At 42.8% G+C, this 72,089-nt stretch overlaps 2 protein-coding genes across 2 annotated transcripts; one reads left to right on the top strand and one right to left on the bottom strand.

The window, feature by feature from the left end:
- The first annotated feature begins 33,742 nt into the window (after positions 1-33,742).
- On the top strand, positions 33,743-45,960 carry LOC308123402 (uncharacterized protein). The gene is made up of 12 exons (XM_080485886.1): positions 33,743-35,035; positions 35,146-35,261; positions 35,785-35,849; positions 35,974-36,019; positions 36,116-36,156; positions 37,438-37,562; positions 37,676-37,735; positions 38,195-38,348; positions 42,338-42,499; positions 43,508-43,602; positions 44,341-44,504; positions 44,605-45,960. Exons 3-12 carry the CDS (start codon positions 35,785-35,787, stop codon positions 44,632-44,634), a joined length of 942 nt encoding a protein of 313 aa, XP_080342012.1. The 5' UTR covers positions 33,743-35,035; positions 35,146-35,261; the 3' UTR covers positions 44,635-45,960.
- A 9,335-nt stretch (positions 45,961-55,295) lies between these two features.
- Positions 55,296-59,319, bottom strand: LOC308123770 (C-type mannose receptor 2-like). Its single transcript, XM_080486431.1, has 9 exons — positions 59,219-59,319; positions 59,016-59,058; positions 58,617-58,784; positions 57,831-58,055; positions 57,515-57,614; positions 57,181-57,416; positions 56,586-56,843; positions 56,074-56,153; positions 55,296-55,922 (listed from the first exon to the last, which is right to left on the bottom strand). The coding sequence occupies exons 1-9, from the start codon at positions 59,219-59,221 to the stop codon at positions 55,866-55,868; spliced, it is 1,170 nt and encodes a 389-aa protein (XP_080342557.1). The 5' UTR covers positions 59,222-59,319; the 3' UTR covers positions 55,296-55,865.
- Positions 59,320-72,089: the final 12,770 nt, after the last annotated feature.

Here is a 72,089-nt window from a genome sequence, read left to right as displayed (position 1 = left end):
ACAGATCTGACAACAACACAGTCCGATACAACTACTCCCACAGATCCGACAACACAGCCTGACACAACTACTTCCACAGATCTGACAACAACACAGTCTGAAACAACTAGTCCCACAGATCCGACAACACAGTCTGAAACAACTACTTCCACAGATCTGACAACAACACAGTTTGAAACAACTACTCCCACAGATCCGACAACACAGTCTGAAACAACTGCTTCCACAGATCCAACAACAACACAGTCTGACACAACTACTCCCACAGATCCAACAACAACACAGTCTGAAACAACTACTCCCACAGATCTGACAACACAGTCTGAAACAACTACTCCCACTGATCTGACAACACAGTCAACGACTACAGATCCAACAACAACACAGTCTGACACAACTACTCCCACAGATCTGACAACAACACAGTCTGACACAACTACTCCCACAGATCCGACAACAGAGTCTGAAACAACTACTCCCACAGATCCGACAACACAGTCTTTAACAACTACTCCCATAGATCCGACAACACAGTCTGAAACAACAACCTCCACAGATCCGACAACAACACAGTCTGAAACAACAACTCCCACAGATCAAACAACAACACAGTCTCACACAACTAATCCCACAGATCCGACAACACAGTCTGAAAAAACTACTTCCACAGATCTGACAACAACACAGTCTGAAACAACAACTCCCACAGATCAAACAACAACACAGTCTCACACAACTAATCCCACAGATCCGACAACACAGTCTGAAACAACTACTTCCTCAGATCTGACAACAACACAGTCTGATCCTACTACTCCCACAGATCCGACAACACAGTCTGAAACAACCACTTCCACAGATCAGACAACACAGTCTGAAACAACTACTCCAGATCTGACAACAACACAGTCTGAAACAACAACTCCCACAGATCAAACAACAACACAGTCTCACACAACTAATCCCACAGATCCGACAACACAGTCTGAAACAACTACTCCCACAGATCTGACAACAACACAGTCTGAAACAACTACTCCCACAGATCCGACAACACAGTCTGAAACAACTACTTCCTCAGATCTGACAACAACACAGTCTGATCCTACTACTCCCACAGATCCGACAACACAGTCTGAAACAACCACTTCCACAGATCAGACAACACAGTCTGAAACAACTACTCCAGATCCAACAACAACACAGTCTCACACAACTAATCCCACAGATCCGACAACACAGTCTGAAACAACTACTCCCACAGATCTGACAACAACACAGTCTGAAACAACTACTCCCACAGATCCGACAACACAGTCTGATCCTACTACTCCCACAGATCCGACAACACAGTCTGAAACAACCACTTCCACAGATCAGACAACACAGTCTGAAACAACTACTCCAGATCCAACAACAACACAGTCTGACAAAACTACTCACACAGATCCAACAACAACACAGTCTGAAACAACTACTCCCACTGATCTGACAACACAGTCTGAAACAACGACTACAGATCCAACAACAACACAGTCTGACACAACTACTCCCACAGATCTGACAACAACACAGTCTGACACAACTACTCCCACAGATCCGACAACAAAGTCTGAAACAACTACTCCCACAGATCCGACAACACAGTCTTTAACAACTACTCCCATAGATCCGACAACACAGTCTGAAACAACAACCTCCACAGATCCGACAACACAGTCTTTAACAACTACTCCCATAGATCCGACAACACAGTCTGAAACAACAACCTCCACAGATCCGACAACACAGTCTGAAACAACTACTCCCACAGATCCGACAACACAGTCTGACAAAACTACTCCCACAGATCTGACAACAACACAGTCTGAAACAACTACTTCCACAGATCTGACAACAACACAGTCTGAAACAACAACTCCCTTAGATCCGACAACAACACAGTCTGACACAACTACTCCAGCAGATCCGACAACACAGCCTGACACAACTACTTCCACAGATATGACAACAACACAGTCTGAAACAACTAGTCCCACAGATCCGACAACACAGTCTGAAACAACTACTCCCACAGATCTGACAACACAGTCTGAAACAACTACTACAGATCCAACAACAACACAGTCTGACACAACTACTCCCACAGATACAACAACAAGACAGTCTGACACAACTACTCCCACAGATCCGACAACACAGCCTGAAACAACTACTCCCACAGATCCGACAACACAGTCTGAAACAACTACTTCCACAGATCAGATAACACAGTCTGAAACAACTACTACAGATCCAACAACAACACAGTCTTACACAACTACTCCCACTGATCCAACAACAACACAGTCTGAAACAACTACTCCCACTGATCTGACAACACAGTCTGAAACAACGACTACAGATCCAACAACAACACAGTCTCACACAACTACTCCCACAGATCTGACAACAACACAGTCTGACACAACTACTCCCACAGATCCGACAACACAGCCTGAAAAAACTGCGTCCACAGATCCGACAACAGAATCTGAAACAACTACTCCCACAGATCCGACAACACAGTCTTTAACAACTACTCCCATAGTTCCGACAACACAGTCTGAAACAACAACCTCCACAGATCCGACAACACAGTCTGAAACAACTACTCCCACAGATCCGACAACACAGTCTGACACAACTACTCCCACAGATCCCACAACACAGTCTGATCCTACTACTCCCACAGATCCGACAACACAGTCTGAAACAACTACTTCCACAGATCCAACAACAACACAGTCTGACACAACTACTCACACAGATCCAACAACAACACAGTCTGACACAACTACTCCCATAGATCCGACAACAACAATACAGTCTGACACAACTACTCCCACAGATCCGACAACACAGCCTGACACAACTACTTCCACAGATCTGACCACAACACAGTCTGAAACAACTAGTCCCACAGATCCGACAACACAGTCTGAAACAACTACTTCCAAAGATCTGACAACAACACAGTCTGAAACAACTACTACAGATCACACAACAACACAGTCTGACACAACTAATCCCACAGATCCAACAACAACACAGTCTGACACAACTACTCCCACAGTTTCAACAACAACACAGTCTGAAACAACAACTCCCACAGATCCAACAACAACAACACAGCCTGACACAACTACTTCCACAGATCTGACAACAACACAGTCTGAAACAACTAGTCACACAGATCCGACAACACAGTCTGACACAACTACTCCCACAGATCCCACAACAACACAGTCTGATCCTACTACTCACACAGATCCGACAACACAGTCTGAAACAACCACTCCCACAGATCTGACAACACAGTCTGAAACAACTACTCCCACAGATCTGACAACACAGTCTGAAACAACTACTACAGATCCAACAACAACACAGTCTGACACAACTACTCCCACAGATCCAACAACAACACAGTCTGAAACAACAACTCCCACAGATCCAACAACAACACAGTCTCACACAACTACTCCCACAGATCCAACAACAACACAGTCTGACACAACTACTCCCACAGATCTGACAACAACACAGTCTGAAACGTCTGCTCCCACAGATCCGACAACACTGTCTGAAACAACTACTTCCACAGATGATACAACAACACAGTCAGACACAACTACTCCCACAGGTCCGACAACAAAGTCTGAAACAACTACTTCCACAGATCTGACAACAACACAGTCTGAAACAACTAGTCGCACAGATCCGACAACACAGTCTGACACAACTACTCCCACAGATCCCACAACAACACAGTCTGATCCTACTACTCCCATAGATCCGACAACACAGTCTGAAACAACCACTTCCACAGATCTGACAACACAGTCTGAAACAACTACTCCCACAGATCTGACAACACAGTCTGAAACAACTACTACAGATCCAACAACAACACAGTCTGACACAACTACTCCCACGGATCCAACAACGACACAGTCTGAAACAACAACTCCCACAGATCCAACAACAACACAGTCTCACACAACTACTCCCAAAGATCCAACAACAACACAGTCTGAAACGTCTACTCCCACAGATCCGACAACACAGTCTGAAACAACTACTTCCACAGATGATACAACAACACAGTCAGACACAACTACTCCCACAGGTCCGACAACACAGTCTGAAACAACCACTTCCACGGATCTGACAACACAGTCTGAAACAACTACTCCCAAAGATCTGACAACACAGTCTGAAACAACTACTACAGATCCAACAACAACACAGTCTGACACAACTACTCCCACAGATCCAACAACAACACAGTCTGAAACAACAACTCCCACGGATCCAACAACAACACAGTCTCACCCAACTACTCCCACAGATCCAACAACTACACAGTCTGACACAACTACTCCCACAGATCTGACAACAACACAGTCTGAAACGTCTACTCCCACAGATCCGACAACACAGTCTGAAACAACTACTTCCACAGATGATACAACAACACAGTCAGACACAACTACTCCCACAGGTCCGACAACAACACAGTCTGAAACAACAACTCCCACAGATCCAACAACAACACAGTCTCACACAACTACTCCCAGAGATCCCACAACAACACAATCTGACACAACTACTCCCACAGATCCGACAACACAGCCTGAAATGACTACTTCCACAGATCAGACAACAACACAGTCTGAAACACCTAGTCCAACAGATCCGACAACACAGTCTGAAACAACTACTCCCACAGATCCAACAACAACACAGTCCCACACAACTACTCCCACAGATCCAACAACAACACAGTCTGACACAACTACTCCCACAGATCCGACAACACAGCCTGAAACAACTACTTCCACAGATCTGACATCACAGTCTGAAACAACTACTCCCACAGATCTGACAACACAGTCTGAAACAACTACTACAGATCCAACAACAACACAGTCTGACACAACTACTCCCACAGATCCAACAACAACACAGTCTGAAACAACAACTCCCACAGATCCAACAACAACACAGTCTCACACAACTACTCCCACAGATCCAACAACAACACAGTCTGAGACAACTACTCCCACAGAAATGACAACAACACAGTCTGAAACGTCTACTCCCACAGATCCGACAACACAGTCTGAAACAACTACTTCCACAGATGATACAACAACACAGTCAGACACAACTACTCCCACAGGTCCGACTACACAGTGTGAAACAACTACTTCCACAGATCTGACAACACAGTCTGAAACAACTACTTCCACAGATCTGACAACTACACAGTCTGAAACAACTACTCCAACGGATCTGACAACAAATTCTGACAAAACTACTTCCACAGATCTGACAACAACACAGTCCGATACAACTACTCCCACAGATCTGACAACACAGTCTGAAACAACTACACCCACAGATCTGACAACAACACATTCTGACACGACTACTCCCACAGATCCAACAAAAACACAGCCTGAAACAACTACTCCCATAGATCTGACAACACAGTCCGACACAACTACTCCCACAGATCCGACAACAACACAGTCTGAAACAACTACTTCCAAAGATCTGACAACACAGTCTGAAACAACTACTCCCACAGATGCGACAACACAGTCTGAAACAACTACTTCCACAGATGACAAAACAACACAGTCTGACACAACTACTCCCACAGATCCCACAACAACACAGTCATATCCTACTACTCCCACAGATCCGACAACACAGTCTGAAACAACCACTTCCACAGATCCAACAACACAGTCTGAAACAACTACTTCCACAGATCCAACAACAACACAGTCTCAAACAACTACTCCCACAAATCCGACAACACAGTCTGAAACAACTACTTCCACAGATCCAACAACAACACAGTCTCAAACAACTACTCCCACAAATCCGACAACACAGTCTGAAACAACTAGTCCCACAGATCCGACAACACAGTCTGAAACAACTACTTCCACAGATGATACAACAACACAGTCAGACACAACTACTCCCACAGGTCCGACAACAACACAGTCTGAAACAACAACTCCCACAGATCCAACAACAACACAGTCTCACACAACTACTCCCAGAGATCCCACAACAACACAATCTGACACAACTACTCCCACAGATCCGACAACACAGCCTGAAATGACTACTTCCACAGATCAGACAACAACACAGTCTGAAACACCTAGTCCAACAGATCCGACAACACAGTCTGAAACAACTACTCCCACAGATCCAACAACAACACAGTCCCACACAACTACTCCCACAGATCCAACAACAACACAGTCTGACACAACTACTCCCACAGATCCGACAACACAGCCTGAAACAACTACTTCCACAGATCTGACAACAACACAGTCTGAAACAACTACTCCCACAGATCCAACAACACAGTCTGACACAAGTACTCCCAGAGATCCCACAACAACACAGTCTGATCCTACTACTCCCACAGATCCGACAACACAGTCTGAAACAACCACTTCCACAGATCTGACATCACAGTCTGAAACAACTACTCCCACAGATCTGACAACACAGTCTGAAACAACTACTACAGATCCAACAACAACACAGTCTGACACAACTACTCCCACAGATCCAACAACAACACAGTCTGAAACAACAACTCCCACAGATCCAACAACAACACAGTCTCACACAACTACTCCCACAGATCCAACAACAACACAGTCTGAGACAACTACTCCCACAGAAATGACAACAACACAGTCTGAAACGTCTACTCCCAAAGATCCGACAACACAGTCTGAAACAACTACTTCCACAGATGATACAACAACACAGTCAGACACAACTACTCCCACAGGTCCGACTACACAGTGTGAAACAACTACTCCCACAGATCTGACAACACAGTCTCAAACAACTACTACAGATCCAACAACAACACAGTCTGACACAACTACTCCCACAGATCCAACAACACAGTCTGAAACAACTACTTCCACAGATCTGACAACACAGTCTGAAACAACTACTTCCACAGATCTGACAACTACACAGTCTGAAACAACTACTCCAACGGATCTGACAACAAAGTCTGACAAAACTACTTCCACAGATCTGACAACAACACAGTCCGATACAACTACTCCCACAGATCTGACAACACAGTCTGAAACAACTACACCCACAGATCTGACAACAACACATTCTGACACGACTACTCCCACAGATCCAACAAAAACACAGCCTGAAACAACTACTCCCACAGATCTGACAACACAGTCCGACACAACTACTCCCACAGATCCGACAACAACACAGTCTGAAACAACTACTTCCAAAGATCTGACAACACAGTCTGAAACAACTACTCCCACAGATGCGACAACACAGTCTGAAACAACTGCTTCCACAGATGACAAAACAACACAGTCTGACACAACTACTCCCACAGATCCCACAACAACACAGTCATATCCTACTACTCCCACAGATCCGACAACACAGTCTGAAACAACCACTTCCACAGATCCGACAACACAGTCTGAAACAACTACTTCCACAGATCCAACAACAACACAGTCTCAAACAACTACTCCCACAAATCCGACAACACAGTCTGAAACAACTACTTCCACAGATCCAACAACAACACAGTCTCAAACAACTACTCCCACAAATCCGACAACACAGTCTGAAACAACTAGTCCCACAGATCCGACAACACAGTCTGAAACAACTACTTCCACAGATCTGACAACAACACAGTTTGAAACAACTACTCCCACAGATCCGACAACACAGTCTGAAACAACTGCTTCCACAGATCCAACAACAACACAGTCTGACACAACTACTCCCACAGATCCAACAACAACACAGTCTGAAACAACTACTCCCACAGATCTGACAACACAGTCTGAAACAACTACTCCCACTGATCTGACAACACAGTCAACGACTACAGATCCAACAACAACACAGTCTGACACAACTACTCCCACAGATCTGACAACAACACAGTCTGACACAACTACTCCCACAGATCCGACAACAGAGTCTGAAACAACTACTCCCACAGATCCGACAACACAGTCTTTAACAACTACTCCCATAGATCCGACAACACAGTCTGAAACAACAACCTCCACAGATCCGACAACAACACAGTCTGAAACAACAACTCCCACAGATCAAACAACAACACAGTCTCACACAACTAATCCCACAGATCCGACAACACAGTCTGAAAAAACTACTTTCACAGATCTGACAACAACACAGTCTGAAACAACAACTCCCACAGATCAAACAACAACACAGTCTCACACAACTAATCCCACAGATCCGACAACACAGTCTGAAACAACTACTTCCTCAGATCTGACAACAACACAGTCTGATCCTACTACTCCCACAGATCCGACAACACAGTCTGAAAATACCACTTCCACAGATCAGACAACACAGTCTGAAACAACCACTTCCACAGATCCAACAACACAGTCTGAAACAACTACTTCCACAGATCCAACAACAACACAGTCTCAAACAACTACTCCCACAGATCCGACAACACAGTCTGAAAATACCACTTCCACAGATCAGACAACACAGTCTGAAACAACTACTCCAGATCTGACAACAACACAGTCTGAAACAACAACTCCCACAGATCAAACAACAACACAGTCTCACACAACTAATCCCACAGATCCGACAACACAGTCTGAAACAACTACTCCCACAGATCTGACAACAACACAGTCTGAAACAACTACTCCCACAGATCCGACAACACAGTCTGAAACAACTACTTCCTCAGATCTGACAACAACACAGTCTGATCCTACTACTCCCACAGATCCGACAACACAGTCTGAAACAACCACTTCCACAGATCAGACAACACAGTCTGAAACAACTACTCCAGATCCAACAACAACACAGTCTCACACAACTAATCCCACAGATCCGACAACACAGTCTGAAACAACTACTCCCACAGATCTGACAACAACACAGTCTGAAACAACTACTCCCACAGATCCGACAACACAGTCTGATCCTACTACTCCCACAGATCCGACAACACAGTCTGAAACAACCACTTCCACAGATCAGACAACACAGTCTGAAACAACTACTCCAGATCCAACAACAACACAGTCTGACAAAACTACTCCCACAGATCCAACAACAACACAGTCTGAAACAACTACTCCCACTGATCTGACAACACAGTCTGAAACAACGACTACAGATCCAACAACAACACAGTCTGACACAACTACTCCCACAGATCTGACAACAACACAGTCTGACACAACTACTCCCACAGATCCGACAACAGAGTCTGAAACAACTACTCCCACAGATCCGACAACACAGTCTTTAACAACTACTCCCATAGATCCGACAACACAGTCTGAAACAACTACTTCCACAGATCTGACAACTACACAGTCTGAAACAACTACTCCAACGGATCTGACAACAAAGTCTGACAAAACTACTTCCACAGATCTGACAACAACACAGTCCGATACAACTACTCCCACAGATCTGACAACACAGTCTGAAACAACTACACCCACAGATCTGACAACAACACATTCTGACACGACTACTCCCACAGATCCAACAAAAACACAGCCTGAAACAACTACTCCCACAGATCTGACAACACAGTCCGACACAACTACTCCCACAGATCCGACAACAACACAGTCTGAAACAACTACTTCCAAAGATCTGACAACACAGTCTGAAACAACTACTCCCACAGATCTGACAACAACACAGTCTGAAACAACTACTTCCACAGATGACAAAACAACACAGTCTGACACAACTACTCCCACAGATCCCACAACAACACAGTCATATCCTACTACTCCCACAGATCCGACAACACAGTCTGAAACAACCACTTCCACAGATCCAACAACACAGTCTGAAACAACTACTTCCACAGATCCAACAACAACACAGTCTCAAACAACTACTCCCACAAATCCGACAACACAGTCTGAAACAACTACTTCCACAGATCCAACAACAACACAGTCTCAAACAACTACTCCCACAAATCCGACAACACAGTCTGAAACAACTAGTCCCACAGATCCGACAACACAGTCTGAAACAACTACTTCCACAGATCTGACAACAACACAGTTTGAAACAACTACTCCCACAGATCCGACAACACAGTCTGAAACAACTGCTTCCACAGATCCAACAACAACACAGTCTGACACAACTACTCCCACAGATCCAACAACAACACAGTCTGAAACAACTACTCCCACAGATCTGACAACACAGTCTGAAACAACTACTCCCACTGATCTGACAACACAGTCAACGACTACAGATCCAACAACAACACAGTCTGACACAACTACTCCCACAGATCTGACAACAACACAGTCTGACACAACTACTCCCACAGATCCGACAACAGAGTCTGAAACAACTACTCCCACAGATCCGACAACACAGTCTTTAACAACTACTCCCATAGATCCGACAACACAGTCTGAAACAACAACCTCCACAGATCCGACAACAACACAGTCTGAAACAACAACTGCCACAGATCAAACAACAACACAGTCTCACACAACTAATCCCACAGATCCGACAACACAGTCTGAAAAAACTACTTCCACAGATCTGACAACAACACAGTCTGAAACAACAACTCCCACAGATCAAACAACAACACAGTCTCACACAACTAATCCCACAGATCCGACAACACAGTCTGAAACAACTACTTCCTCAGATCTGACAACAACACAGTCTGATCCTACTACTCCCACAGATCCGACAACACAGTCTGAAAATACCACTTCCACAGATCAGACAACACAGTCTGAAACAACTACTCCAGATCTGACAATAACACAGTCTGAAACAACAACTCCCACAGATCAAACAACAACACAGTCTCACACAACTAATCCCACAGATCCGACAACACAGTCTGAAACAACTACTCCCACAGATCTGACAACAACACAGTCTGAAACAACTACTCCCACAGATCCGACAACACAGTCTGATCCTACTACTCCCACAGATCCGACAACACAGTCTGAAACAACCACTTCCACAGATCAGACAACACAGTCTGAAACAACTACTCCAGATCCAACAACAACACAGTCTGACAAAACTACTCCCACAGATCCAACAACAACACAGTCTGAAACAACTACTCCCACTGATCTGACAACACAGTCTGAAACAACGACTACAGATCCAACAACAACACAGTCTGACACAACTACTCCCACAGATCTGACAACAACACAGTCTGACACAACTACTCCCACAGATCCGACAACAGAGTCTGAAACAACTACTCCCACAGATCCGACAACACAGTCTTTAACAACTACTCCCATAGATCCGACAACACAGTCTGAAACAACAACCTCCACAGATCCGACAACACAGTCTTTAACAACTACTCCCATAGATCCGACAACACAGTCTGAAACAACAACCTCCACAGATCCGACAACACAGTCTGAAACAACTACTCCCACAGATCCGACAACACAGTCTGACAAAACTACTCCCACAGATCTGACAACAACACAGTCTGAAACAACTACTTCCACAGATCTGACAACAACACAGTCTGAAACAACAACTCCCTTAGATCCGACAACAACACAGTCTGACACAACTACTCCAGCAGATCCGACAACACAGCCTGACACAACTACTTCCACAGATATGACAACAACACAGTCTGAAACAACTAGTCCCACAGATCCGACAACACAGTCTGAAACAACTACTCCCACAGATCTGACAACACAGTCTGAAACAACTACTACAGATCCAACAACAACACTGTCTGACACAACTACTCCCACAGATCCAACAACAAGACAGTCTGACACAACTACTCCCACAGATCCGACAACACAGCCTGAAACAACTACTCCCACAGATCCGACAACACAGTCTGAAACAACTACTTCCACAGATCAGATAACACAGTCTGAAACAACTACTACAGATCCAACAACAACACAGTCTTACACAACTACTCCCACTGATCCAACAACAACACAGTCTGAAACAACTACTCCCACTGATCTGACAACACAGTCTGAAACAACGACTACAGATCCAACAACAACACAGTCTCACACAACTACTCCCACAGATCTGACAACAACACAGTCTGACACAACTACTCCCACAGATCCGACAACACAGCCTGAAAAAACTGCGTCCACAGATCCGACAACAGAATCTGAAACAACTACTCCCACAGATCCGACAACACAGTCTTTAACAACTACTCCCATAGATCCGACAACACAGTCTGAAACAACAACCTCCACAGATCCGACAACACAGTCTGAAACAACTACTCCCACAGATCCGACAACACAGTCTGACACAACTACTCCCACAGATCCCACAACACAGTCTGATCCTACTACTCCCACAGATCCGACAACACAGTCTGAAACAACTACTTCCACAGATCCAACAACAACACAGTCTGACACAACTACTCACACAGATCCAACAACAACACAGTCTGACACAACTACTCCCATAGATCCGACAACAACAATACAGTCTGACACAACTACTCCCACAGATCCGACAACACAGCCTGACACAACTACTTCCACAGATCTGACCACAACACAGTCTGAAACAACTAGTCCCACAGATCCGACAACACAGTCTGAAACAACTACTTCCAAAGATCTGACAACAACACAGTCTGAAACAACTACTACAGATCACACAACAACACAGTCTGACACAACTAATCCCACAGATCCAACAACAACACAGTCTGACACAACTACTCCCACAGTTTCAACAACAACACAGTCTGAAACAACAACTCCCACAGATCCAACAACAACAACACAGCCTGACACAACTACTTCCACAGATCTGACAACAACACAGTCTGAAACAACTAGTCACACAGATCCGACAACACAGTCTGACACAACTACTCCCACAGATCCCACAACAACACAGTCTGATCCTACTACTCACACAGATCCGACAACACAGTCTGAAACAACCACTCCCACAGATCTGACAACACAGTCTGAAACAACTACTCCCACAGATCTGACAACACAGTCTGAAACAACTACTACAGATCCAACAACAACACAGTCTGACACAACTACTCCCACAGATCCAACAACAACACAGTCTGAAACAACAACTCCCACAGATCCAACAACAACACAGTCTCACACAACTACTCCCACAGATCCAACAACAACACAGTCTGACACAACTACTCCCACAGATCTGACAACAACACAGTCTGAAACGTCTGCTCCCACAGATCCGACAACACTGTCTGAAAAAACTACTTCCACAGATGATACAACAACACAGTCAGACACTACTCCCACAGGTCCGACAACAAAGTCTGAAACAACTACTTCCACAGATCTGACAACAACACAGTCTGAAACAACTAGTCGCACAGATCCGACAACACAGTCTGACACAACTACTCCCACAGATCCCACAACAACACAGTCTGATCCTACTACTCCCATAGATCCGACAACACAGTCTGAAACAACCACTCCCACAGATCCGACAACACAGTCTGAAACAACTGCTTCCACAGATCCAACAACAACACAGTCTGACACAACTACTCCCACAGATCCAACAACAACACAGTCTGAAACAACTACTCCCACAGATCTGACAACACAGTCTGAAACAACTACTCCCACTGATCTGACAACACAGTCAACGACTACAGATCCAACAACAACACAGTCTGACACAACTACTCCCACAGATCTGACAACAACACAGTCTGACACAACTACTCCCACAGATCCGACAACAGAGTCTGAAACAACAACTCCCACAGATCAAACAACAACACAGTCTCACACAACTAATCCCACAGATCCGACAACACAGTCTGAAAAAACTACTTCCACAGATCTGACAACAACACAGTCTGAAACAACAACTCCCACAGATCAAACAACAACACAGTCTCACACAACTAATCCCACAGATCCGACAACACAGTCTGAAACAACTACTTCCTCAGATCTGACAACAACACAGTCTGATCCTACTACTCCCACAGATCCGACAACACAGTCTGAAAATACCACTTCCACAGATCAGACAACACAGTCTGAAACAACTACTCCAGATCTGACAACAACACAGTCTGAAACAACAACTCCCACAGATCAAACAACAACACAGTCTCACACAACTAATCCCACAGATCCGACAACACAGTCTGAAACAACTACTCCCACAGATCTGACAACAACACAGTCTGAAACAACTACTCCCACAGATCCGACAACACAGTCTGAAACAACTACTTCCTCAGATCTGACAACAACACAGTCTGATCCTACTACTCCCACAGATCCGACAACACAGTCTGAAACAACCACTTCCACAGATCAGACAACACAGTCTGAAACAACTACTCCAGATCCAACAACAACACAGTCTCACACAACTAATCCCACAGATCCGACAACACAGTCTGAAACAACTACTCCCACAGATCTGACAACAACACAGTCTGAAACAACTACTCCCACAGATCCGACAACACAGTCTGATCCTACTACTCCCACAGATCCGACAACACAGTCTGAAACAACCACTTCCACAGATCAGACAACACAGTCTGAAACAACTACTCCAGATCCAACAACAACACAGTCTGACAAAACTACTCCCACAGATCCAACAACAACACAGTCTGAAACAACTACTCCCACTGATCTGACAACACAGTCTGAAACAACGACTACAGATCCAACAACAACACAGTCTGACACAACTACTCCCACAGATCTGACAACAACACAGTCTGACACAACTACTCCCACAGATCCGACAACAGAGTCTGAAACAACTACTCCCACAGATCCGACAACACAGTCTTTAACAACTACTCCCATAGATCCGACAACACAGTCTGAAACAACAACCTCCACAGATCCGACAACACAGTCTTTAACAACTACTCCCATAGATCCGACAACACAGTCTGAAACAACAACCTCCACAGATCCGACAACACAGTCTGAAACAACTACTCCCACAGATCCGACAACACAGTCTGACAAAACTACTCCCACAGATCTGACAACAACACAGTCTGAAACAACTACTTCCACAGATCTGACAACAACACAGTCTGAAACAACAACTCCCTTAGATCCGACAACAACACAGTCTGACACAACTACTCCAGCAGATCCGACAACACAGCCTGACACAACTACTTCCACAGATATGACAACAACACAGTCTGAAACAACTAGTCCAACAGATCCGACAACACAGTCTGAAACAACTACTCCCACAGATCTGACAACACAGTCTGAAACAACTACTACAGATCCAACAACAACACAGTCTGACACAACTACTCCCACAGATACAACAACAAGACAGTCTGACACAACTACTCCCACAGATCCGACAACACAGCCTGAAACAACTACTCCCACAGATCCGACAACACAGTCTGAAACAACTACTTCCACAGATCAGATAACACAGTCTGAAACAACTACTACAGATCCAACAACAACACAGTCTTACACAACTACTCCCACTGATCCAACAACAACACAGTCTGAAACAACTACTCCCACTGATCTGACAACACAGTCTGAAACAACGACTACAGATCCAACAACAACACAGTCTCACACAACTACTCCCACAGATCTGACAACAACACAGTCTGACACAACTACTCCCACAGATCCGACAACACAGCCTGAAAAAACTGCGTCCACAGATCCGACAACAGAATCTGAAACAACTACTCCCACAGATCCGACAACACAGTCTTTAACAACTACTCCCATAGATCCGACAACACAGTCTGAAACAACAACCTCCACAGATCCGACAACACAGTCTGAAACAACTACTCCCACAGATCCGACAACACAGTCTGACACAACTACTCCCACAGATCCCACAACACAGTCTGATCCTACTACTCCCACAGATCCGACAACACAGTCTGAAACAACTACTTCCACAGATCCAACAACAACACAGTCTGACACAACTACTCACACAGATCCAACAACAACACAGTCTGACACAACTACTCCCATAGATCCGACAACAACAATACAGTCTGACACAACTACTCCCACAGATCCGACAACACAGCCTGACACAACTACTTCCACAGATCTGACCACAACACAGTCTGAAACAACTAGTCCCACAGATCCGACAACACAGTCTGAAACAACTACTTCCAAAGATCTGACAACAACACAGTCTGAAACAACTACTACAGATCACACAACAACACAGTCTGACACAACTAATCCCACAGATCCAACAACAACACAGTCTGACACAACTACTCCCACAGTTTCAACAACAACACAGTCTGAAACAACAACTCCCACAGATCCAACAACAACAACACAGCCTGACACAACTACTTCCACAGATCTGACAACAACACAGTCTGAAACAACTAGTCACACAGATCCGACAACACAGTCTGACACAACTACTCCCACAGATCCCACAACAACACAGTCTGATCCTACTACTCACACAGATCCGACAACACAGTCTGAAACAACCACTCCCACAGATCTGACAACACAGTCTGAAACAACTACTCCCACAGATCTGACAACACAGTCTGAAACAACTACTACAGATCCAACAACAACACAGTCTGACACAACTACTCCCACAGATCCAACAACAACACAGTCTGAAACAACAACTCCCACAGATCCAACAACAACACAGTCTCACACAACTACTCCCACAGATCCAACAACAACACAGTCTGACACAACTACTCCCACAGATCTGACAACAACACAGTCTGAAACGTCTGCTCCCACAGATCCGACAACACTGTCTGAAACAACTACTTCCACAGATGATACAACAACACAGTCAGACACAACTACTCCCACAGGTCCGACAACAAAGTCTGAAACAACTACTTCCACAGATCTGACAACAACACAGTCTGAAACAACTAGTCGCACAGATCCGACAACACAGTCTGACACAACTACTCCCACAGATCCCACAACAACACAGTCTGATCCTACTACTCCCATAGATCCGACAACACAGTCTGAAACAACCACTTCCACAGATCTGACAACACAGTCTGAAACAACTACTCCCACAGATCTGACAACACAGTCTGAAACAACTACTACAGATCCAACAACAACACAGTCTGACACAACTACTCCCACGGATCCAACAACGACACAGTCTGAAACAACAACTCCCACAGATCCAACAACAACACAGTCTCACACAACTACTCCCAAAGATCCAACAACAACACAGTCTGAAACGTCTACTCCCACAGATCCGACAACACAGTCTGAAACAACTACTTCCACAGATGATACAACAACACAGTCAGACACAACTACTCCCACAGGTCCGACAACACAGTCTGAAACAACCACTTCCACGGATCTGACAACACAGTCTGAAACAACTACTCCCAAAGATCTGACAACACAGTCTGAAACAACTACTACAGATCCAACAACAACACAGTCTGACACAACTACTCCCACAGATCCAACAACAACACAGTCTGAAACAACAACTCCCACGGATCCAACAACAACACAGTCTCACACAACTACTCCCACAGATCCAACAACAACACAGTCTGACACAACTACTCCCACAGATCTGACAACAACACAGTCTGAAACGTCTACTCCCACAGATCCGACAACACAGTCTGAAACAACTACTTCCACAGATGATACAACAACACAGTCAGACACAACTACTCCCACAGGTCCGACAACAACACAGTCTGAAACAACAACTCCCACAGATCCAACAACAACACAGTCTTACACAACTACTCCCAGAGATCCCACAACAACACAATCTGACACAACTACTCCCACAGATCCGACAACACAGCCTGAAATGACTACTTCCACAGATCAGACAACAACACAGTCTGAAACACCTAGTCCAACAGATCCGACAACACAGTCTGAAACAACTACTCCCACAGATCCAACAACAACACAGTCCCACACAACTACTCCCACAGATCCAACAACAACACAGTCTGACACAACTACTCCCACAGATCCGACAACACAGCCTGAAACAACTACTTCCACAGATCTGACAACAACACAGTCTGAAACAACTACTCCCACAGATCCAACAACACAGTCTGACACAAGTACTCCCAGAGATCCCACAACAACACAGTCTGATCCTACTACTCCCACAGATCCGACAACACAGTCTGAAACAACCACTTCCACAGATCTGACATCACAGTCTGAAACAACTACTCCCACAGATCTGACAACACAGTCTGAAACAACTACTACAGATCCAACAACAACACAGTCTGACACAACTACTCCCACAGATCCAACAACAACACAGTCTGAAACAACAACTCCCACAGATCCAACAACAACACAGTCTCACACAACTACTCCCACAGATCCAACAACAACACAGTCTGAGACAACTACTCCCACAGAAATGACAACAACACAGTCTGAAACGTCTACTCCCACAGATCCGACAACACAGTCTGAAACAACTACTTCCACAGATGATACAACAACACAGTCAGACACAACTACTCCCACAGGTCCGACTACACAGTGTGAAACAACTACTCCCACAGATCTGACAACACAGTCTGAAACAACTACTACAGATCCAACAACAACACAGTCTGACACAACTACTCCCACAGATCCAACAACACAGTCTGAAACAACTACTTCCACAGATCTGACAACACAGTCTGAAACAACTACTTCCACAGATCTGACAACTACACAGTCTGAAACAACTACTCCAACGGATCTGACCACAAATTCTGACAAAACTACTTCCACAGATCTGACAACAACACAGTCCGATACAACTACTCCCACAGATCTGACAACACAGTCTGAAACAACTACACCCACAGATCTGACAACAACACATTCTGACACGACTACTCCCACAGATCCAACAAAAACACAGCCTGAAACAACTACTCCCATAGATCTGACAACACAGTCCGACACAACTACTCCCACAGATCCGACAACAACACAGTCTGAAACAACTACTTCCAAAGATCTGACAACACAGTCTGAAACAACTACTCCCACAGATGCGACAACACAGTCTGAAACAACTACTTCCACAGATGACAAAACAACACAGTCTGACACAACTACTCCCACAGATCCCACAACAACACAGTCATATCCTACTACTCCCACAGATCCGACAACACAGTCTGAAACAACCACTTCCACAGATCCAACAACACAGTCTGAAACAACTACTTCCACAGATCCAACAACAACACAGTCTCAAACAACTACTCCCACAAATCCGACAACACAGTCTGAAACAACTACTTCCACAGATCCAACAACAACACAGTCTCAAACAACTACTCCCACAAATCCGACAACACAGTCTGAAACAACTAGTCCCACAGATCCGACAACACAGTCTGAAACAACTACTTCCACAGATGATACAACAACACAGTCAGACACAACTACTCCCACAGGTCCGACAACAACACAGTCTGAAACAACAACTCCCACAGATCCAACAACAACACAGTCTCACACAACTACTCCCAGAGATCCCACAACAACACAATCTGACACAACTACTCCCACAGATCCGACAACACAGCCTGAAATGACTACTTCCACAGATCAGACAACAACACAGTCTGAAACACCTAGTCCAACAGATCCGACAACACAGTCTGAAACAACTACTCCCACAGATCCAACAACAACACAGTCCCACACAACTACTCCCACAGATCCAACAACAACACAGTCTGACACAACTACTCCCACAGATCCGACAACACAGCCTGAAACAACTACTTCCACAGATCTGACAACAACACAGTCTGAAACAACTACTCCCACAGATCCAACAACACAGTCTGACACAAGTACTCCCAGAGATCCCACAACAACACAGTCTGATCCTACTACTCCCACAGATCCGACAACACAGTCTGAAACAACCACTTCCACAGATCTGACATCACAGTCTGAAACAACTACTCCCACAGATCTGACAACACAGTCTGAAACAACTACTACAGATCCAACAACAACACAGTCTGACACAACTACTCCCACAGATCCAACAACAACACAGTCTGAAACAACAACTCCCACAGATCCAACAACAACACAGTCTCACACAACTACTCCCACAGATCCAACAACAACACAGTCTGAGACAACTACTCCCACAGAAATGACAACAACACAGTCTGAAACGTCTACTCCCACAGATCCGACAACACAGTCTGAAACAACTACTTCCACAGATGATACAACAACACAGTCAGACACAACTACTCCCACAGGTCCGACTACACAGTGTGAAACAACTACTCCCACAGATCTGACAACACAGTCTCAAACAACTACTACAGATCCAACAACAACACAGTCTGACACAACTACTCCCACAGATCCAACAACACAGTCTGAAACAACTACTTCCACAGATCTGACAACACAGTCTGAAACAACTACTTCCACAGATCTGACAACTACACAGTCTGAAACAACTACTCCAACGGATCTGACAACAAAGTCTGACAAAACTACTTCCACAGATCTGACAACAACACAGTCCGATACAACTACTCCCACAGATCTGACAACACAGTCTGAAACAACTACACCCACAGATCTGACAACAACACATTCTGACACGACTACTCCCACAGATCCAACAAAAACACAGCCTGAAACAACTACTCCCACAGATCTGACAACACAGTCCGACACAACTACTCCCACAGATCCGACAACAACACAGTCTGAAACAACTACTTCCAAAGATCTGACAACACAGTCTGAAACAACTACTCCCACAGATGCGACAACACAGTCTGAAACAACTACTTCCACAGATGACAAAACAACACAGTCTGACACAACTACTCCCACAGATCCCACAACAACACAGTCATATCCTACTACTCCCACAGATCCGACAACACAGTCTGAAACAACCACTTCCACAGATCCAACAACACAGTCTGAAACAACTACTTCCACAGATCCAACAACAACACAGTCTCAAACAACTACTCCCACAAATCCGACAACACAGTCTGAAACAACTACTTCCACAGATCCAACAACAACACAGTCTCAAACAACTACTCCCACAAATCCGACAACACAGTCTGAAACAACTAGTCCCACAGATCCGACAACACAGTCTGAAACAACTACTTCCACAGATCTGACAACAACACAGTTTGAAACAACTACTCCCACAGATCCGACAACACAGTCTGAAACAACTGCTTCCACAGATCCAACAACAACACAGTCTGACACAACTACTCCCACAGATCCAACAACAACACAGTCTGAAACAACTACTCCCACAGATCTGACAACACAGTCTGAAACAACTACTCCCACTGATCTGACAACACAGTCAACGACTACAGATCCAACAACAACACAGTCTGACACAACTACTCCCACAGATCTGACAACAACACAGTCTGACACAACTACTCCCACAGATCCGACAACAGAGTCTGAAACAACTACTCCCACAGATCCGACAACACAGTCTTTAACAACTACTCCCATAGATCCGACAACACAGTCTGAAACAACAACCTCCACAGATCCGACAACAACACAGTCTGAAACAACAACTCCCACAGATCAAACAACAACACAGTCTCACACAACTAATCCCACAGATCCGACAACACAGTCTGAAAAAACTACTTTCACAGATCTGACAACAACACAGTCTGAAACAACAACTCCCACAGATCAAACAACAACACAGTCTCACACAACTAATCCCACAGATCCGACAACACAGTCTGAAACAACTACTTCCTCAGATCTGACAACAACACAGTCTGATCCTACTACTCCCACAGATCCGACAACACAGTCTGAAAATACCACTTCCACAGATCAGACAACACAGTCTGAAACAACCACTTCCACAGATCCAACAACACAGTCTGAAACAACTACTTCCACAGATCCAACAACAACACAGTCTCAAACAACTACTCCCACAGATCCGACAACACAGTCTGAAAATACCACTTCCACAGATCAGACAACACAGTCTGAAACAACTACTCCAGATCTGACAACAACACAGTCTGAAACAACAACTCCCACAGATCAAACAACAACACAGTCTCACACAACTAATCCCACAGATCCGACAACACAGTCTGAAACAACTACTCCCACAGATCTGACAACAACACAGTCTGAAACAACTACTCCCACAGATCCGACAACACAGTCTGAAACAACTACTTCCTCAGATCTGACAACAACACAGTCTGATCCTACTACTCCCACAGATCCGACAACACAGTCTGAAACAACCACTTCCACAGATCAGACAACACAGTCTGAAACAACTACTCCAGATCCAACAACAACACAGTCTCACACAACTAATCCCACAGATCCGACAACACAGTCTGAAACAACTACTCCCACAGATCTGACAACAACACAGTCTGAAACAACTACTCCCACAGATCCGACAACACAGTCTGATCCTACTACTCCCACAGATCCGACAACACAGTCCGAAACAACCACTTCCACAGATCAGACAACACAGTCTGAAACAACTACTCCAGATCCAACAACAACACAGTCTGACAAAACTACTCCCACAGATCCAACAACAACACAGTCTGAAACAACTACTCCCACTGATCTGACAACACAGTCTGAAACAACGACTACAGATCCAACAACAACACAGTCTGACACAATTACTCCCACAGATCTGACAACAACACAGTCTGACACAACTACTCCCACAGATCCGACAACAGAGTCTGAAACAACTACTCCCACAGATCCGACAACACAGTCTTTAACAACTACTCCCATAGATCCGACAACACAGTCTGAAACAACAACCTCCACAGATCCGACAACACAGTCTTTAACAACTACTCCCATAGATCCGACAACACAGTCTGAAACAACAACCTCCACAGATCCGACAACACAGTCTGAAACAACTACTCCCACATATCCGACAACACAGTCTGACAAAACTACTCCCACAGATCTGACAACAACACAGTCTGAAACAACTACTTCCACAGATCTGACAACAACACAGTCTGAAACAACAACTCCCTTAGATCCGACAACAACACAGTCTGACACAACTACTCCAGCAGATCCGACAACACAGCCTGACACAACTACTTCCACAGATATGACAACAACACAGTCTGAAACAACTAGTCCCACAGATCCGACAACACAGTCTGAAACAACTACTCCCACAGATCTGACAACACAGTCTGAAACAACTACTACAGATCCAACAACAACACAGTCTGACACAACTACTCCCACAGATACAACAACAAGACAGTCTGACACAACTACTCCCACAGATCCGACAACACAGCCTGAAACAACTACTCCCACAGATCCGACAACACAGTCTGAAACAACTACTTCCACAGATCAGATAACACAGTCTGAAACAACTACTACAGATCCAACAACAACACAGTCTTACACAACTACTCCCACTGATCCAACAACAACACAGTCTGAAACAACTACTCCCACTGATCTGACAACACAGTCTGAAACAACGACCACAGATCCAACAACAACACAGTCTCACACAACTACTCCCACAGATCTGACAACAACACAGTCTGACACAACTACTCCCACAGATCCGACAACACAGCCTGAAAAAACTGCGTCCACAGATCCGACAACAGAATCTGAAACAACTACTCCCACAGATCCGACAACACAGTCTTTAACAACTACTCCCATAGATCCGACAACACAGTCTGAAACAACAACCTCCACAGATCCGACAACACAGTCTGAAACAACTCCTCCCACAGATCCCACAACAACACAGTCTGATCCTACTACTCCCACAGATCCGACAACACAGTCTGAAACAACCACTTCCACAGATCTGACAACACAGTCTGAAACAACTACTCCCACATATCTGACAACACAGTCTGAAACAACTACTACAGATCCAACAACAACACAGTCTGACACAACTACTCCCACAGATCCCACAACAACACAGTCTGATCTTACTACTCCCACAGATTCGACAACACAGTCTGAAACAACCACTTCCACAGATCTGACAACACAGTCTGAAACAACTACTTCCACAGATCCAACAACAACACAGTCTCAAACAACTACTCCCACAGCTCCGACAACACAGCCTGAAACAACTACTTCCACAGATCTGACAACAACACAATCTAAAACAACAACTCCCACGGATCCAACAACAACAACACAGTCAGACACAACTACTCCCACAGACCCGACAACACAGCCTGACCCAACTACTTCCACAGATCTGACAACAACACAGTCTGAAACAACTACTCCCACAGATCCGACAACACAGTCTGAAAGAACTACTTCCACAGGTCTGACAACAACACAGTCTGAAACAACAACTCCCACAGATCCAACAACAACACAGTCTCACACAACTACTCCCACAGATCCAACAACAACACAGTCTGACATAACTTCTCCCACAGATCCGACAACACAGCCTGAAACAACTACTTCCACAGATCTGACAACAACACAGTCTGAAACAATTACTCCCACAGATCCGACAACACAGTCTGAAAGAACTACTTCCACAGATCTGACAACAACAAAGTCTGAAACAACAACTCCCACAGATCCAACAACAACACAGTCTCACACAACTACTCCCACAGATCCAACAACAACACAGTCTGACACAACTACTCCCACAGATCCGACAACACAGCCTGAAACAACTCCTCCCACAGATCCCACAACAACACAGTCTGATCCTACTACTCCCACAGATCCGACAACACAGTCTGAAACAACTACTCCCACATATCTGACAACACAGTCTGAAACAACTACTACAGATCCAACAACAACACAGTCTGACACAACTACTCCCACAGATCCCACAACAACACAGTCTGATCTTACTACTCCCACAGATTCGACAACACAGTCTGAAACAACCACTTCCACAGATCTGACAACACAGTCTGAAACAACTACTTCCACAGATCCAACAACAACACAGTCTCAAACAACTACTCCCACAGCTCCGACAACACAGCCTGAAACAACTACTTCCACAGATCTGACAACAACACAATCTAAAACAACAACTCCCACGGATCCAACAACAACAACACAGTCAGACACAACTACTCCCACAGACCCGACAACACAGCCTGACCCAACTACTTCCACAGATCTGACAACAACACAGTCTGAAACAACTACTCCCACAGATCCGACAACACAGTCTGAAAGAACTACTTCCACAGATCTGACAACAACACAGTCTGAAACAACAACTCCCACAGATCCAACAACAACACAGTCTCACACAACTACTCCCACAGATCCAACAACAACACAGTCTGACATAACTACTCCCACAGATCCGACAACACAGCCTGAAACAACTCCTCCCACAGATCCCACAACAACACAGTCTGATCCTACTACTCCCACAGATCCGACAACACAGTCTGAAACAACTACTCCCACATATCTGACAACACAGTCTGAAACAACTACTACAGATCCAACAACAACACAGTCTGACACAACTACTCCCACAGATCCCACAACAACACAGTCTGATCTTACTACTCCCACAGATTCGACAACACAGTCTGAAACAACCACTTCCACAGATCTGACAACACAGTCTGAAACAACTACTTCCACAGATCCAACAACAACACAGTCTCAAACAACTACTCCCACAGCTCCGACAACACAGCCTGAAACAACTACTTCCACAGATCTGACAACAACACAATCTAAAACAACAACTCCCACGGATCCAACAACAACAACACAGTCAGACACAACTACTCCCACAGACCCGACAACACAGCCTGACCCAACTACTTCCACAGATCTGACAACAACACAGTCTGAAACAACTACTCCCACAGATCCGACAACACAGTCTGAAAGAACTACTTCCACAGATCTGACAACAACACAGTCTGAAACAACAACTCCCACAGATCCAACAACAACACAGTCTCACACAACTACTCCCACAGATCCAACAACAACACAGTCTGACATAACTACTCCCACAGATCCGACAACACAGCCTGAAACAACTACTTCCACAGATCTGACAACAACACAGTCTGAAACAACTACTCCCACAGATCCAACAAAACAGTCCGACACAACTCCTCCCACAGATCCCACAACAACACAGTCTGATCCTACTACTCCCACAGATCCGACAACACAGTCTGAAACAACCACTTCCACAGATCTGACAACACAGTCTGAAACAACTACTACAGATCCAACAACAACACATTCTGACACAATTACTCCCACAGATCCAACAACAACACAGTCTGAAACAACAACTCCCACAGATCCAACAACAACACAGTCTGACACAACTACTCCCACAGATCTGACAACAACACAGTCTGAAACGTCTACTCCCACAGATCTGACAACACAGTCTGAAACAACTACTTCCACAGATGATACAACAACACAGTCAGACACAACTACTCCCACAGATCCGACAACACAGTCTGAAACAACTACTTCCACAGACCTGACAACAACACAGTCTGAAACAACTACTTCCAAAGATCCGACAACAAAGTCTGAAAAAACTACTTCCACAGATCTGACAACAACACAGTCTGAAACAACAACTCCCACAGATCCAACAACAACACAGTCTCAAACAACTACTCCCACAGATCCAACAACAACACAATCTGACACAACTACTCCCACAGATCCGACAACACAGCCTGAAACAACTACTTCCACAGATCTGACAACAACACAGTCTGAAACAACTACTCCCACAGATCTGACAACACAGTCTGAAACAACTACTCCCACAGATCTGACAACACAGTCTGAAACAACTACTCCCACAGATCCAACAACAACACAGTCTGAAACAACAACTCCCACAGATCCAACAACAACACAGTCTGACACAACTACTCCCACAGATCCAACAACAACACAGTCAGACACAACTACTCCCACAGACCCGACAACACAGCCTGACCCAACTACTTCCACAGATCTGACAACAACACAGTCTGAAACAACTACTCCCACAGATCCGACAACACAGTCTGAAAGAACTACTTCCACAGATCTGACAACAACACAGTCTGAAACAACAACTCCCACAGATCCAACAACAACACAGTCTCACACAACTACTCCCACAGATCCAACAACAACACAGTCTGACATAACTACTCCCACAGATCCGACAACACAGCCTGAAACAACTACTTCCACAGATCTGACAACAACACAGTCTGAAACAACTACTCCCACAGATCCAACAAAACAGTCTGACACAACTCCTCCCACAGATCCCACAACAACACAGTCTGATCCTACTACTCCCACAGATCCGACAACACAGTCTGAAACAACCACTTCCACAGATCTGACAACACAGTCTGAAACAACTACTACAGATCCAACAACAACACATTCTGACACAATTACTCCCACAGATCCAACAACAACACAGTCTGAAACAACAACTCCCACAGATCCAACAACAACACAGTCTGACACAACTACTCCCACAGATCTGACAACAACACAGTCTGAAACGTCTACTCCCACAGATCTGACAACACAGTCTGAAACAACTACTTCCACAGATGATACAACAACACAGTCAGACACAACTACTCCCACAGATCCGACAACACAGTCTGAAACAACTACTTCCACAGACCTGACAACAACACAGTCTGAAACAACTACTCCCAAAGATCCGACAACAAAGTCTGAAAAAACTACTTCCACAGATCTGACAACAACACAGTCTGAAACAACAACTCCCACAGATCCAACAACAACACAGTCTCAAACAACTACTCCCACAGATCCAACAACAACACAATCTGACACAACTACTCCCACAGATCCGACAACACAGCCTGAAACAACTACTTCCACAGATCTGACAACAACACAGTCTGAAACAACTACTCCCACAGATCTGACAACACAGTCTGAAACAACTACTCCCACAGATCCAACAACAACACAGTCTGAAACAACAACTCCCACAGATCCAACAACAACACAGTCTGACACAACTACTCCCACAGATCCAACAACAACACAGTCTGAAACAACTACTTCCACAGATCTGACAACACAGTCTGAAACAACTACTCCCATAAATCCCAAAACAGAACAGTCTGAACCAACTACTCCCACAGATCCGACTACACAGTCTGACACAACTACTTCCACAGATCTGACAACAACACAGTCTGATACAACTACTCCCACAGATCCGACAACACAGTCTGACACAACTACTTCCACAGATCTGACAACAACACAGTCTGATACAACCACTTCCACAGATCTGACAACACAGTCTGAACCAACTACTCAAACAGATCCGACAACACAGCCTGAAACAACTACTTCCACAGATCTGACAACAACACAATCTAAAACAACAACTCCCACGGATCAAACAACAACAACACAGTCAGACACAACTACTCCCACAGACCCGACAACACAGCCTGACCCAAAAACTTCCACAGATCTGACAACAACACAGTCTCAAACAACTAGTCCCACAGATCCGACAACACAGTCTGAAAAAACTACTTCCACAGATCTGACAACAACACAGTCTGAAACAATTACTCCCACAGATCCGACAACACAGTCTGAAAGAACTACTTCCACAGATCTGACAACAACACAGTCTGAAACAACAACTCCCACAGATCCAACAACAACACAGTCTCACACAACTACTCCCACTGATCCAACAACAACACAGTCTGACACAACTACTCCCACAGATCCCACAACAACACAGTCTGATCCTACTACTCCCACAGATCCGACAACACAGTCTGAAACAACCACTTCCACAGATCTGACAACACAGTCTGAAACAACTACTCCCACAGATCTGACAACACAGTCTGACACAACTACTACAGATCCAACAACAACACATTCTGACACAACTACTCCCACAGATCCAACATCAACACAGTCTGAAACAACAACTCCCACAGATCCAACAACAACACAGTCTCACACAACTACTCCCACAGATCCAACAACACAGTCTGAAACAACTACTTCCACAGATCTGACAACACAGTCTGAAACAACTACTTCCACAGATCTGACAACACAGTCTGAAACAACTACTCCCATAAATCCCAAAACAGAACAGTCTGAACCAACTACTCCCACAGATCCGACTACACAGCCTGAAACAACTACTTCCACAGATCTGTCAACAACACAGTCTGAAACAACTACTCCCACAGATACACCAACACAGTCTGAAACAACTACTTCCACATATCTGACAACTATACAGTCTGAAACAACTACTCCCACAGATCCGACAACACAGCCTGAAACAACCACTTCCACAGATCTGACAACACAGTCTGAACCAACTACTCAAACAGATCCGACAACACAGCCTGAAACAACTACTTCCACAGATCTGACAACTATACAGTCTGAAACAACTACTCCCACAGATCCGACAACACAGTCAGACACAACTACTCCCACAGACCCGACAACACAGCCTGACCCAACTACTTCCACAGATCTGACAACAACACAGTCTCAAACAACTAGTCACACAGATCCGACAACACAGTCTGAAAAAACTACTTCCACAGATCTGACAACAACACAGTCTGAAACAACTACTCCCACAGATCCGACAACACAGTCTGAAAGAACTACTTCCACAGATCTGACAACAACACAGTCTGAAACAACTACTCCCACAGATCCAACAACAACACAGTCTGACACAACTACTCCCACAGATCCGACAACACAGCCTGAAACAACTACTTCCACAGATCTGACAACAACACAGTCTGAAACAACTACTCCAACATATCCCACAACAACACAGTCTGATCCTACTACTCCCACAGATCCAACAACACAGTCTGAAACAACCACTTCCACAAATCTGACAACACAGTCTGAAACAACTACTCCCACAGATTTGACAACACAGTCTGAAACAACTACTACATATCCAACAACAACATTGTCTGACAAAACTACTCCCACAGATCTGACAACAACACAGTCTGAAACAACGACTCCCACAGATCCAACAACAACAACACAGTCTGACAAAACTACTCCCACAGATCCGACAACACAGTCTGAAACAACTACTTCCACAGATCTGACAACACAGTCTGAAACAACTACTCCCATAGATCCCACAACAGAACAGTCTGAAACAACTACTCCCATAGATCCCACAACAGAACAGTCTGAACCAACTACTCCCACAGATCCGACAACACAGCCTGAAACAACTACTTCCACAGATCTGACAACAACACAGTCTGAAACAACTACTCCCACAGATACACCAACACAGTCTGAAACAACTACTCCCACAGATCTGACAACACAGTCTGAAACAACTACTACAGATCCAACAACAACACATTCTGACACAACTACTCCCACAGATCCAACAACAACACAGTCTGAAACAACAACTCCCACAGATCCAACAACAACACAGTCTCACACAACTACTCCCACAGATCCAACAACAACACAGTCTGAAACAACTACTTCCACAGATCTGACAACACAGTCTGAAACAACTACTCCCATAAATCCCAAAACAGAATGGTCTAAACCAACTACTCCCACAGATCCGACTACACAGCCTGAAACAACTACTTCCACAGATCTGACAACAACACAGTCTGAAACAACTACTCCCACAGATATACCAACACAGTCTGAAACAACTACTCCCACAGATCCGACAACACAGTCTGACACAACTACTTCCACAGATCTGACAACAACACAGTCTGATACAACCACTTCCACAGATCTGACAACACAGTCTGAACCAACTACTCAAACAGATCCGACAACACAGCCTGAAACAACTACTTCCACAGATCTGACAACTATACAGTCTGAAACAACTACTCCCACAGATCCGACAACACAGCCTGAAACAACTACTTCCACAGATCTGACAACAACACAATCTAAAACAACAACTCCCACGGATCCAACAACAACAACACAGTCAGACACAACTACTCCCACGGACCCGACAACACAGCCTGACCCAACTACTTCCACAGATCTGACAACAACACAGTTTCAAACAACTAGTCCCACAGATCCGACAACACAGTCTGAAACAACGAATCCCACATTTCCGACAACACAGTCCGAAACAAAAACTTCCAAGGATTACACAACTACAACACAGTCGGACACAACTTCTCCCACAGATTCGACAACACAATCTGAAATAACTATTCCCACAGATCCAACAACACAGTCTGAAACAACAACTTCCACAGATGACACAACAACACAGTCTGAAACAACTACTCCCACAGATCCGATAACACAGTCTGAAACAACCACTTCCACCGATCTGACATCAACACAGTCTGACACAACTACTCCCACAGATCCGACAACACAGCCTGAAAGAACTACTCCCACGGATCCGACAACACAGTCAGAAACAACTACTTCCACAGATCCAACAACAACACAGTCTGACATAACTCCTCCCACAGATCACACATCACAGTCTGACACAACTGCTCCCACAGACCCGACAACACAGTCCGAAACAAAAACTTCCAAGGATTACACAACTACAACACAGTCGGACACAACTTCTCCCACAGATTCGACAACACAATCTGAAACAACTATTCCCACAGATCCAACAACAACGCAGTCTGACACAACTACTCCCACAGATCCGACAACAACACAGTCTGAAACGACAACTTCCACGGATGACACAACAACACAGTCTGAAACAACTACGTCCACAGATGATACAACAACACAGTCTGACACAACTACTTCCACAGATCCAACAACAACACAGTCTGACACAACAACTCCCACAGATCCGACAACACAGTCTGAAACAACTACTCCCACAGATCCAACAACACACTCTGAAACAACCACTTCCACAGATCCGACAACAACACAGTCTGACACAACTCCCACAGATCTGACAACACAGTCTGAAACAACTACTCCTACAGATCCAACAACAACACAGTCTGACACAACTATGTCCACAGATGATACAACAACACAGTCTGACAAAACTACTCCCACAGATCTGACAACACAGTCTGAAACAACTACTCCCACAGATCCGACAACACTGCCTGAAACAACTACTTCCACAGATCCAACAACAAGGCAGACTGACACAACTACTCCCTCGGATCCGACAACACAGTCTGAAACAACAACTTCCACGGACGACACAACAACACAGTCTGAAACCACTACTCCCACAGCTCTGACAACAACACAGTCTCCAGACAGTACTTCAACATCTGACCAAAGTAGTATGACAGAAGCAGTATCCACCAGTCCTGGTAGTACTGACTCAACACCACAGCCAACCTCATCAAGTGGTTCAGCATCAACTGCAACTAGTCCTACAGATGTGACAACAACACAGTCTCCAGACAGTACTTCAACATCTGACCAAAGCAGTACTACAGAAGTAGTATCCACCAGTCCTGGTAGTACTGACTCAACACCACAGCCAACATCGTCAAGTGGTTCAGCATCAACTACAACTACTCCTACCCTTGTGACAACAACACAGTCTCCAGACAGTACTTCAACATCTGACCAAAGCAGTACTGCAGAAGCAGTATCCACCAATCCTGGTAGTACTGACTCAAAACCACAGCCAACATTGTCAAGTGGCTCAATATCAACTACAACTACTCCTACAGATGTGACAACAACACAGTCTCCAGACAGTACTTCAACATCTGACCCAAGCGGTACAACAGAAGCAATATCCACCAGTCCTGGTAGTACTGACTCAACGCTACAGCCAACATTGTCAGCTGAAACAGCATCAACGACAACTACTCCCACAGCTCTGACAACAACACAGTCTCCAGACAGTACTTCAACATCTGACCAAAGCAGTACTACAGAAGCAGTATCCACCAGTCCTGGTAGTACTGACTCAGAACCACAGCCAACATCGTCAAGTGGTTCAGCATCAACTACAACTACTCCTACAGTTGTGACAACAACACAGTCTTACACAACTACTCCCACAGATCTGACAACACAGTCTGAAAGCACTACTACCAGAGATCCGACAACACTGCCTGAAACAACTACTTCCACAGATCCAACAACAAGGCAGACTGACACAACTATTCCCACGGATCCGACAACACAGTCTGAAACAACAACTTCCACGGACTACACAACAGCACAGTCTGAAACCACTACTCCCACAGCTCTGACAACAACACAGTCTCCAGACAGTACTTCAACATCTGACCAAAGCAGTACTACAGAAGCAGTATCCACCAATCCTGGTAGTACTGACTCAACACCACAGCCAACATCGTCAAGTGGCTCAACATCAACTACAACTACTCCTACAGATGTGACAACAACACAGTCTCCAGACAGTACTTCAACATCTGACCCAAGCTGTACAACAGAAGCAATATCCACCAGTCCTGGTAGTACTGACTCAACGCTACAGCCAACATCGTCAAGTGGCTCAACATCAACTACAACTACTCCTACAGATGTGACAACAACACAGTCTCCAGACAGTACTTCAACATCTGACCAAAGTAGCACTACAGAAGCAGTATCCACCAGTCATGGTAGTACTGACTCAACACCACAGCCAACCTTGTCAAGTGGTTCAGCATCAACTAAAACAACTCCTACAGATGTGACAACAACACAGTCTCCAGACAGTACTTCAACATCTGACCCAAGCGGTACTACAGAAGCACTATCCACCAGTCCTGGTAGTACTGACTCAACACTACAGCCAACATTGTCAGCTGAAACAGCATCAACGACAACTACTCCCACAGCTCTGACAACAACACAGTCTCCAGACAGTACTTCAACATCTGACCAAAGCAGTACTACAGAAGCCGTATCATCCAGTCCTGGTAGTACTGAGTCAACGATACAGCCAACATCTTCAGGTGAAACAGCATCGACGACAACTACTCCCACAGCTCTGACAACAACACAGTCTCCAGACAGTACTTCAACATCTGACCAAAGCAGTACCACTCACGCAATATCCACCGGTCACGTTAGTACCCACTCAACGCTACAGCCAACATCTTCAGCTGATACAGCATCAACTACAACTACTCCCACAGCTCTGAAAACAACACAGTCTCCAGAGAGTACTTCAACATCTGACCAAAGCAGTACTACAGAAGCAGTATCCACCAGTCCTGGTAGTACTGACTCAACGCTACAGCCAACATCGTCAAGTGGTTCAGCATCAACTACAACTACTCCTACAGGTGTGACAACAACACAGTCTCCAGAGAGTACTTCAACATCTGACCCAAGCAGTACCATAGAAGCAGTATCCACCGGTCCTGTTAGTACTCACTCAACGCTACAGCCAACATCTTCAGCTGATACTGCATCAACTACAACTACTCCCACAGCTCTGACAACAACACAGTCTCCAGAGAGTACTTCAACATCTGATCCAAGCAGTACTACAAAAGCAGTATCCACCAGTCCTGGTAGTACTGACTCAACACCACAGCCAACATCTTCAAGTGGTTCAGCATCAACTACTCCACAGTCTGAGACAACCAACAGCACAACATCACAGTCTTCTACACCAATTCCAAGCACTCCACCTGTTTGTCCCCCTGAATTTGTCTTTAACGGAACCAGCTGTGTCTGTCCTCCTGGGTTCACTGGAGACCGTTGTCAATATGTTGAAAATGTTATCGCAGGTAATGTCCCCTCATTCAAAGTTTCTTCTTCGCTTCCTCTCAAATCATTTTGAGTATTTGCTTTCTCAACTCTTAACTGCAACTCATGTTTCATTTTGAACTTTTTTCAGATACATTGGAGAGGTCAGTCGAAGTTAATGTGGTCATTGAAGAGGAGTATGATGAAAACCTTGCTAATCCAACAACACCTGAATACACAGATTTTGTTCAACGGTTCACCACAACGGTAAATCAAACAACAAAAAACTAGGGATTTCTTAAAAACCTCTCTCTTTCTTTGGCTTTTTATGTATCTTACATTACTTTGTAGTGCATCAACAAACAATAAGTATGTTTTCACATTATTGTCTAGTTTTTCCTTTTATTGTAAACTGGAAACTCTGTGACCACCATTGACTTCAACATACAATAAAGGTTTTTAAAACATGTTTGAGGAAATAGCTGAAAGTCTTGGTAGACGTCGTCTCCTTCAGATCTTTCTCCCTTCATGCAAATCCACAAAGACACGATTATACCATCATGACTCTCTGGGAGTGATTGCCTCCCCATCACTTCCAGCACCCTTTGCTTTTCTTTAGGCTCCTGTAGATCACTGATATAGAGTAAATTTAGAGCCAATCAGATACCTTCCTGCTGGAGCCATTACACAGGGGTAATAGTTTAGAAAGTGGGGAGTTACAAACATACATGCTCATATATACACATCATACTTTTTGTCTTTCTAAAACACTGTTTTATCACCATTTCAGATGATGATATATTACCGTCTAAAGATGATATCAAACCTGGAAGACGTCATCGTGACAAACATCGGGTAAATGGTTACTATATTTTTACTGTTAAATGTGGTGAATTGAAGTTGTCATTGTAATATTGCGCTGACTTTCCTTCCTCCCAAAAGAAGAATTTTATCATCTTGTGGCTTCTTGTTTTCTCAGCCGAGGACATCCAATGAGGAGAATGTTAGATAACACTGTGGCGGTGGTAAGCAAAGGCACTCCAACTTTTCTCAACAGCATATCAATCTGTAGGCTCCTTAAATATGAACACAAGTCATAGATAAATGTGTTCTCATTTCAGATGAAAGTTTCAGAAGAAGTCATCAAACCAAGAACTGAAAGGTAAATAAATGCACTGATACAATACGAAGAAATACGTCATGAATTGTAACATGTTCTGCTATTGACAGAGTTGTTAAGAGGTGTCTGTTGCTCTTCACACAAATTCAAATATTTCATCAAAGTGTGTGAGTGAGTGAGTGAGTGAGTGAGTGAGTGAGTGAGTGAGTGAGTGAGTGAGTGAGTGAGTGAGTGTGTGAGTGAGTGAGTGAGTGAGTGAGTGAGTGAGTGAGTGAGTGAGTGAGTGAGTGAGTGAGTGAGTGAGTGAGTGAGTGAGTGAGTGAGTGTGTGTGTGTGGTATCCCTTACTCTCCGGGTTCTCAATAAGTGTCAAGAATAATTGTCAAGTTAGCAGTATTACCCAAATGGAAAATTGTCATTACTGAGCTCTGTTTTCTACAGGGGTGGGCTAACAAAATTAACTTAAACCCACTGAAAGACTTGCAATTTAAACTGAGGGATAAACAGAGGGACTGCCATATGTGAATGAAAATAAGATATAGAATTTTTCTATATGTGCCTGTTGTTGGACAAAAGACCCCTCAATTTACTCCACATCAAATCAATGTCAGACTCAAACAAACACACTGTGGCAGACATGCCTGCCACCTGCAGGTTCACACACAGAGGAGGCTCGTACACTGACTTTTCAGTCACCATACTTACACCAACACTCTTCAGACACATACAGTGCTCCTCTCTCTGGCCACGTTCATGTACACAGGCTTTCAAGAAAACAGATACTGTATTTCCTCCTCTATGTTCACAAAGAATATCTTCATTTTCACGGATCGCATATCCACCTGGTTCAGAGCTGCTATGAGCAGCCAAACCTGTAGGGGGCAGTGTAACTAGAAGCTTGAAGTCATGATAGCCAATCAGAATCCTGGAAAAAAACACGACGTTTTTCTAAATCCCCACAGTTTTCAGGAATTATCATTTGGGAAGACTCATAGCTACATTTATGTGTAAAAGTGAGGTAATAACGCAGAGAAATATCTCAGTTTTTTAAATACCAAGGTACATGTAAACGTGGCCTCAGGTTTGTGCTGTGTCTTCACCTGGCACACCTGTGTCCAGCGGACTCCTCCTTTATAATCAGAGAAGTAAATGGCACCTGATGCGAATCAGGTGCGCTGCCTCCACCTCTCTGCCACAAACACATCTTTAGATTGTGGAACAAAGCCTGGGTACAATCCTGGGTAAGATCCTGCAGGTGAATGGAGAACATGCAAACACGTGAGAAAATTGCATCTTGTAATTGTAATTTTTGACATTGTTTCAGTTTCAGTGTTAGTGTCACACATGAAGTCATCTTGCAATTGCCAAATAATGGCAGCATTGAAGATATATATGGACAAAGCTTTGATGCTATTGAGACGGCTAATAAAGGCCTTGTCAACTGCACAGGTAAAGTACAGAACAATCTGAACAATCTCTGAAATCTGAACTTTATTAAATTGAAAGATTAGATCATGTTTATGTAACTGATCAGATGTCTTCTTTCTTTTACCAATTTTCAGATTGTCCATTTAATGTCACTGAAGAGCCCAAATGTATTGAAACGGATGTCTCTAGTAAAGGTAAAGAGTGTGTGCGTGTGTGTGTATAAAAGAGACATGGGGACTGGTAGATGATGGTTTGTATTTGACTAATGTAGTAAGAAGTTGGTGTTCGTTCAGGTAATGTCATGCTATATTATATCTATATAAATCTCTGAGAAACGTGAGATGTTTATCCTGATGTTAAAAAGAGGGCTGGTGTTAGAAAATAGGTTGGCTCAAAATATGTCTGTTGCGTCATTTTATGGCTCAGGTGTCCATTTATCCATCCATCCATCCATCTTCTAAACTGGTTTGCAGTAGCCAATCCCTGCTAGCTGAGGGACAGAGCAGGGTACACAGTGGACATGTCTCCAGTCCACTACAGAGCAATGTCTTCATGTTGCTGAATCTTAAACACGCTGTGGTGCAGTTGTGTGTCAATAGTGCACATTTATGACCTGATCAAACTAACACAAGTGTCTTTGTGTCTCCCTCCAGATGTTTGTGGAACTAGTTCACAATACTACCAGGTTCATAAGGACGAGAAAGGATATAGTTGTGTGACTCTATGTGACAATCGCCACTCAGCTTCTAAACCCTGCAATAATCAGGGAATCTGCACCGTGCACAGGGATATTGGACGTACATGCAAGTAAGTTGACTTCAGGGTCTGTTCATGACAGTAGTTCTTTTGTTGTTTTTTCTCTGGAGGATAAATCGGATAAGAAAGAGACCCTCCCTTTGAGCAAATAAGAGCACCCTCACACTGTAAGTCAATGTGACCCAATTCCAATTATCTGCTCACAAGTGACCCATATCCAATCTTTTTTGTGACTATATGAATGTTGCAATTCCAATTTTTTTACACCAGGCCCAGGCCTCGATCTTATGTGGTACCAAATCGGATATGTATCTTATGTTTTTCAACGCGACCGCCGTCTGAACGATCCTGTCACAAATATGTAACTTTCACGTCACTGAGATGTGGCTGCCATGACTACGCTGTGCTGGAGGAAGCGGCTCTGGTGGTGGACTGGCCATCTGGCATACTGGGCACTATCCCTGTAGGCCGTTGTCAATTGAGGCTGGTCGACAGGTCCCCACCCGACATAATTGGCTGGCCAGTTATGTGACCAACACTCACCGGCCACTTTATTAGGTACACCTTGCTAGTACCGGGTTGGACCCCCTTTTGCTTTCAGAACTGCCTTAATCCTTTGTGGCACAGATTCAACAAGGTACTGGAAACATTCCTCAGAGAGTTTGGTCCATAATGACATGATGGCATCACGCAGTTGCTGCAGATTTGTCGGCTGCACATCCATGATGTGAATCTCCCGTTCCACCACATCCCAAAGGTGCTCTATTGGATTGAGATCTGGTGACTGTGGAGGACATTTGAGTACAGTGAACTCATTGTCATGTTCAAGGAACCAGTCTGAGATGATTGGTGCTTTATGACATGGCGCGTTATCCTGCTGGAAGTAGCCATCAGAAGATGAGTACACTGTGGTCATAAAGGGATGGACATGGTCAGCAACAATACTCAGGTAGGCTGTGGCGGTTGACACGATGCTCAATTGGTACTAAGGGGCCCAAAGTGTGCCAAGAAAATCTCCCCCATACCATGACAGCACCACCAGCAGCCTGAAACGTTGATACAAGGCAGGATGGATTCATGCTTTCATGTTGTTGACGCCAAATTCTGACCCGACCATCCGAATGTCGGAGCAGAAATCAAGACTCATCAGACCAGGCAACGTTTTTCCAATCTTCTAATTTTCCACTGCTGGTGAGCCTGTGGGGATTGTAGCCTCAGTTTCCTGTTCTTGGCTGACAGGAGTGGCACCCGGTGTGGTCTTCTGCTGCTGTAGCCCCTCCGCCTCAAGGTTCCACATGTAATGCGTTCAGAGATGCTCTTCTGCATACCTCGGTTGTAACGAGTGGTTATTGGAGGTACTGTTGCCGTTCTATCAGCTCGAAGCAGTCTGGCCTTTCTCCTCTGACCTCTGGCATCAACAAGGCATTTGGCCCACAGAACTGCCGCTCACTAGATATTTTCTCTTTTTCGGACCATTCTCTGTAAACCCAAGAGATGGTTGTGGGTGAAAATCCCAGTAGATCAGCAGTTTCTGAAATACTCAGACCAGCCCGTCTGGCACCAACAACCAAGCCACGTTCAAAGTCACTTAAATCACATTTCTTCCCCATTCTGATGCTCGGTTTGAACTGCAGCAGATCGTCTTGACCATGTCTACATGCCTAAATGCATTCGGTTGCTGCCATGTGATTGGCTGATTACAAATTTGTGTTAAAGAGCAGTTGGACAGGTGTACCTAATAAAGTGGCCAGTGAGCGTATAGTCCAGTAGTGTGGCTGACTGTCTATTCAGCACAGCCCATTGGTTAACTGTCAATCAGGGCTTGTCAATCACCCAGTTCCTGGATGGGCATGGCTAACAGAGTCACAGACTCACAGCAAGTGACCCGAGGTTAGATGAGGAGTCTGACAACATCATGGAAAGACACCGATTGGGGAAAAACGCCCTGGTGGCACTTAAAAGCAACAATGAAAACAAATAGAAGCACTGGGAGCAGAGGCCTCCAAATGCACCAAAATAACAGCGGTATTTGGTCAGCAAGAGGATGAGAGGGGTAAGTAATAAAAACAAGCATGACAGACCTGTAAGCAGCACTACTGACGAAGATAGCTGAGAGAGAGCAACATTTTGAAGACAAATTTAGGTCAAAACAAAAACATTGTTTTTGCATGCAGACACGTACCAGACCTAGTAATGTAATAGAGCAAACAAGCCTATTGCTATGCCATGTCATGTGCAGTTTGGCAGTCACATATGTTAGTATGCAAAAGAAATATGACTGGTAACTATTAGTCTTAAACATTTTTTTATTATACTAATTAATTAATTTTATATGTAGAGATACACTCACTAGCCACTGCATGAGGTACACCTGTGCAATCTAATGCAATCACATACAACTGCTATGCCATGCCATGCATTCTTAAGTTTACATATTTTTAGTTTGACATTGTCATGAGTCTGTGTATTATTGAGGTCATAGTTGATGGTGGTGGTGTACTTGAGTGCATTAAATTGAGCTGTGTGTTCCTTATACCTTAGTCCAACCCATTTCCATATATTAGTGGGGACACAATATTAGGAACATATATAATATATTGCACTCCAGTATGTCACCATCACCCATTACAACCTCAATAATGTTGTGTGGTAAGACCAGGGAGGTAAGATTTACTGGAGCTGTGGCAATATGTATTACTCCAGACACGAAAAGCCAGACAATGCCAACCTGGGAAATTCACCCAGAGAACTATGTTGCCTCATAATACCAATCGTGGTACGGATAATCACACAATTACGGCAGATAAGGCAAGACCAGGGGTGCGCAGCACATCACACAGGAGGGAGACGCCGTCACCACCCAGGACAACAATGCCTCCACCTGTGAACCCCGTTTCTGAAAAGGAGGAAAGAAGCTAAATAAAAAGGGGCTTCACAGGTCAAAAATGCCAGCGCTGATTTTTTTTGCCTCAGTCCATCCCCAGGCTTCGCCAAAATGTTAAAAGACGTGATCTCTTTCTTTCTCAATCTCCTTCTTTCCTGCGTCATTTTGCCTAGATTTTGTTGGCTCCTATTGCTCTACCACTTCAACATGGATAGTCACGAGTTGACCAGTGATGCCAGATGGGGCAGCCAGGTCTCTCCTATTTGTGGAGCCAAATTCTTGTAACTTTTTTCTTTATATATTTAGTGCAGTTGTGTGCTTATGATGTGTTCATTATATTAGTTTTACGGTTTTAACATGATTTCTACAGAGGGTGAGATTTGGGCTGGTTTTATTGAGGTGGGTGAGTTTTACATCGTTTTTGGGCTGGAAACAGTGAATTAGATCTGAGATACTACGACCTGGGATACACATTCCCTAGGATATCTTTCTGTTACCTGGGTTAACTTACCCAGACATGGGCAATTCTGATAACCTTTAACACAAAGCAGGTTAACAACTTGGTAATTTAATCCAGGGGTTTCCCTTCAGGATCAGTGCACGTTCACATGGGAGGGGTGGAGTTTGCAGCATCTGACCAATCACACACACACACACGGAGAAACCTTGCAAAGCAGCTGACTTTATAGACTTTATATGAAGAATTCAAACACATCGTCCAGGCTAAAAGCAGCACTGTTGTCACAGCCAAAGCCTGGAAATTCCCCACTTGTTAATGCCTTGACTTGATGAGATTATCCGATATGAATTAATTTGATAATATAAATGGCACAGCACTGTGACCACTCAATTTCACTTTATGACCTTTCAAGACCTTTAGTGTGAATGCGGCCTATATGACCAAACTTGTGAGTTTTTAACTTGTGCAGCACACAAAAAAGTGACTGGTGGTCATCCATAACAGCTACCTCATCCAACCTTTCTCATTTTTACTGTCTCTGATGTTTCTTTTTTAATTATATCTTTTTTCCATTTTAAAACACTGTCTCCATTTTTGAAGAGTGTTTCTTCCATAGAGTTCCTTTTTTTTTATCCTGGCGAATATTCACTTTGAATTCATTGTTTTTCTTTTTTTGCTGCTTTATTTCATTCTCAGGTGTCTGGATCTGGATTCCACTTGGTATATGGGCGATGACTGTCAGTTTCCGATCCAGAGGACAGCTTTCTATGCTGGTTTGAGTGTGACGCTCCTCTTCCTGCTGCTGGTTGTTGCATCTCTGACTGTTTATGTGGTGACCAACAGACGCAAGCAAACAAAGTAAGCTGACATGTTGGTACTGCTTCACAAGAGGAGAAACAAACACTCCCAAATCATCTTTACTCATTCATTATTATTTGTAATTATTCTGTGCAGTCTAAATCTAACAAGTTCATGTGTAGCATTAGCTCGTGGTGACATGTTTAGTGTTAGCTGGTGGCTACATGTTAGCATTGACCTGACACTAAAGACTTGATTTTCTTGATGTGTAAATTCTTTGTGGATATTTCACACACAGCTGTGCTCTTATCCACGATTCCATTTCGCAGTTTTTAGAATGAAACGTTCGTTTCACATCCGTTAGCTGCTAATGTTAGCTTAGCTTCTCTCCACACTGATGCAGCGGTATTGTCGCTGAAAGAAAGAGCGGGAATGGTCTTCAAACTCAGACTTTTTTTCAATAAAGCAAATGTTTCCTGTGGGCCGTAACCACGGCAGAACCGAACAAGGCTGGCGAGCCGCTAACTCTCAGCATGCTCTCCAGATCTGTTCTCACTCCACTCAACTCCCTCCACAGTCCAGCTCCTCAAACACTGCCCCTCTAGGCCCGCTCTCTAGACCCTCCACCAAATCAAAACCCCGCAGACCATTCACTCATTATGAAAGTCATTCATTGCGGTCATCAATTCTTTCAATTAGCAATCATCGGCCTCTGGACCGTAACATTTGTTTAGTTTGCTTAAAATACGTATAACTCCGTAGTCCCCCGGCTAGCTCAGTTGGTAGAGCATGAGACTCACAATCTCAGGGTAGTGGGTTCGTGTCCCACGCCGGGCGCCACTTTCCCGTGGGCTCACCACCTGCAGGAAGGTTCTTAAATGGTGCGATGTGATCTGGGTGACGGTGCTCAGACTGTCACCCCTGCGACCCGGAAATGAATGAATGAATACGTATAACTCAAGCTTCCTGGTTAACGGTTTACTTTCATAACACAGACAAGATTGCTGTGTGTTATGTGTTGCTTTGTGGGTGACATATATATAAACCCAATTATATCTGATTCCACAGGAAGAAAGACGTGAAAGAGAAGCTGGTGAACCAGTGGCTGAATGAAGACTTTGAATGGACCAGATCCAAGAGTGCAATCAGTACAATCAATGCTGGTCAGTATTTAATCTCCAGTCACATTAACATCATTATTCAGGCTCAACTTCTTTCATAACCTTTGATGAAATGTATTATTTTGCTGATTATTTGACTGTTTTAAAGTGTGTGTGATGAAACCTTTGCAGGAATTCTTCTTTTATCACGTAACAATATTTAATCCTTCACAGGATTACCACAAATGTACAAATTTTAATTACTGAGCTGTCATTTCATGTATTTGATTGTTTAATAGTTCACATGGCTTCCATTAAACCGGGGGTGTCCAACTCTGGTCCTGGAGGGTCCTGCATGCTTTAGATGTCCCCCAGCTTCAGCACACCTGAATCTAATGAAGAACTCTTCATTAAAATTGTACAAGAGCCCGTTAAGGAGTCCTTATTATTATCAACTGGGAGAGAGCTAGAACATGCAGGATGCTGAACCTCCAGGACTACAGGATGCATGGTTTTATACTGGAACAACAGTGAGATTAAAAAATGTGGCTTTAGTGAAAGTCAATGGGACATTTTTGGGCATGAAAGGGTTGATAGGAAATTTCTGACACTGCATGACAAATACAAATGTAATCAAGTCAATTTTGTTGTTAATCTTTGACGTGTCTAAGACTTTAATCACCACCAAAGCCCCTTCAACCTATTTATTTTATTGAAGATTGAAATAAGGTCTTGTCCTTTTTAAGGTCCATGAAGATTAACATGATTTCTAAATATCCTTCCTCACACATGATCAATCAGCCTTCTCCAGTGAGGATCCAGGTGAAAATGGACAACCGACTCCACTCTACCAGATGACCCGGCCCTATTCAGTGAACACCTCGCTTTCGACTGAGACAGAAACTCCATTTCCTAACAGGGGGTTGTCACAGTTTACCCCACCGGACCGACCCCGCAACCAGCCGGTCAGTGATCACAGGCAGTGAAAATCTGGAGCTTTGTGCTGTTCAATACATTCTCACTCTCATTCTGATTGTTGTCCTTTTGTTGTCTTTATTTCCACAGATGAGAATCAGAGGCTCCTGGGAAGCTTGAAGGGATCCCAAAAACTCTGCTTTTAGTCACCTTATGTTGAAAAAGCTGATGACTGTAAACTATTTAAACTTTTCACACTAGCTGCTTATGTTCTCTCACAATTTATTTCTTGGTTTCTTTGTTTAATTAGACTAAGTGCACAGATACAACACTTTTTGCCTCTGTATTCAGTCATAGCACCCAAACAATGAACCAACATATTCACTTCTCAAAAGTAGCCTCTGTTTGCATTGAGGAAGCCGTCTGTGTCGAACTCTCATTAGAACATGGGCCACAAACAGCCCAGTTAATGTCATTTTACTGGTGAACTCACAATATGAAGATCCAGAGCTAATGCAGACCTGAAAGAAAACTGCTCCAACTCCACGAAGATGACTATCCGGCTGAAGACTGAAGCTACTTTAAGGAGTTTAAAGGTGTTTAACTTTTTTTTTTTTTGCGTTTTTTGTTTTTAAATCAAAAGAACAAGTGTATACGTGTTTATGATTTGTATGTTTTGAAAAGTTAGCTTTTATATTCCATAAATTTAATTTATGAAAGAGATCATTGAGATCGCCTGCTCTTGTTGCACAACACTGTTTCAAAACCTTTTTTTTGCTCAGTCCTTTCGGCTGTACCCTAAGAAACCCTGTGGATTCCTTCACTACATTACTGTGAAGATAAACCCTGGCAGACACACGTGAACATGAGAAAGAAAAGTACAGGGCAGTTTTCCACGTCTGATCTGGACTGCACAACAACGCATACAGCCGGATTTTAACTCAACTGGGCCAATAAGTAAAATAACGTCTTAACGTCCTTTAAAAAAAAAAACCCTGCAAAGGCACAAAAAATGCAAGTACATCATGAAAATGTTCACATTTAATCCCCTTTTTCTAAAATATATTATGCGCTACCTGATATTGTCTTTAAGAAACTGTCATCTGTAATGGGATCTGCCACGGAGTTTGCCATCAAAGTAGTTACGGCAGGTTTTCACAAACTCTCCCTCATTGTACAGCTTTAATGCTAATGCCGCTTCTCCAACAATCATAAGTTCGCCAGCTTTCAGGAATCCCTTTGTTATGAGCAGTTTTGTGTTGTGACCTCTCCGCCTACTGAAAGAATTCAACTTCCAGCGGACAGGCTGGGAACAGCAGTTACTTTAATTGAAAAACAAATGCAGTCAATCAGCTTTGTATATTTTTGTACTTTGCATGATAATCCCTCAGACTGGACGGACTGATGGGAAGAAGCAAATATTGAATGAATTCAAAAAGTGAGTTCTTGTTGTGATGTTAATGATTTGGATGTACTTTATGTAAATAAAACATTTGGAACGGCAGGAAGATTTCTGTAAAACTGTCAGTGATTTAATTTACATGCAGACGATGGGGTTATAAATGAAAATCCACCTTTGGTTGCTCAACAAATGACCCAATTTGTTCAATGGGTTTCACTTATATAGCGCTTTTCAGGGACACGTCGACATGTGGCCAGTCAGACATGGGAATCGAACCTGCAACCTTCCGATTGGGAGACAACCGTGTGTCCGTGCGTGCGTGTGTGTGTTAGAGAGAGAAATCAAGAGAGACAGAGAGATGGAGAGAGAGAGAGAGAGATCTCAACCTTTTTTTCCTATCTGTCATGAGTTTTTCACTTCAAACTGTTTTGACATTTTATATCATTCAAGAAATAAACCCCCAATCCTTCCTTTAAACATCAATTCTACATGCTGTTCTCCACCTTTCATCATTTCAAGGTTTAAGGTGAACTTCATTGCCCCCGAGGTTCATTTTAATGCACCAAAATAAGTAAAACTTACATAATGAAACATTGACATTATACACATGCTGACAAATCTGTTTACAGTTTTTGCACAGACCAAAGGTTTTTGGAGTAAAAGAGTTCTTGTGCATGTACTGTATGCAGACTGAACCGATGACAGGACAGTAAAGCGGGTGCAGTCGGTGCAGCAGCTGAGCTCTCAAGGTTCTCACTTTGCGATCTTGCACCAACTTTTTACTTTCCAGTCTGTTTTCGGTTTTGAGAGTGAGTAACCAACAAACAAAACAAAAACTGACAAGTTATTGAATAAAACAATAAAACAGTCTCCTAAAAGTTGAATCAATGTTAGAATCTCTCAGTTTAAAAAAAAAAAAATACCATATGCTGGTCGGGTTTTGTACGAAGTGCACCAATGTGGTGCTCAAAGGCCAGTTTATTGGTAATTATAACTTTGTACCACCCCTTCGTGCTGGTCATTTAAGATCACAGAAGAAAAAGAAGAGGGCTTCTTCCTGAAAATTATCCACATTTCTTTTGTGTGCATTTTTATTGACACAGGCAGTAAAGCACATGAAACAGGCTTGATCTTGGACTCACGTTGCATTCAAGAAATCTTATCTCATACACTTTCACCCCAACCACGTGTCACAATATGATTTTGACCTTTTCAGCCACACCTGCCTGGGCCCGTGTGAAGATATACAGTTTATAGCCACACTATAAAAAGAGGCTGCAGGATAAAGGAAGGGAAGTTGGGGGAGTAATCTAATAGAATAGAATAGAATAGAATGCCTTTTCTTGTCACATGTACAGGTACAGTGAGATTAAAAACAACTCCAGTGACAGTGCAGCAGTTAAAAAGGGCAGAATATAGTGCAAGAAGGAGGGGGGGCGGGGGGGGGGGGGGGGGGGTAGGGGGTAAGGAGTACGGTCCAGTCCTGTGAACGGTACAGAGTGTATTTACAGGGGTACAGAGTGTATTTACAGGAGTACAGAGTGTATTTACAGGATAATAAAGACTATAAAAATTATATTGCACATTATGAGGTAGTCTGTAAGTAAAGTAAAGTAAAGTCAGTGCATACAAGAGTTCACTCAATCTCAGCACAAACAATGTTTTCATTGTTTTTGCTTTTTTTAACTACTTTTTGCACACCCAAATTTAACTCACCTATCAGAGAATCACATGCAGAGTTTTCAGTCCTCACTCCTAATCCATTTTTACCGTGAAGTATTTGATACAGAAAACAACATTTTTCAGTTGTAAATGGTTTTGTTCAATGATCCAATCACTAAATAGTCTTATATATCTTTACACACGAAGTTGTGGGATATATGTCATTTTTATTTATTCACGCTGAGGGTATTATTATATCTAATAATGTGTAAATGTAATTTCAATTCAATTCAATTCAACTTTATTTATATAGCACCAAATACAACACAGTCATTTCCAGGAGCTTTAAACAGAGAAAAGAGAAAAACCCAACAAATTCACATGAGCAGCAGATTAATTTGCGACTGTGGAAAGGAAAAACTCCCTCTAACTGGAAGAACCTTTGTAGAAACCAGAGTCAAAGGTGGAGGCTTTCTGGTGACTGGTTGGGGGGGGGGGGGGGGGGGGGGGGGGGGTAGGATAGACAGATAGATAGTTTAAATTAAACAGTATATTGACTATGTAGAATATGTTATTTATATATGTTATTCTATTTACTGTAAATCATTGCTTATCTCTGAGAAGCAATACTGTAAAGAATTTGCCTTGAATAAATGAAATAGTTCTATTCCATCTTGATCTATTCTAGATGAAATATTAACTAAATCAATTTCCATCCTGAAAAAAAAGACAGAAAATCTTTTTATTCATTCATGTCAAATATTGATATTTATTACACAATGATAATGTGATGAAAATAATATCCGTCAAGTACTAAATAAACAAAAACATTATCTAAAATATCACCATTGTATTAATATATTACCTAATATATCAACAGCATGTTAAAACGGCGGTAGTGATAGTGAAGGAAAAACAGTAACGAAAAAACCTGAGTGATTGTGTCTCACTGCTGCTTCACTTGATGATTTAAATAAAATTATTCTGCAGCCTGTCCTTTACTTTGTCGAGAAATTAAAGTTGAACTTCGTGAGTTTGAACACTTGAAAATGCTTCATAGTCCTGTAACAGATCTTCATCTGTAGTGTCAGTGTGGTTCCTCTGGGAGGCACTGCAGGGTGTTTAAATAAAGCGGCTCGTCATCAACTGTGATTTCATGTGATTATCTGATCAAAAAAAGCCTGGAAGTTTGGCATTAACAGTCATATCTCTAGTTAGTCAGCTCATCCACACACACTCAAAAAAAACACATTATGTATGAATATTGACTGAGATTTCGTTTTTTTGTAGATTTTTTTTTCAGAACATAAACATATGGAGTATCTTACTTTGGTTTTTCTGTCATTCGGTTACAGAGAAATGCCTTTGGGCAGAGGTTACTGCTTCATGCCAGTCATCTTCAATATACTGCCTCATTATTATTGTTATGATTCTTATTAATACTACTACTACTACTACTACTACTAATAATAATAATAACAATAATAATGGTAAGTTACTTTGAACCACTAATCTGCTCTGAAGCAGATCTATTTGCACTGCTCTGCAGGGTTTGTGATTGGTCAGACACTGCAAAAGCCTCCCCTTTTATTTGAACATGCTCTGATCACGATGGGAAAACCCTGGGTTGAATTAGTGAGTTGACAACCTGTTTTGTAGTACTGCTAATCAGGATTACAAATGTCTGGGTAAGTCTATCCAGGTAACGGAGAGCTCTCCCAGGTATGTCAAGCCCACTTCGTAGTATAGGCCTCTGAAGTATTTTTTTGTTTAATTAACCTTTGGTTTTCCCTATTTACAGAGGAAGAGAAGTTGTCTTTTTTTCTGTATTTAGTTTTCAGATTTTGACTTCATATATTTGGGGCTATAAAGTAAACTTTTTGATTAACTCGGGCTGATTTTCTTTCTCACTATTGTATTATTTTTAAGATGATACAAAAACAAATTCATGATTCATTTGTGCTGATATGAACAGTTTTTTGAAACTCAGTAACCAGGACCTTGTAATCTGTAATAGAATACCAATATCTAAAGAAATCCTCAACTCTCTATGGCGTTTTCCAATACCCATACTTGTCCATACTTGTGCTCCCGTGTACCCGTGAAACGTCATCAGTGGGAGACCAAGTACTGTTCCAATTCTTAGGCCGTTTCTCCAAGAGATGCCAGTGGGGAAAACCAAGATGGCGGTGTTGCGGGCGCCGCCATATTTGTTTCCCGGTGGCCGCCATCTTGAAATGGTGCTATGCGGAAGCATGGACGGAAATGACACACAGGAAGTGATGTATATAAAAGCCGACCCACAGGAAGTGACGAAACGGACTGAACATGAAGGAAGTCACGTTCACGAAAGGGAGAGGCTGCCAGTGGGGAATCTAAAATGGCCGAAAATATGGCTGCTTCCTAGTGATCGCCGCCATATTGTTTCGCCATTTTGTTCCGAATCACCACCACAGCGCCACTCTTGGTGGGAGGCGGTAGTATATGAAATATGGCCACTTCCTGCAGGTCGCCGCCATTTTGTTCCAAAGCACAATTACAGCGCCACTGTCGGTGGGAGGCAAGAGTACATGATCCGCAGTGCGACCATACTTCTCCAGAATTGAAACCCCGCCAGTGCGGTATTAAGATGGTGGCTTACGAGCGCTGACATAGTTGTTAGCGGTTGCCGCCATAATTGCTCACGGTCAGCGCCATACTACTCTCAAAATTGAAACCCCGCCAGTGCGGTATCAAATAATGGCGGCGTATGGGCGCCGTCATACTTGTTTGTGGTTGCTGACATGCTTGTTTACGGTCACTGCCATACTTGTATGTGGTCGCCGCCATATTTAAAAGGCAGAAAGACGTCAGTGGGTAAAGTTACGTCATGGCTTCATGGGTCATGTCCAGTTCTGGGAAGCACAAGTACACTGGAAGGTACATCCAGGTAGATTTTATCTGAATAAAGCTCAGAGAGTATTTATAAGGTCCAGAGCCAAGTGGATTGAGGAAGGAGAAAAAAAACATGATGAATGGGGAAGAATATTTTGAACCAAAACGTATAGTGAAGGAGTTCTTGAATTTCTTTAGATACCTGTATGCTGAATTACTTTAAATCATTTATTACTGTAAATGATGAAACCTTTAGAAATGTTTGTGAGGAGGATTTAAAATTGAAGTATCATGATGAAAACAGCCTCTGACTGATCTCCAGGCTCAGATGGAATAACTACAAACTTTTCTGAAAAGAAATTGAAACGTTGCTATTTGAGGCAATAATGTAAGACTGGAAAGGAATTATTGACAAAGAAACAAGGTAGAATTATTTCAGGATGTCTATTTGTCATATTTTCTTACCTTCAGGACAAAATAAGAAAAGTGTCACATCTAACTCCACTCTGCTCTATTCTAAATTCTGCTTTACATTTACATTTCACTTCACTGCACCTGTGTCATTTTATATCCCAAATTGTTGGCGAGCCATGTAACATAAGTTTATTCTGTATACACCTGCTGTGTACATGATTGACTAAGTTGTCTAACTCTGCTGCAGCTGTAACCGCAGTGAAGCTCAGGGTCAGAGGTCAGCTACTAAACTGATCTGCCTAATTCATTCATCCAGTGACAATGTGTGCTGCATGAAGCAAAACAAACGACCAGAATGGAGAATAACTGTAGTTTCTTCAGCAGGAAAGGAGGAAATGTCCATGACAAACCTTCAACAAATACCTATGACAACTTTAAAAGAATAAAACCATCATAAAGCATGTCATTGTTCTTTATTATATATACAATCACTGGGCACTTTAACAGAGAAAACCCAACAAATTCACATGAGCATGCGTGGGCGACTGTGGAAAGGAAGAACTCCCTCTAACAGGAAGAGACCTGCAGAAACCAGACTCAGAGGTGGAGGCTTCCTGCTGGCCGGGTGGGGTGAGAGGACAGAGGAGAGGACAGAGGAGAGGACAGAGGAGAGGACAGAGGAGAGGACAGACAGATAGATAAGAGAGAGATCCACCCGGAAGAATGATCAGGACAGGAGGCTTTAATCCACCTTCAGCTCCACTGTCAGACATCCAGCAGAGAGGTTGAGAGACAGACTACAGGAGAGAAAGGCAAATGTTAATGACATGTAATAGTGACATGTAATAGTGGTGAATAAAAAAGGAAAGAAGTTCAGTTTAGGTCCTCCAGCAGTCTTAGACCATTTTCTAGTTAAGCTGCCATAGGTTAAGGTGTCCTGAAACAGCTCTCACTGTAAACTTTAATTTTAAGGTTAGGATGAAGACTTTTCTATTAGAGGCTGTGTCAGACTCTTTAACTGAAACTGGGATCTGGTTCCACATCAGAGGAACCTGAAAGCTGAAAGCTCTGCCTCCATTCTACTTTTAGAAAAGCTAGGAACCTCCAGTAAGCCAGCACTCTGAGAACCAAGAGTTCATCTGGGGAGATCTGGGACCAGCAGTTCTTTAAGATCTTTTGAATTAGTTGAAGACTTTTTAAGCAGTGACTTGGACCCCCTGATAATAGGGAGTTACAATAGTTACTCTGGAAGTAAATGCATGGGTTAGCTTTTCAGTGTCACTCTATCAATATCTACTGGAGTTTATTTGTTCCTGTCATTTAACAAAAGGAATCAGCCAACTGTTGAATCAGCTGACATTTTGCTTTCACAAGTGATCATCAAACAACTGTTCTATTCAACACAAAGGAGAGCAGCTCAATATGTCAGCCAGGTGTTTCAGTCATTTCTGCCATACCACATGCATCTATTGAACTACTGAACCAACTATTGGAGTACCTGTGCTCTCTTTTTGGGGGTTGCATCCACAGCTGAATGATGCATTGGGAACATTTGTGGATTTTCCAGCACAATGGACATGAAGCCAGCCTCTGCAAACTGTGCACTCCACCCATTCCAGAATGTCAACATGTGGATATAAAATCCTGCAAAACAATAATAAAAAAAAAAAAAAAAAATTCCTTAATGTCTTATAAATAAAGAATCAGACAAAAAAAAAACGTAATATGAATTATCTGAATCCTACACACACACACACACACACACACACACACACACACACACACACACACACACACACACACACACACACACACACACACACACACACACACACACACACACACACACACACACACACACACACACACACTTTAGGTGTGATCTTTACTTTATCAGTAGATATGTAGGTGGATGAGTAATGGTTCATGTGTGTTACATGTTGTTAGTTCAAACTAAAAGCCAACAAGGCTGAGCAGAGTCTGGCTCCATGCTGGAGGCCTGAGTGATGCGCTTGAAGGAGTGAGAAGGTCCTTTTGCCATTTCTTTTCATTTCAACAAACAGCTTTTCAACCCACATTTACTTTAGCAAGTTTTCTTGTGGTAATAAATTACAGGTTTTTAATAAACCAACACATGGGACAAAGATAGAAAGAGCAACATAAACATTCGAGCTGATCTTACGTGCATTGCTCCTCACAAAACTATAAAACTATTCCTACTCTCATTAATACGGATATAACTACAGCTACCATTTCATTCTTATTCGTGCAGGCTGATATGTTCTACATAGACAAGAAAGCAATTGTTTACCTTAACAGAAGACAAGCCTTTACTCTGTTGAACTTTGAGTACACGTGTGAAGAATCCAAAGACAAAAAAAACAAATGTGCGTTGGAACAACGCAGCACCGATTTAATTTACGTCGAGTGGGTCCCGCCACGTCACTTCCGGCATTTGCGTGTCGTCTACGTAACTTCCTGCATGTTTGGTCCGTCACGTCACTTCCAGTGGGTCGGCTTTCGTGTTCGTATCTTCCTTCACGTTCAGTCCATTTCGTCACATCCTGTGGGTCGGCTTCTACATACGTCACTTCCGGCGCGTCATTTCCGTCCATGCTTCCGCATAGCACCATTTCAAGATGGCGGCGACCGAGAAATAAATATGGCGGCGCCCGCAACACCGCCATCTTGGGTGGCCAGGATTTAAGTGACGTTTAAGACTAGCGCCCCCACACTTCAATGGTCAGGACAGGAATTGCATGCAGACCGGAAACTTTATTAAAGTGAAAGAGTGAAGATTCACCCTCATGCACAAATAAAAATAAATGAAAATAGCCTAATTTAACACATGGTCATGACAAAACTGAAAACAAACAACAAACAAATAGGAATGCATTGGAAAGTACAGCATTTTACCAATATTTTAGAGACCCCCCAACATTTCACAAATCACGTTTTAAGGGGGGCTCCTGTCTCATTAAGGGGGACTGAGCACATGTGACAGACTCGACAGAGTCTGGAGAACATGGAGAACGTTCTGCTGGAGCAACATCCTCCAGCATGAGCGGTTTGGTGGTGGGTCAGTAATGGTGTGGGGAGGCATTTCTTTGGATGGCTGCACAGAGGTACCTTGACTGCCATGAGGTACCAGGATGAGATCCTCAGACCCAGTGTGAGACCAGATGCTGGTGCAGTGGTTCCTGGGTTCCTTCTGATGCAGGACAATGCCAGGCCTCATGTGGCTGAAGTGTGTCAACACTTCTTCCATGATGAAGGTATTGATGCTCTGGACTGGCCTGCCCGTTCCCCAGACCTCAATCCAATGAGCACATCTGGACATCATGTCTGGTTCCATCCTCCAACCACACGTTGACCACAGACTGTCCAGGTGTTGACTGATGCTTTGATACAAGTCTGGGAGGGGATCCCTCAGGAGAACATCCCTCAGGAGAACGTCCCTCAGGAGAACATCCCTCAGGAGAACGTCCCTCAGGAGAATGTCCCTCAGGAGAACATCCCTCAGGAGAACATCCCTCAGGAGAGCGTCCCTCAGGAGAACGTCCCTCAGGAGAACATCCCTCAGGAGAACATCCGTCGGATGTGTTATTTTAGTCTTCCCTTTATTTATCTGAGCGGTGAAAATGAGAAGATCCTTCTTCCTTCTGCCTCATACAACACGTTTGTCACAAGACTGCTTGTACATGCTTCATGCTGCATCTTTTGACTCTAGTTTTTCTATTTGTACATAAACATTTCTTCACCTATTCTTGCACCACTTTCTATTTATGTATTGTAGATAGTCATTGACTTATTTTGCACCGTTTTCTTTTACATGCTATTTTGCTGCTGGCATTCTCTGTGAACAGCAGAAGAAGAATTTCCTCGTACAGGGGAAACAGGTTTGGTGATTTGCATATGACAATAAACTAGAATTTAATTTAAACTCTGAATAAGGCTCTAGAAGAGGGGAGTTGTTCATTGCCGTATAGCTTCATCTTTTTTCTTTTTCTGTCCTCCCTTGCTTTTGACTTATATGGTTGTATATGGGTATAAATGATCAATACTGTAATTGAAGAACAAAGTTTGCAAGCTCTTTCCTTCTACAGCATTCCTAAAGTGACTTTACCTGGGAACTTCTGTTGAAAATACTGTCATTTCTTTATTGATGAAGCAATCAGGCCTTGGCATGCAATGATGTAACGCTGCATTTCTTTGATGGTGGAAAACAAATGAATGACTGACAGATAAAAAGCTAAAAAAAATAAAAAGAATACCTACAAAAAAGTTTGTTTTGGGGGATCTGCATTGGCAGTATTCCTCCACACTGACTCTGTGCACCGTTTGCAAGTTATCCCTGTGTATGTGTGGGTTTTCTCACATAGCCAGAGCAGTATAGTGAGAAAAGGTGGAGGCCAGAGTGAAAGACTGTCGAAGTTATTCTTTAGAAAATAAAGATCTTCAATGTGATTTACTACAGTGACACAAGTTTGGTTGGAAAACAACTATTTATTTATTTTAAATCAAGAACTGAAATGAAAGATGAAAGGATGAGACCAGTCACAGTCATGAAATTATGATCCCATGTCAACTCTTCCCCTCACGTGCAGTACATACAAACCCCCAGCAGATGTCACTATAATCACGCACAAGCGCTTGTCAATCGCTTTCAAGGAAGCTTTCTAAAATTTCACCACCACCAAGCAAAGGTGCAACAATCCACAGAACAAAATCAAAATGGCAAAGCAAGATCACAAATCCAAGACTCCACGAGACAAACAGACAACATCCCTGCATAATGTCGCCTTTTTTAACTTGTGTGAACAATATAGAGAGTCAGGACGAGAGGACAGACCTGAGCAATAATATGGAAATGATTTAACGATGACAGAAAAGTGGAAATAGCTTCATCAAAACTCATCCCTGCCACTCTTGCAGTGACATTAATTACACAAAGTGATGCAATACATTTATTATATATCATATAATTCCCCTGGAAAGTGACTTTGAATGTAAAAGGTTGAAATCCTTCCATGTGCGCCTCCAATTGGATCCAGTAGTTTCAAGTAATAGACCTATTCCTCACAGAATGGGGTGGCAGGCCGTACTTCTCGATGAGCTGAATTGAAGAAAAAAAAAAGGAAAAAACAACAACAACACACACGCAGAAAATATGTCCATATTAGGAATTTAATTTTGGGTTTTTTTCAAATGAATAATTAAAGATAAATAATACTTAATTCTAGAATGTTAACTGATATTAGTCCCACCTGGTCCAAAAGAGCCTCCTTTTCATGTTGTGATAGTTCACCACTTGAACTGTATCTGACTTTGAACCTATAGACATAATCTGTTGACAGAAAAACAGAGAAGCTCACAAAACAAAACCCAACGCGTTCACATTGTGCCTGGATAAAACACATGAGGTTGCCCTTTGTAGGTGTATGGTTTGAGGTATTCCTGTGATCAGGAGCCGATGAAAAGATTCTGGAAAAGAAAAATCTCAATTACAAAGAAAGAAAAGCATACTTACAGGGTCCCTCTGTTGTTAGAAGTGTCAAGCAGTCAGGTTTACATGGAATGAAGTAAACGGAAAGACGGCATTCATTATACTTAGAAATTCTGTATGTACATGTAACAGTAACTTAACTTTAACATGTGTTGCTTGACTGTATAACTCAGGGATGAGGGAAGAAAAACAACAAAAAAAACAGTTTTTTCACTAAAGTATTTAGTTTTTCTATCGTTCATCTGTTTGATGACACGAGTCAAGACGTCTTACCAGTGACTGCATTAATGCTGACTCCGCTGCTTCTGACGCTCCCAAACACAGAGAAGACAGTGAATGTGTACTCAGTTGCAGCAGAGAGAGATGAGACTGTGTGAGTTACTGGTCCGTCTCCATCTGGTGCTCTGATGTTTGTCTCGGTACCATTAAACTGGAGGATGAAGCTGATGTTGTTGTTCACTTTGTTCCACTGCAGAGTGACACTGGTCTCATTTTGTCCTGTTGACCTGAAGTCCTCTACATGAGCTGGAGCTGAGAACCACAGAACAACTTACTTACTATCAGTGGCAGAAGTGAAACAGAATGACCAAACATGTTTGTATCTTGTGTTTATAGAAGCACCAATTTAACACAACATACATATAAACTATTGTTGCATAGCAGGTTTATGTAAATCGTTCAAAAATTTGCATTGTAATCCAGTGACGTGCCGAGAGATGAGTCACTGATTCTTTCAAATATTTGTAAATGGAGTTTATGAAAACATTGTTTTTGCAATAAGAATTTAGAAGGATGGACTAAGTCTTATTGTGGGATCTCAACGCCACAAGCATGCAGTATTTAGTAGTAAAAATAACATATATATTACTTGCTGTGTAACAGACAAAAGGCCGTTGGGTGGAGCAGCCTTCATCTGACCACAGTCCTGACTCCAATGATGTAGCGACGCACGTCTGGCCTCCAGTGTCGGGCTGGTTGTTCTCCCAGTTTCGATATAGAGAGTCACTCCCATCAGACCAAACTTTTCGCCGATACAGACCAATCCACACAAGGTTGTCACCTGCAACTCTCTTGACCAGTTCATGTTCGGGCTCGTTTCGTATGCTGTGGAGGGAAGAGTAGCAGATCTGCATCGTACTGTATGGAAAACAAATTCACAGATTCATGGATGGAATGAACAAATTAGTGAGTTCATACGGTACCTGGCCAGATCGACATAGTTCTCTCTGCAGAACCTCTGAGCTTCTGTCCAATTTCTTAATGTTTCAATCCAAACAAAGGTTGCTTTTCCATTCAATGTACCTGGAAATATAGACACTTTTTTCTTTAATAAAAAAAAAATTAGTTCTTCTACTATTTGCTGTGAATCAAAAAAAAAGAAAAAGCTGAATATTTGACAGTAGTTTCTAAGGCAGTGACTTATTCAACACATTTACACACAGCCTGAAGTATTGACATTTCTGGAAGCTCTTGTCAAAAAGTAATGCTTTTAAAATGTTACTCTTCAAAAAAACTCACCATTGAAGCACACAGACTGAAGTTTGTGACTGCAAGACCAGTCATCCCATTTGTCTTTGACTAAACTCCAAATTACTCCACAGTTTTCTCTTCCAGCATAATTGTTCGGCGCACCACTTTCCCAACTTCTATACGTCGCCTCTCCCTCGCCATAGAAGCTGCTGTCATTTAAGGACCACATCCAGCTGTTTTGCAAGTCATCATGAAGACCAATCCAGGCTTTTCCTGCTCAAATAAAAGATGTTGATTCGGTCAAAAACAAGACAATTGAAACTTGCCATTGTGGATTATTCTGTGTGTGTTGGAGCCATTTGAGACTATAAATGTTCTTTGTCAAATTGGTGCAAACTTAAGTGATGATAAGAAATACTATTTAAAGTTTTCCTATTATTGTTTGTTTTTTAGTTATTTTGATCATTAGAAATGTGTGGATCTCTCCTCCTCCTCGTCAGGCCTTCCTCCTTAGAATCAGGAGGAGGGGAAGCTGTGAGTGTGGAAGGAGGAGGGAGTGATGGTTTTTCTACCGCAGGCACACAAGCCTGTACAAACTAGAATTTATGTTAATTATTTGTATTATTTAAGAAAGTAAACCACAGAGAATATTTTTTGTTTGTTTAAATAAATAGTACATCTTTATTGTGAAACCTGGAAAATCTCTCTGCCAGTGTTTTTTACTTTCTGCGAGTGGAAAATCTCCTCAATGTGCAACTCTAAATTTAGATTTGTGGGACGAAAGACTGGCCACAACAGTGTGTGTCAAATACGGTGCAAGTATTCAGGACTCACCAGTATCGCTCGAAGTTGTGTTTCCAACTGCATCAACGTCAGCTGCACTTTCAATAGTGGCCAGATCAGTGTAGTCATCCCTGCACACACGCTGAGCGTTTGTCCAGCTCAGAGGAGTATTTACAAAGTTGTAGTGAGTTTGGCCAAAACCTACATTGGTGATCACTCCTAAAGCAAAACAGAATATACAATGTATTAATCAAAAGTATGCTCCGTTTGATTTGCTCTTCATCTGTCACTATTTTCCTGTTTGGATGTTTTTCTTTCCATCCCCTTTGCTTCCTGTTTTCTCCTGAAACACACCAATCTTCCTCAGAGGCCTTGTCATCCTAACAAGGTGCAGCAACACTTTAGAAACATGAGCTGTAGATGTAATTGCCTTTTTAAAATTGCACCAACCTGTGAGAACAAAAAGCACCAGTCCCCTCTCCATGAGGTAAACCTTTGAAAAGATGCAAAAGAAAAGTATTCTTTCATTTTAAAGCTTAATTCCTGATCACATTATTTATGTACACGCCACATCTGATATGGAACATTAGGAAACGTGTCATAAAATAATTAATATTAATCTAAAAATAACCTTTAACATATACTGGACTCACCATTGTCTCTGTAACCTCCGGAGCTCTTGGGAACACCGACAGTGACTAAAGGCTGGTTTGGCTCCTATCAGTTTTCAGCAGCTGTGACTGAACAAAGTGTCGCTCTGCTGCTGTATATTCTGTGTTTTTTCTTCTTCCTCGTGTGTCTGTGTGCTGGGCGGAGTCAACAAGACCTGCACTGGAGCTGAGCTGCACACCTGAGAGTATGTAAATAAGTAAGTACGTAAGTAAGTAAGTAAGTAAGTAAGTAAGTAAGTAAGTAAATTATATTTCTTTAGCGCTTTTCACAGATATGGAGTCACAAAGTGCTTCACAGTAAAAACAAATAAAAACAGATAAGAGAAAAAAACATCTTAAAAACACAACAAATGTCGACAGTCGGCAGCGTAGGTCGATTAGACTAGAATGTTTTGGCAAACAAATGTGTTTTTAGGCACTTTTTAAAGATGTCCGCTGAGTCCAGGGAGCGCAGGTCAAGTGGGAGTTCATTCCAAAGTCGGGGTGCGGCAGCTTTGAATGATGGGTCTCCCCGGGTTTTAAAACAAGTACGTGGAACTTTTATTAGGTTCTGCCCAGACGATCTCGAGGTCCGAGTCGAGCTGTAGGGCTTTATGAGGTCAGCAATGTAAGGAGGAGCTGTAGGGCTTTATGAGGTCAGCAATGTAAGGAGGAGCTGGACCATGTAGGGCTCGAAAAGTTAGCACCAAGATTTTATATTGAACACGAGACTCAACAGGGAGCCAGTGAAGAGATCTTAACACAGGGGGGGATGGGCCCTCCTGTTGGTGCTGGTCAGAAGTCTGGCGGCTGAGTTCTGGACTAACTGTAACCGAGCCAGCTCGTTTTTGTTGAGTCATGTAAAGAGGCATCATAGGCCTCGTTTCCACAGCACGGTACCGCACGGTACGGTAAACAGCGTACCCACACCCAACTCTGTTGCTCCGTCCCACCGCAGAGAGTCGGGGTTGTGAACGGCTGCATGATGACGCAGGCATGTGACATCATCACGTGACAGTAAACACTGCGGGACCAGCCACAACAAACACATTTGTTCCGTTGCAGCTGAGACGTCTGAGTAAAGGCCCCTGCATACTCCTATTAGAACCCATAAGAACTGAAGAAAAGCTGGTCGATGTGCCAACGTTTGTTGTTGTTGTTGTTCGGCAAGATGCTGGAGCGGCGAACTTTCTTCTTGTTCTTATAGAGCAGGGGCGGCCAAACAGTCAGAGACAAAGAGCCACAAGAATTACGTTGGTAGTACAAAGAACTACATTATACACATGTGGGATCACAATCAAACTCCCACAACTTCCTGAAAACAGCATCTTACCAGTGACTGCATTAATGCTGACTCCACTGCTTGTGACGCTCCCAAACCCAGAGAAGACAGTGAATGTGTCCTCAGTTGCAGCAGAGAGACATGAGTCTGTGTGAGTTACTGGTCCGTCTCCATCTGGTGCTCTGATGTTTGTCTCGGTACCATTAAACTGGAGGATGAAGCTGATGTTGTTGTTCACTTTGTTCCACTGCAGAGTGACACTGGTCTCACTTTGTCCTGAAGTCTTCTACATGAGCTGGAGCTGAGAACCACAGAACAACTTACTTACTATCAAAGGCAGAAATGACACTGAAGGACCAAATGTGATGGACAAAATCATGCAGCTATCTATTACCTTATGACATTATTTTTTAATGGGATGTTGACGTATAACATCAGTAAAAGATATCCACTGCTGTAATCCAGTATTGTACGGTGAGTTTTATATCAGATGAGCCACTCACTCCTTCATAGCCAAATTTACAAAAATATGAACCCAGTACGAGAAATTCAATTTGCCATTCAGTTCCCGGCTATCACACTAACCACTGAATGGATTTCATTTCTCATATCAGAGTTCTGCACACATGCACGCATAATAAAGGTACGGATTTCACCAAAGTACATAGTTCAATGTGTTTCAGCTCGGACTTTACTTTTTGTTCCCCAACCAGTTTTTTTTTGTTTTTTATTCTCGGGACCGGCTTTGCTCCATGCTGGTGTACTGAGCCAGGCACCAGAAGACTGTTAGATACAAAAAACACTTCACTTGTACCTGCTTAATTACACATCACACACAGTCTCACCAGGTTTGATTTGCTCTTCATCTGTCACTATTTTCCTCTTTGGATGTTTTTCTTTCCATCCCCTTTGCTTCCTGTTTTCTCCTGAAACACACCAATTCTCCTCAGGGGCCTTGTCATCCTAACAAGGTGCAACAACACTTTATAAACACATCAAGAAGAAACATGAAGAATAACAACAGTTTTTCAACATATAAAAGGAAAAATCATATTTATTTCTCATGTGGATCGAATGTTCTATTGTCCTTTTTCCTTCTGTATTATATAATTTTTTTCTTACTAAGAAACATTTTCAAATTGATTTTTATTTTGAAGGAGCTCAGTGGTATGTGAGTACTGCAGTGGGTACTCCATATAAATTCATGTTCTGTGTTCCTCGATGCTCGTGTTGCAAACATCATAGGTCTTGTTCTAACATGTGAAATTCTGTTAGTTAAATCACATCACAAAGCAGGAATACAGGTACTAAGTTGATATATTCTTTTCATTTAGCCCAGGGTCAATAACCTGAGAAGATGACTATAGACTTCTACACTGAGTATTATGAACTTTGTACTATGTGGTTACAAAACACCTTCACCAACAGCAGGTTCCTCATTATTTCTGCTTATTTGTGTTTTCTAATCTTTTGATGCAAAATGTCATGTCGTGACATCAGTCAAACAAATGTCTCTCATTTGAATAACTAGGGAATATTCCTTGTTTGCCGTGTAGGTATATTCTACAAGCTTTTCATTGTGTAACGTCTCCACCATTGATGAGGCTTTTGTGTTCTATGTTTCTGTAGCTCTCACTTCTACAAGCTGCTCATAGACAAAGTTTATCACATTAACTAACAATATTTCTGTCAGATTGACTGGATTCTTCAACCCTTGAGGAGAACAAACACACCACATAAACGTATTCAGTCGGTCCTATGCTGTACGGTAGAAGGTGAAACAATAGTTCAACTGCAGTTAGTGAGCCGTAAATTCATTGTAGTCCAGCGAGGCTAAAACAGATTATTGCCTCTGATTATACAAATCAAATATATAAGTTGTTGGTGACAAGTATTACATAAAAGACTGGGACACTGCCCTTTCTGAAATGTTAATTTGAGCTTTAACCTAAAACTAAACCTTTAGGTACGATCAAACACATGGCAATCCTTCGCTCAGGTATTTCACTTAAACACAGGCTCATCATGAGGTGGAGATGGAATTGCATTTTTGCAATCGTTCATTTTAAAGCTTAATTCCTGATCAGGTTATTCATCTAAATGGAACATTAGGAAAAGTGTCAGTAAGAATAATGACCTTTAGAATATACTGGACTCACCACTGTCTCTGTAACCTCCGGAGCTCTTGGGAACACCGACAGTGGCTAAAGGCTGGTTTGGCTCATATCAGTTTTCAGCAGCTGTGACTGAACAACATGGTAACAAATAGTTGAACAAACCACACGCAAACAAAAAAGCTTGCAAAGACCACGGAGCAGGACTGAGGAACCGACAGAAAAAAGTGACAATGTGACCTGTTTATTTTTTTTCTTTCTTTTGCAGTGTTTTGACTGAATGGTACGGAAACATGAGCTGGGGAATGGGGACGCTTTCCTGTGTGTTTATCCTGATGATTCCATAACCACAAGTGGCCTTCAGATGACACGGGGATTCTCACTGTCTTACCTTTGAGTTTGTTCTCTGGCAATGTAACTAACAAAATGGAATCATCTGATCCTTTCTAGTTGCAATTATTCCCGTCAGGTAATACATTTTATGTTTTCATTTTATTCATTTCATTTTGAATTGCTTAACATATTAAGATTTTAATTCATAAAATTGAAATTCATAAATGAAACTTTGACATGTTGCTGCAACATTGTGTTTAACTATTGTGTAGAAATAAATACAGTTTTCATTTGAATTTGCTTGTGTTTCCTGATGGCTTCATGAGCATTCAACACAGAAGTACACGCTACTTTGAGCTGTGTGTGTGCCTATATTATATTCAGACTGTTATGTCCACGGTTTTCTTGTTATTTCCCCTCACAGTACCAAAAACATACATTTTAGGCCAATTAGTGACTGTGAATATGTGAGGGTATATATGTGTGATTGACTGTCTGTGTCCGGACTGGTAACCTGTTCAAGTTATACAGTAGTGCCCTCACCCAAAGTCAGCTGTGATCGGCCCTGTAGCCAATGAAGACCATGGATGTAAAGTCTAATAATAAATAATTGATGATCATATTCAGATGTACGTTGTGTGTTTCTGACACTAATGTCTGACAACTGTAAGTAAAGATAATAAGTAATTTTAATTTTTGGTTTCACAGCTGCACTAGATGAAGCTCTTGAATATAATAAGGAGTTGGAGAATGTGGATTTGTCTCCCATGCTTTTTACTCGCGACTGTGTTTCTGATGAGCAGATCCGGTTCTACACCAAATTCCCATCTGAGAGGGTTCCGGATCTTCTGGGAGTCCATTGCTCCACCTGCATCCCGCCTCATATACTGGACCAGAGCTCAGACAATAGGAGATGAAGCCTGAACCCAGCGCTGCCCCAGAATGCCTCTGATTGATGAGTTTTAATGTTCTCCTTCAGGGTGGCTGTGGGCCTGAAGGAGCAGCTTATTGACATGTTCGACACTATTTACACTATTTACACTATTTACAGTGATTCACACAACTTGAGATTTAATGTTCAAAACACAAAGTGACAAAAGGTCATTTATACATTTTAATATGATCATTACTGCATTGAAATAAACACATTAATGGTATTGAAGTAAAACATGTCCAGTTTTGATTTCATCTGGTCAGTGAACGATTCATCACGCCGCTCTCGCTCAACAGTTATTGTTCTAAATGTGTCAGTGACAAAGTGGCACCATTCCAACCTGGTGATTACCAGCTGACCCTGTCCCTGCCAGGAGTATGTGTGTGAACGCCTCAGACTTGTGTGGCCATCCTGAACCTTGAGGTAAGCAACCTGGGACACATCATCTGTTTGGGACTCACTCCAAAGTTGGGAGGAAATCTAAAAGGAGAGCTCTGAGTGGTTGGGACTCCAGTGGACGTAGTTTTCCTCCTGATGTCAGGATGTCGGGATCAGGAAGTGGTCCTACAAACACATGAGTGACATCATCACAGTAAGTTATGACAAAGGAAACATTACAAGCATAAAAACATTACAAACCAATAAATGACACCTGTGTAAGCTCTGCACAGCTGGACTGCACACATCTGTTTCCCCCACCACCTCACTGGCATGTTCAGGATGGAGCCCCTTACAAGAAATAAACAAATATGACAAATAAATAAAGGGACAGGTGAGCAATTTGGTCGGACATGGAGGGATAGATTTGTGAGAGCTAAGATTTTTACTTAAATTGCTAAAACTACTAAGGAGATTGTCACGTACTAAATGATATTATAAAAGGAAAACAATGGTTCCTCTTTTTTTTTTACCTGTGTTCTTGGTCTGGTCCCTCTGTGTAGATGACTTGTGCAGGTCAGTGCAGGAGGAAGCGTTGGCAGCTGGAGCTGGGAGGAGTGTGCAGGCTGATCCAGGAGTTCAACTACATGGTTGTTAAAGCCTTTACCAGCTGCACAACTACAGGAATAAACCAACAACTCAGCTTGTCAACACCCAGTGAGATCTAAAACAGAGAAGTGTTTTTAACACATATATAGAAATTAATACTTGTTAAAACATAATTAGCTTTAATCAAGTCCCAGAATCCAGAGCAGCAGAAGAGGAATAGTAAGCTCTCTGTCATACAGGAGTGTCCATCGTACATGAAAGTTCTTCAGCTCTCATCTGACAGCTGAAGAACAGGAAGTCAAACTACTGAACATGAGCCCAGCGACTCTCTGACTGTTTCAACCTGCAGTCTGTGAGGTTCCTCATGGTTCCTCATGGAGCTGAAGCATGGAGCTCTGACCACTACCTGTCCCTCCATGGTTCCTCATGGAGCTGAAGCATGGAGCTCTGACCACTACCTGTCCCTCCATGGTTCCTCATGGAGCTGAAGCATGGAGCTCTGACCACCACCTGTCCCTCCATGGTTCCTCATGGAGCTGAAGCATGGAGCTCTGACCACCACCTGTCCCTCCATGGTTCCTCATGGAGCTGAAGCATGGAGCTCTGACCACCACCTGTCCCTCCATGGTTCCTCATGGACCTGAAGCATGGAGCTCTGACCACCACCTGTCCCTCCACAATATGTGATACTAGAAGCCTGCAGAAGCAAAGCAGGGTGAAGGTGAACATCTGGCATCATCATCATCACTTTTCTATATTATAATAGCAAACACATATCAGAATGTTAAAATATCATTTAAAAGTCTAGATCATGCCTCTAATAAATACCTCTAATAATTTAGCAGACGAGATGAGGCTCCTTAGTCACCATGTTTATCTTCATCATATGTTGTAGCTAGCGCCGCGGTTAGCTCACTGAACTCCGTCTTTTCTTACCTTGATAGCTGTGGAGATATTCTTCATGGAAGAACTTATACCCTTCTTCAAGTGTATTTGTTCATGTTTTCCCCGCTGCGATGGCCTCCGCATCAGCAAATGTAAAAGCTGGCAAGTTCAGGAGCGTCGGTGAAAAGATAAGGTCTATTTTCAATGAGACACAAACAGGAAGTGATTGAGCTCCACGAGGCGCTACTTCAGGTTGTCGTGAAAAAGGTCTATGTGAAGCTGCAGGGCCATGGGAAGCTCATTTCCACACTATTTGACAATGTCAAAACTTTCCAGCAAAAACTTGAACTGCTGCAGGGACAGCTCAAACAGGGACATCTCACCCATTTTCCCGCCTGCAAGGTGCTTGGAGACGACACAGACGGGCGCCACGTTTTACGTCACCTGCGTTCAAACAAGAACCATAACATCATAAATAAACTCAGACAGGAATTCGACCACCGCTTCTCCGACTTCAGGGTCCATGAGAAGTCATTCAACCTCTTCCAAAATCCTTTCTCATGTGTCCCTGAGGAAGAGCCTGCAGAAATGCAGTTTGAGCTCATTGACTTACAGGAGACGTCACCCAGCTTTAAAGCAGCCAACCAGATCTGGAGTCAACTTCCTCTCCAGAAAACTCTGAACTGGCTGCTGCAAGACGTCTGGCCTCAAGTCCAGGCTGCAGCTTCTTCTGTCCCACCTGATAATGAAAATTACTCATCACTTGTCCTCAATCATTATTTATTGTCCATGGAAGGTTCTTACTATTGTGGAGAATGTTGACCACAGCACCAGTAAAGTCTGGTTCCACTGAGATTTGAACTCAGATCACTGGATTCAGAGTCCAGAGTGCTAATCATTACACCATGAAACTGCAAAGTGCAGCTCAGCATGGTGCATTCATGGACATCTAGTTAATGAAATCACTTCAACTACAGACGCTTTGTACATTTTGATTTAATTTAAATGCACCTTATTTCTTTTTATTTCTTTACAGTAACTCACTGGTTGTCAGAATAGTTGATTATTTATTTGTTTCCAGGAGGATTTTGCTGTAAAAACATTGAAGATTTTAACTTGGATCTTTGGAATCAAAGTGTGTTTCTTTGACCTCAACTCCCTCCTTCATTTCAACTCAAGTCACTGGACTCATTCAACCTTTACACCACGAGTGTCCTCATCAATGTTACTCAGGAACTGTAATCTTTTCTTGATACTTTATTTTTATTACTGAAAGTATTAATAAACTCAGAGAAAGTATCAATAAACTACTAATAGATAATAGTTTTGTCAAGATCAAAGTCAAGAAGGATCAAAGTCAAGAAAGAAATGTTGTCACTTTAATATTTTCCATTCTTTTATGACATCACTATGACATCACCAAACAGAGTTAGCAGATAGAACCATCAGAGTGTCTGCACATTTTGAATACACAGACACTTTGAAACTTACATGGTGATTTCATTTAAATGCAACTTCTTTACAGCAACCCACTGATTGTTAGAATAGTTGATTATTCTTTTGTTCTCTGGAGGATTTTGCAGTAAAAACACTGAAGATTGAAACTTGGATCACTTGAAGGTTGCAGGTCACTGTGTCCGGTTCTTCTTTTGGCGATCCCTCATGGTTCCTGGTTCTTCTAGCTCAGTTGGTAGAGCATGAGACTCGCAACGTCAAGGTCGTGGGGTCATGTCCCATGCTGGGCGCCACCTTCCTTTGTGCTCTGTTGCAATGTCATCTGGGTGACCGTGCTGACATGAGCATGGATGGATCTTGATTTGAAAGGCAAATTGTAGACTTCCTGTTGGATTAAGTCAGGAGTGTCATTACATTATTTCCAGGTCTTGCTGAGACAAACAAGTGACCTTTGGTTTCATCGCTCTATGACTTTCCTACAGGCTGTGAGACCCAATTTAAATTTCTGCTGATAATCTTATTTTTAAAATCAAATTGAGGACTTCTGTTGGACTTAGGTCAGGGGTGTCAGAGTGTGATTTTTATGTCGTGATGAGACGAACAGATGAGTTTTGTTTTGATCTCTCTACGACATTTCTAGAGAGATCACACCATGGCTGTGGTGATTGTAGGTGGCGCTAGAGAGCACACTTTGGCACTTTGTGGGTTAATTGTTTGTATTTTCTTGTAGTCTGCACCAGTCCTGATGATTGTGCCAAATTTGGTTTGCAAGTTTATGTCAAATTTGGGTTCAATGGCGTCAGGAGAAGAAACAAAGAAAGAAACACTCCAGATGCAATAGGGTCCTCGCCTCCAGGCAGCTTCCCTTCTGGGCTCGGTCCCTAAAAGAAAGGTGCACAGAACCCGGTGTCCAGTGGTGAGGTCCTAGAAAGGGAACCACAAATGGACTCCAGAGTCTTACTGTGCAACTCTCTGCATCCTGGAAAGCAACAAATGACATTTTCAAATCCGGATCATTTTGATCCAGATTACATTTTTTTGAACAACTGGCCCCTGGTGTTCTATAAATGCAGCTTACAATTACATTCTTTTTTTTCATACAGAGTTCAACTGTGTTGCATTCAAACACATCTTTCATTGCTCTTGTCATTTTCTCCACCACTTTATATTTCAGGTCTACACCCACATATATAGCTCCCCCTCCACCCGCCTTCCCCTCTCTGTTTAAGACTATACTTTCAGGGATCATTTCTATAGTTCTTGACTTGAGAAATGTGTTTCTAAAGTGTTTGGTCTCTCTACCCACGATGATGAGTTGTGATATTTCCTCCTGAGCGTGAAGCAGGCAGAGAGTAATGATTCAGTTCATACACTCTCTGTCATTGATGAACGTTCTTTGCTCCCTTCATAGAGTAATGATGGAGGGAATATGATCAGAGAAGTGGAGTGTCTCTGAAATCAAGAAATAAACTCGCCCAGTCATAATACTGGTGCATTTATTAGTTAACCATAACACTGAACTTTCAAACTCCCACTACAACCCATAAGCTAGTCATTCTTAAAGTGTGGTATGAGTACCACTAGCTCCCTCTAGTGGTATGCCAAAGAATCACTGACATAAATATAAAAGCGCTGACATCAACAGTTATTCACGGTAGAGCGTTTATACCCTAACTTAGTCTGTACTGCAGCTGAAAACACGGGATTTAGCAGCTCTGTGAGAAAAGGCCAATCTAAGCTGATTCTTGTGAAAAAAGTGAAGTATTTTGTGTGTAAAATGACTTTTCACGTCGAGTCCCGGAGGTTAGCGGGTGGCTAAGCGTAGTATTACGGGCGATCGTGACACGAAGTGCCGCCACTGCCGTAATGCTACCGTAACGCCGCTGTAACGCCGCTGTAACGCTGCCGTCACGCTGCCCGCTGATTACTAAAATGGATGAACTGGACGGTGGAAGAGGAGTTACTTCGATCGTTTCTAAAGCCGTTATCTACTTCATAATATGTATCGTCTGAAATACTCAGTCCGTGAATAAAACATAATTTCCTGAAATGCCAGCCATGTTTCATTTTCGATTGGCTCAAGCGGGGCCATGTGACACAAGAAGGGAGGGGGGATCCCAGATCTACAGTAGAATGATAGAGAGACATTCAGTAGAATCCATTGACCATCTTTTTATTATAGTTTTAGTCTTAATCTTATTGTTCTTCCTCTGTGTGTGTGTGTGTGTGTGTGTGCGTGTGTTTCTGTTTCAGAAAGCAGCCATACAGCAGTGTGTGAAGTTCAGTCAGCCTGTTTTGACTTTTGTTTAATCAAGTACAGTACATTGTTTACTTAACATTTAAGTACAGTACAGTTTTATTTAACTTTTCTGTGCAATATATTTTAATTGAATCATTATTTAAGTACAGTCTTTTATTTTCCTATATTTAAGCGTAGTGTTACTAATCTAACTGTGTAAAATGTTACAATGGCTGACAATATTAAATATTCTTCTTTAGGAGTAAAACCTCTGCCTTGTTTTTGATGAATGCTGAGTCTCACTAGGCTACTGTATAGTGTTGGTCATTATGGTGGTACTTGGAGAGCCAAGTATTTTCTGGGTGGTACTTGGTGTAAAACGTTTGAGAACCACTGCCATAAGCTATTCTGCAGATTATTTGGCACATGTCCATATCCATCTATAATAATGGAAATTTGTTCAAACACCATCTAATGTTGGAACAAAATAAAATTAATAGAAATAAATGTAAATATTCTGAAGGCAGCTCTTTTCTACGGTCGTGAATCACTCTTCATTACTGAACATCTTCACTTAATCTTAATTATTATGTGAATTCTGCAAACTTCTATTTAGTCATTGAATTTCAACAAGCTTCTACAAGTTGTGGTGTACATTTATATACTTTTCCCACTTTCCTGCCTCAGCATAGATGAGGTGTTATTGATGTATTTATTTGGACCATAACATACATGTCACATTTAAAAATGCCAGAATGTGGAAGATGGACATTAGTACAAGGGTTCTGCAATGCAATATCACATATCAATAATAGTTCATATATGTCACACTATTGCTATTCTGTGCTGAATTTATCAGGAGAGATCAGCTGGAAATGATCCCAGACAGGAGAAAATCTCTTTCTTGCTGGATCCATAACAAAAAGATCTGCTCACCAGTGATGAGAAAGACTGATTCATTCAAGGCCTCAGCTGTTTGTACTAAGGAGTATTAAGACTATACTTTCAGGGATCATTTCTATAGTTCTTGACTTGAGAAATGTGTTTCTAAAGTGTTTGGTCTCTCTACCCACGATGATGAGTTGTGATATTTCCTCCTGAGCGTGAAGCAGACAGAGCGTACTGATTCAGTTCATACACTCTCTGTCATTGATGAACGTTCTTTACTCCCTTCATGGAGTAATGATGGAGGGAATATGATCAGAGTGGTAGAAATGGCTGGTTGAATGTTAATTAATTAATTTCTGGATAGATTCTGAGCTTGACCACAGATTATCTAATTCACAGTTACAAAGTCTTAAATGTTGCAAGTTTGTTTTACAGTCTTTTGGAAGCAGAATATAGAACACATAAAAGAACACTATTTGTAGTAAATACAAAACAAACAGCTCGTACTGTATTTCTCACTAATAACGATAAGTTGGTAGAAATAATATACAGAACACATATAGAACCTCATTAAACTAAAGAAAACATTTTTTAAAAACAATAAATAAAACTTCCTTTGGGAAAACCACAAATAAACTATTTATAGAATCTTCTAGGTTAACATTTGTAGATATTGTATACCGTATTTTCACGACCAAAAGGCACACCGTACTAAAAGGCGCAGTCTCAGTTATGTGTGCCATTACTGCATTTAACACACACATAAGGCGCACCTGCTCATAGGGCGCGGGTTCCATGCCCACACTTCCCCCTTTAACGTTCTCATGGTGTCCGCATTACAACAACACACACACACAAGCATACAAGTGTGCGTATTTAAAAATAGAGCGGGAGCAAAACTGAGTTTGGTTGTGCTTTATTTAAGTATTGATTACAAAGTACTAACATTTTTTTTACCTGTAATCGTCATCAATCAAACCCATCGAACTCCTCGTCCTCTGTTTCTGAATTGAACAGCTGCGCTAAATCTCCATCAAACATACCAGGTTCATTTTCTTCACTGTCAGAGTCACTTTCCGTGCCGTGCGGCTCCTTGGAAATGATGCCGGCTTTTGCGAAAGCTCGAACAACAGTGCCAGCAGACACGCTAGCCCAAGCATCTACAATCCAGTTGCAAATTGTGGCGTAACTCGCCCGGCGCTGCCTTCCACTCTTAGTGAAACTGTGGTCTCCATCGGTCATCCATCGCTCCCACGCCGCTCGCAGCCTTACTTTGAACGGCTGGTTCACACCGATGTCCAGCGGTTGGAGTTCCTTTGTCAGGCCTCCCGGAATGACAGCAAGCTCAGAGTTCGTTTGCTTCACTTGTTTTTTCACATCGGCTGTGAGATGGGCACGCATAGAGTCACAGATCAACAGCGATGGTGATGCGTGGAAAAAACCACCTGTTCTCCTTACATACACCTCCCTCAGCCACTCTTTCATCATTTCCTCATCCATCCAGCCCTTTTGATTTGCCTTAATGATGACTCCTGATGGAAACTTCTCTTTAGGCAAAGTCTTTGTCTTAAAAATCACCATAGGCGGCAGTTTCTGTCCATTAGCATGGCAGCTAAGCACAACAGTAAAAGAAGACTTTTCGTGCCCCGTTGTGCGTATCGCTAACGTGCTGGTCCCCTTCTTCTCCACAGTGTGACTCACCGGGATGTCGAAAGTTAGCGGCACCTCGTCCATGTTAGTGATGTGGCTGGGCTGGA

This window comes from Lipophrys pholis (assembly GCF_963383615.2).
Source record: "Lipophrys pholis genome assembly, chromosome: 18".
NCBI classification, from domain to species: Eukaryota; Metazoa; Chordata; class Actinopteri; order Blenniiformes; family Blenniidae; genus Lipophrys; species Lipophrys pholis.
The sequence above is the reverse complement of the archived record's forward strand: the minus strand, read 5'-3'. Positions and strand labels throughout refer to the sequence as shown.

What these genes read in the sequence shown, in the direction of transcription:
- LOC308123402 (XM_080485886.1), top strand. Translation starts at nt 35,785, where the DNA reads ATGATGATATATTACCGTCTAAAGATGATATCAAACCTGGAAGACGTC. An exon ending in ATCAAACCAAGAACTGAAAG is followed by an intron (nt 36,157 to 37,437) that starts GTAAATAAATGC and finishes ACATTGTTTCAG; the next exon opens with TTTCAGTGTTAGTGTCACAC. An exon ending in AACAGACGCAAGCAAACAAA is followed by an intron (nt 42,500 to 43,507) that starts GTAAGCTGACAT and finishes CTGATTCCACAG; the next exon opens with GAAGAAAGACGTGAAAGAGA.
- LOC308123770 (XM_080486431.1), bottom strand. An exon ending in CACAACTTCGAGCGATACTG is followed by an intron (nt 58,056 to 58,616) that starts GTGAGTCCTGAA and finishes TTATTTGAGCAG; the next exon opens with GAAAAGCCTGGATTGGTCTT. An exon ending in AACTATGTCGATCTGGCCAG is followed by an intron (nt 57,417 to 57,514) that starts GTACCGTATGAA and finishes TTCCCTCCACAG; the next exon opens with CATACGAAACGAGCCCGAAC.